General features: G+C 42.7%; 1 pseudogene; it reads right to left on the minus strand.

Moving 5' to 3' along the window:
* Positions 1 to 18,215: 18,215 nt before the first annotated feature.
* Positions 18,216 to 57,894, minus strand: LOC123405119 (annotated as a pseudogene).
* Between the last annotated feature and the right edge of the window lie 14,195 nt (positions 57,895 to 72,089).

Consider the following 72,089-nt stretch of genomic DNA (forward strand, 5'->3'; position numbering starts at 1 on the left):
TTGATGAATGGAGAACTCAAACATATGAGAATGCCAAGTTGTTTAAAGAGAAGGTTAAGAGGTGGCATGATAAGAGGATACAAAAGCGTGAGTTCAATGTAGGTTATTATGTCTTGCTATATAACTCTCGTTTAAGATTCTTTGCAGGCAAGCTTCTCTCTAAATGGGAAGGTCCCTATGTTGTTGAAGAAGTATATCGTTCCGGTGCTATCAAGATCAACAACACGGAAGGTAATTGTCCGAGAGTGGTAAATGGGCAGAGAATCAAGCATTATATCTCAGGTACTCCTATAAATGTTGAAAGCAATATCATCAATACCATAACTCCGGAAGAATACCTAAGGGATATTTATCAGCCTGTTTCAGACTCTGAAAAACGAAGAGGTATGTGATTCGGTAAGAAAACAGAGTCCAAAACTTTTCCAGTAGGAAATTTTCTCCGTTTTGGAATATTTGAAAAAATACAAAAATTGGAAGTAGTCCGGAAGTGCGCGAGGAGGCGACAAGCCTGCACGGCGCGGGTCCACCCCCTGGCCACGCCGTGAGGGCTTGTGGCTACCTCCTGCACCTCCCTGACTCCGTTTTCGTGCAGGGTACCCCTTCTGGTCTGGAAAAAAATCATTATATATACTCCCGTTTGGTCTGACCCTTGCATCACGCAGATTTCCTCTGTTTTTCGTTTCGAGCCTGTTTTCTGCTACAGATTTAGAGCAAGTTGTCGTCCTAGGAATCTGTGGGGGAGAACAATCTCCGTCAAGTCTAGGAGAAGTGCATGCTGATGTGAAAAGGATGGAGGCCATGGAGGCTAAGGAAAGCTTACCTAAAGAAACCAAGGGCAAAACTGAGGAGAAGAATCAGACATGGGACGAGGTGCAATCTGTTCTCAACAAGGAAGAAGCTGAAGAAGTGGATTTCCTCCAACCCTACCTCCACCTACTATCTCCATCCTTGATTGAACTCTTGAGGTTTTGTGAAACAACTCGTGCTCGCAATACTTGTCTCACTCGTGAAGTTGTTTTGCTGGAAAAACATATCGCAGATCTCCAAGGTATAAATCAAAGATTAATGGCCCTCTTGGAGTCAAAGATTGCAACTCCTTGCTGCGGCAACAAAAGTCCTTCCTTGTTGCTTCGAATTCTTCTTGTTACTTCTCTGGTTTGTGTCGGTTTTCCCTTGAACAGGAAAGGGTGATGCAACACAGGAGCAGTAAGTATTTCCCTCAGTTTGAGAACCAAGGTATCGATCCAGAAGGAGGGCCTCGTCAAGTCCAGAGTACCTGCGCAAGCAAAAACAAGCTTGCACCCAACGCTTCAAAGGGGTTGTCAATCCCTTCAAGATTGTTTGCAAAGTGAGATCTGAAGGCGGAAAATGCAATGAAGTAAAAAGTGTAAGGCTGAAAATATGGTGTGGAGTAGACCCTGGGGGCCATAGTGTTCACTAGAGGCTTCTCTCGTAATAGAAAATATCATGGTGGGTGAACAAATTACTGTTGAGCAATTGATAAAACCGCGCAAATTCATGACGATATCTAAGGAAATGATCATACATATAGGCATCACGTCCGAGACAAGTAGACCGATTGTTTTTGCATCTACTAGTATTACTCCACACATTGACCGCTATCCAGCATGCATCTAGTGTATTGAGTTCATGACGAACAGAGTAACGCCTTAAGCAAGATGACATGATGTAGAGGGATAATCTCAAACCAATGATGAAAACCCCATCTTTTTACCCTTGATGGCAACAACATGATGCGTGCCTCGCTAACCCTTCTATCACTGGGTGAGGTCACCGCACGGTATGAACCCAAAACCAAGCACTTCTCCCATTGCAAGAATCATATATCTAGTTGGCCAGACAAAACCCACAACTCGAAGAGAATTACAAGGATATGAAATCATGCATAAGAGAGATCAAAAGAAACTCAAATAAGAATCGTAGATAATCTGATCATAAATGCACAATTCATCAGATCTCGACAAACACACCCCAAAATAAGATTACATCGGATAGATCTCCATGAAGATCATGGAGAACTTTGTATTGAAGATCCAAGAGAGAGAAGAAGCCACATAGTTACTAGCTATGGACCCGTAGGTCTATGGTGAACTACTCACGCATCATCGGAGAGGTCATGGTGTTGATGGAGAAGCCCTCCGTGTCCGAATCCCCCCTCCGGCAGGGCACCGGAACATGCCCCAGATGGGATCTTGCGGAGACAGAAGCTTTCGGTGGCGGAAAAGTGATATCGATGATCTCCTAATTTTTTTGGGATTTTTAGGGAATTTATAGGCGCAACCCCAAGGTCAGGGGGCGCTCAGGGGGCCCACAAGCCTGGCTGGCGTGGCCTACCCCTGGCCGCGGGGTGGGGGCTTGTGGGGCCCCAGAGGCTCCCCTTCCTTGGCTCCCAAGCTTCCCGATCTTCTTCCGTTCCGGAAAAAATCTTTTCGTGGATTTTCTTCCGTTTGGACTCCGTTTCAAAATCTCCTCTCAAATGGGTCAAAAACATGGAAAAAACAGGAACTGGCACTTGGCACTAAGTTAATAAGTTAGTACCAAAAAATATATAAAAGGCATGCAAAACATCCAAAGTTTGACAAGATAATAGCATGAAACCATCAAAAATTATAGATACGTTGGAGACGTATCAAGCATCCCCAAGATTAACTCCTGCTCGTCCTCGAGTAGGGAAGTGATAAAGAATGAATTTTTGATGTGGAATGCTACCGAGCATAGTTGTCCTTTGCAACTTCTTTCACGTGACATGAATGTTCAGATCCGTAAGATTCGAAACAATAGTTTGCTATTGACATGAAAACAATAATACTTCAAGCAAACTAGCAAGGTAATCATGAACTTTCAAAATAACAAGGCCAAAGAAAGTTATCCCTACAAAATCATATAGACTGGCTATGCTCCATCATCCTCACACAACTAATGTAAATCTTGCACAACCCCGATATTGGCCAAGTAATTGTTTTCGCACTCTTACTTTCTCAAACTTTTTATAACTATCACGCAATACATGAGCGTGAGCCATGGATATAGCACTATAGGTGGAATAGAGTGTGGTGGTGGTTGTGAGACAAAAAGGAGGAGGTGGTCACATTGACTCAGTGTATCAATAGGCTAGGGAAATGCCCATTAATAGATATCAATGTGAATGAGTAGGGATTTCCATACAATAGGATGCACTAGAGCTCTAAGTATGTGAAAGCTCAAAAGGAGAAATAGTGGGTGTGCATCGAACTTTCTAGCTCACGAAGACCTAGGGCAATTTTGAGGAAGCCCATCATTGGAATATACAAGCCAAGTTATATAATGAAGATTCCCACTAGCATATGGTGGTGAGGAAGCAAGAAGCTATCAATCATGAATAACATGGTGCTATCATGAATCACATGTGTGGAAAAAAATAGTAGCATTGTCCCTTCTCTCTTTTCTCTCTCTTTTTTCCATTTGGGCTCTTAGCCCTCTTTTTTTTCTCTTTTCTTCCCCCACCTTTTTTTGTTTTTGGGCTCTTTGGCCTCTTTTTTTTTATTTCCTCACATGGGACAATGCTCTAATAATGATGATCATCACACTTTTATTTACTCACAGCTCAAAGATCACAATGATAATGACTCCATAGGAAATGCCTCCGACAGTGTACCAGGATGTGCCACGATCTAGCATGGCATATGACGTCGAAACATCTCGCTAGCTATCTTACGATCATGTAATGGAAATATGAGAGTGAGGGCACAAGTCATGAGACAGAACGGTGGGAGTTGCATGGCAATATATCTCGGAATGGCTGTGAAAATACCATAGTAGGTAGATATAGTGGCTGTTTTGAGGAAGGAATTTGGTGGGTTTGTGCACCGGCGAGAATTGCGCGGAACTAGAGAGGCTAGCAATGGTGGAAGTTGAAAGTGCATCTATACCATGGGCTCATATTAGTCATGAAGAACTCACATACTTGTTGCGAAAGTTTTTATTAGTAATTGAAACAAAGTGCTAAACGCATACTCCGAGGGGAAGGGTTGGTAGGTGTTAACCATCTTGCGATCCCGACCTCAACACAAAGGATGGAAATCAATAGATCAATTATGCTGCGACTTCCTAACATAGCGGTTCACCATACATGCATGCTACAGGAATCACTAACTTCAACACAAGTGTCTCTACATTCACAACACCCTACTAACCTAGCTCTCAATATTAGCGAATCCACGTCTCAAAACTAATTGAGAGGAATCGAAACTTCTCTTTCTACTCAATGCACATGAAGATGGATGTTTTTTGCATCCTCTTTAGGCATCTATCACTTTTGGGACTACTTTCATAGCATAAGCCAACTACCAAATCACGCACCGCCGTGCTCTAAAAGATATAAGTGAAGCACTAGAGCAAAAGTATCTAGCTCAAAAGATATAAGTGAAGCACTATGAGAATTCTAGCAAAATCACAATGAGTGCATGTCTCTCTCTCTCAAAAAGGTGTGTAGCAAGGACTATTGTGACACAACAAAAAGAAAAGACTCCTATGATACAAGACGCCCCAAGAAAAACACATATCATGTGGTGAATAAAAATATAGCTCCAAGTAATGTTACCGATGGATTGAAGACGAAAGAGGGGATGCCTCCCCGGGGCATCCCCAAGCTTAGGCTTTTTGGTGTCCTTGAATTTGGCTTGGGATACCTTGGGCATCCCCAAGCTTGAGCTCTTTCCGCTCCTTATCTCATCGTCCATGAGAACATCACCCAAAACTTGAAAACTTCACAACACAAAACTTAAACAGAAACTCGTGATAACGTTAGTACAAGAAAACAAACTACCACTTCTTTTTGTACTGTAGAAAACTTGAATTCCATCTATATTGGTGTTGGGATACTGTATTCTCACTTTTCCATGGCTAGTACCCCCCGATACTAACCATAGTTTCATCAAAACAAGCAACCAACTCAACAAATACAGAATCTGTCAAAAAAAGACCAGTCTGTAGCAATATGTATACTTCGTATACTTCTGGTACCTCAAAAAATCTGAAAAATTAAGACAGCCTGGGAAAAACGCATATCAACCAGCATCAAAAAGAATAAACTCAAAATCTCTTTCTGAATAAAAATGAAAAATCATCTCGTGAGCGAAAAGTTTCTGTCTTTTTCAGCAAGATCAAACAACCATTACCAAGACTAGTCATAAAGGTTTTGCTTGGCTCGAACACAAAAATAAACACAAAGAACACAATAAAAACAGAATTGTGATGGTGTAGACGCAACAAAACAGAAATAAAAAAGATAATTTCATTGGGTTGCCTCCCAACAAGCGCTATTGTTTAACGCCCTTAGCTAGGCATTGATAATTCAATGATGCTCACAAAAAGACAAGAATTGAAGCACAACGAGAGCATCATAAAGCATGTGAAAATCACATCTAAGTCTAACATACTTCCTATGCATAGGCATTTTATAGGAAAATAGATTGTCAAGACAACCAATAGTTACCATATGCAAGGAAGAAGAAAGATACAATAGCAATCTCAACATAAAGAGAGGTGATTTAGTGATATGAAAGTTTCTACCACCATATTTTCCTCTCTCATAATAATTACATGTGGGATCATATTCAAATTCAACAATGTAACTATCACATAGGATATTCTTTTCATGATCCACATGCATGCAAAGTTGACGCTCTTCAAAAATAGTAGGATTATCATCAGCTAAAGTCATGACTTCTCCAAACCCACTTTCAATAATATTGCAAATATCATATTCATCATGAGGCTTAAACAAATTTTCAAGATCATAAGAAAAATCATCGCCCCACTCATGATCATTGCAACAAGTAGTGGACATAGCAAAACTAGCATCCCCAAGCTTAGGGTTTTGCATATTTTTAGCATGATTTTCACTAATAGAATTTATAGTGAAACCATTGCAATCATGCTTTTCATCCAAGGATACCTCGTGAATCACTTCATAGATTTCTTCCTCACAATTTTCAGATTCACGCATCTCAAGCAAAACTCCATAAAGATAGTCAAGTGCACTCAACTCACTAGCAATTGGATCAACATAATTGGATCTCTTAAAGAGATTAGCAAGTGGATGAGGATCCATATCACTAGATTTTCAGCAAGCGAAGTTGCAAGCATATTGAAGGCACATGGCACACAAGCAAACAGAAAGCAAGCGAGAGGAAAGGGCGAACGAAAAGGCGAACGAAAAAGGCAAAAAAAAGGCAAATTGGAGAAGTGAGGGAGAGGAAAACGAGAGGCAACTGGCAAACAAAGTAAATGCAAGAGATGAGTTTGCGACACTTACTTGGATGAGTTCTTGACTTGATCCTCCCCGGCAATGGTGCCAGAAATTCTTCTGGTGCGGCAACAAAAGTCCTTCCTTGGCGCTAGGAATTCTTCTTGTTACTTCTCTGGTTTGCGTCGGTTTTTCCCTTGAAGAGGAAAGGGTGATGCAGCACATGAGAAATAAGTATTTCCCTCAGTTTGAGAACCAAGGTATCGATCCAGAAGGAGGGCCTCGTCAAGTCCAGATTACCTGCGCAAACACAAACAAGCATGCACCCAACGCTTCAAAGGCATTGTCAATCCCTTCAAGATTGTTTGCAAAGTGAGATCTCAAGGCGGAAACTGCAACGAAGTAAAAAGTGTAAGGCTGAAAATATGGTGTGGAGTAGACCCTGGGGGCCATAGTGTTCAATAGAGGCTTCTCTCATAATAGCAAATATCATGGTGGGTGAACAAATTAGTGTCGAGCAGTTGATAGAACCGCACAAAGTCATATCAATATCTAAGGCAACGATCATACATATAGGCATCACGTCCAAGACAAGTAGACCGATAGTATCTGCATCTACTACTATTACTCCACAGATCGACTGCTATCCAGCATGCATCTAGTGTATTGAGTTCATGACGAACATAGTAACGCCTTAAGCAAGATGACATGATGTAGAGGGATAATCTCAAACCAATGATGAAAACCCAATCTTTTTACCATTGATGGCAACAACACGATGCGTGCCTCGCTACCCCTTCTGTCACTGGGTGAGGTCACCGCACGGTATGAACCCATAACCAAGCACTTCTCCCATTGCAAGAATCATAGATCTAGTTGGCCAGACAAAACCCACAACTTGAAGAGAATTACAAGGATATGAAATCATGCATAAGAGAGATCAGAAGAAACTCAAATAAGATTCATAGATAATCTGATCATAAATCCACAATCCATCGGATGTCGACAAACACACCGCAAAAGAAGATTACATCGGATAGATCTCCGTGAAGATAATGGAGAACTTTGTATTGAAGATCCAAGAGAGAGAAGAAGCCATCTAGTTACTAGCTATTGACCCATATGTCTATGGTGAACTATTCACGCATCATCGGAGAGGTCATGGTGTTGATTGACAAGCCCTCCATGTCCGAATCCCGCCTCCGGCAGGGCAACAGAACGTGCCCCAGATGGGATCTTGCGGAGACAGAAGCTTGCGGCAGCGGAAAAGTGATTTCGATGATCGCCTGATTTTTTTGGGATTTTTAGGTAATTTATAGGCGCAACCCCTAGGCCAGGGGGCGCTCAGGGGGCCCACAAGCCTGGCTGGCGCGGCCTACCCCCCTGGCCACGGGGTGGGGGCTTGTGGGGCCCCTGAGGATCCCCTGCCTTGGCTCCCAAGCTTCCCGATCTTTTTCCGTTCGGGAAAAAATATTTTCAGGGATTTTCTTCCATTTGGACTCCGTTTCAAAATGTCCTCTGAAAGGGGTCAAAAACATGGAAAAAACAGGAACTGGCACTTGGCAGTGAGTTAATAAGATAGTCCCAAAAAATATATAAAAGGCATGCAAAACATAGAATGAAACCATCAAAAATTATAGATACGTTGGAGACGTATCACTCCTCCACCTTCACCACCAAAGGAAGAGAACTGAGCGTTGGTATGGGTAGTCCCTTTGGCTTGTGCCAAGCTTGGGGGAGTTGCCCCAATATCGTATCACCATCACATCTTTTGCCTTTATCTTTGTTTTAGTTTTCCTTTTCACTTTTCTTTTTCTCTAGTAGTTTAAAAGTCTTAGCATTTTAGTATTGAGTTTTGCTTTGTGTCACCCCCGATATATTCGAGCTCGTGAGCCATATAATAAAGAGTGTCTTAGTTGAAGGGCTATGCCTCTTTCCATGATCAAAAGAGTGAGAATAGAACAAAATCATCAAAGATCATGTAATGATCTTATGGGAAGTGATGGCTTCACATATAAAAAGAATGAGGATTGAAACTTCCTGAGGGTAGGCAAACGTAGAACTTGGTCATGTTGCAATTAATAGGAAGTGATAAAGAAGGAGAGGTTCACATATAAATATATCATCTCTGACACCATCTATGATTGTGAACACTCACTAAACTATTGCATGCCTAGAAGTAGATGTTGGACTTGGAAGACAACATAATAAATTGCGATTGCTTGGTTCCTAACAATGTTATATGATTAGAGATCCCTTAGCATGTGACGATTGCTTCCACCTCACAATAGCCAAACCTCCCACACTAAGTAGAGATACTACTTGTGCATCCATAAACCTTCAAACCAGTTTTGCCATGAGTGACCATCATACCTACCTATGGATTGAATAAGATCCCTCAAGTAAGTTGTCATCGGTGCAAGCAATAAAAATTGCTCTCTAATATGCATGATCTATTAGTGTGAGGAAAATAAGCTTTGTACGAATGTGTGATGAGGAAGACATAAAAGCGACATACTGCATAATAAATTTCTTTATCACAGGAGGCAATATAAAGTGACGTTCCTCCGCACTAAGAGGACACGCATCCAAACCTCAAAAGCGCATGACAACCTCTGCTTCCCTCTGCGAAGGGCCAATCTTGTACCTTTACTTTTTGCCCTTGAAAGAGTCATGGTGATCTTCACCAATTCCTTATTTCGCCTTTATCTTGGCTAACATCATATGCTTGGGAAAGATCTATATTCATATGTAAACTTGGAGGTAAGTATTCATGAATTATTATTGTTGACATTGCCCTTGAGGTAAGAAGTTGGCACTACAAGGAATATGCTAATACACGACGCTATATTTTCGTCGCTACATCGTCCTGGTTTTTAATTTACGACGATCTCACGACGAAAAACCAAGCGTCGAAAACGGAGCGTCACAAATGAATAGCAGCAACGTTTTGATCAAAATCATCGTAACTTTTACGATGATTCCTGGATTGTTGTAAAGGTTACGACGATCCTAAATCGTCGTTGGCAATCTAACCCAGTCCTATGTGGCAGTCCTACGTGGGAAAATTATGACAAAATCGAAACGTCATGGTTGAAATCAGCCCAACCCATTTCAATTGATCACATGGGCTGGTTTTATTTTTTGGGCTTTTTCTTATGGGGCTTCTTTTTGGGCCTTAGCCTATTTACAAACACTTTTAGTTTTTCTTTTTCGAATTTTTTTCTGGGTCGTGACCTTTTAGTGCCCAAATACATTTGGTCCACTTTTAGTTTTGGCCTTTTTTCATTTTTGAACTCAGCAACTTTTTTTCCAGAACTTGGTTTCATTTCTATTTATTGGGCCTTTTCAACCAATTATTTGTCCAATATTAAATGCAGCACTATTTCATATTCAAATCAAGAAAACTCCAAGTCGAATTAAAATCATCCATCATATAACATCACATAATACATCTCCCAGGTTTACATAACACAATAACTCATCTCATGGATACATTTTCTTACACAGGAATATAGAAAAAATGGACAGAATATAGCAAATACATTTCCTCCAGCTTGCCATTCACCCGTGTCGCGCCAGCGTACTTCTCCTGAAAACAGATCCATAGCAATGGCCTCGAGCATGATCAACAATATGGAGGAAACAATTCAACCAGGAAGGTAAAATTTGATTATTCAAATTCAACTTGGCAAACATTTCTTGCAACATAAAGATAAGCATGATAATTAATAATACATTTCTTCCAAGTAGGAGAAGCAATTAAAATTAGTATCACATTATGCAAGTTCAACCAATTTCCAGGTCTATACAGAGATATATTTATTTAAATTCTGCAAATATTGCCAAAGATAACTCGGGTTAAATGTTGTTTTATCAGCAGGCATATGTTTAACAGTCTGGAAAGATGTGATAATACAGGGGACAAACCATTTAAATTTTGTAAAAGGCTACACCACTGAACATTGGAGTAACAACCTATTTATTTAAGCAAAAGGAGGCATCAATTGAGGACATAGTAAATAAGTCCAGTTATCCAAATTCTAAATGTACTGTGACTGTGAGGTCTTAGTTCTGTGTTGCCAGAGTAAGGTCTTTGTTTCGTGCACCAGATATGATGAAACCATATATAAATGCATGACAAATAGTGCAAACTACAGTAGTCACCATATATTTATATGGCAATATATCTCATTGTGGGTTCTTGCAGCTCTGCCTGATATTCTTCTCCTAACAATGTCTGGGTTTGAATTGAACAAGAGGGTTCTTGTGCTCGTCCTCAGGACGTACTAGCTAGAGGACTGAACCATGAGATATGCATTTACAAATATACTCCAAAATGCATACTCACAAAATAGTACATGCATTCCGACAAGGAGACAAACAACAAAAGAGAAGACTTTACAAACCGATTCCAGCCAAACAAGGAAATGCATAACATTCAGTCAAAGATTCAGTTGAAGCATTAATTAAGTTTGTAGAGCAAGGAAACCATCGAGGGGGGACTGCATCCACCCAAGCTCCGAATCATCAACTAAGTGAAGAGTATAAATAGTTAAATACATAATGCATGATATGTCAGATTTCAACATTTTGGTTTATCGTATTACATTATTATAGACTATGTATCCTTGATATGTCAGTTTCAGTTTACACTTCATAGTACAGGATTGTCAGACCAATTTACACGATCTTCCAGTGCCATATTGGAAGAATGCTAACAGCCAATTAACATAACTAGTCGTCAACCCGTGCAAATGCACGGGCTAGTTTATAAAATATTTTCTATGATTCTTGTATCGTTGTTGTTATTGGTTGTTGTAGGCTTGGTAATTGTGTCCCTATTTGCATAGTGACTTTAGTTTTGGTACCTTGGAAACACACCAGCTAAACGCAAGCTTTGATCATAGAACATCATCTGAACTTTCTCACCGGTCACAATTCCTCCTTATAAGGCATATCCTATAGCATGATGTTTACTTGCTATATGCACTCATAGGAAATAACAAACAACTTTATCTTGAAGTCCTATATTTATACCATTATTAACTTCTACGGGGCTAGATATTAAGATGTAGCAACTACAATACTATGCTGTTAGTTTTTGTTACCATCAACATGATGAAGTTGAGCCTTTTGGCGACTATATATCATATATTTAGATAAATCATACTTTTCAGCATATATAGTTACAATCATTAGGTTGTAGAGGAGCCTAAAAAATTGTCATCAGCATGAAGATACTAATCGGTCATGGCTCGTTCCTTGCTAATAGCTGATGCCAATATGTCGGTGTATGTATGTATGTTTCCCGAGATACCTACAATTTCAAAATGTATGGAATCTTATTTTATATTTCAGTATTATTTCTACTTACAAACACACCTAGTGTTCAAACCTATAGTTTCTTGAATATATGCAAGCTTTTGGAATATTTTTGAAAATTATATATATAGTAGATATATGACCCAAACAATGTTGTTAAAATAAACATTGTATTTGCAATCATTTTTGTATGCTTATTGTAACATTGCAGGTATCACATCCTCTTTTTATGTGTTAATGTTTTTCTAAGCAAAACATTCTATACATCGGCTTCTTTCCCTTGAAACCTCACCTGCACCATCCATGTAACCCATATAACATGTGACTACATATCGTGGAGACGTTGTTGCCACCGTGGCTGCCCGGAGATGCCCATGGTTCAAAAGGATGACCTGATTCAAGGGAGAAGTGTTCGACTGCTGCTATTTGTAGGTCTCCGGAGGTTACGACGGTTTGTAGTGTAAAATACATGATGGTTATACTTTTTTCCTTCTACGTTTTGTGTGTGTGGGATGGTCTACCGAAACACACTCGAGACAATATTACTTTATTTGTATCCATTAATTGCAAGAACCATAGATTATTCTAGTGGTTGTCGTTGGCACTCCTGCAAATAATATAAAAGGGAAACAAATAATAATTAGTATACGTGCATGCATGCACCTCACATCCGGACACTAACTTAACAGGGTTTAAAAAATGGTTATTTCATCTCATAGAGAATAAAAATCTTCGTAAAGAAAACTGTTATTAGAATCATTAGTTCCTTGAAGTGATATCATACGGGTTCACCCGTATATATGCACCTGAGACTGAACCATCTCATTTCCACCCCAGCTCGCTGCAGCTTCACCATCCGTCATGGGCCTGTATCCATCTAATTAAGGTATAATATCTTCATCCACGTTGGTGCAAATTGCAGCATCAGATTTGGATGTCCAGAATTATTTAGTAAAGGCCATAGCTAATGGCGTTTGTTGCATGCACTTTGTGTAGTTTGGTTTCTCTCCCCTTACAGCCCTGGACTGGAGTATGCCACCATTTGCGGTATCCACATGGACCATGCCTCAAACTTTGGCGAGCTGGATTCATCTAGTCGTCACGAACGGCTTGGCCTGGTGGGCAGCGCCCATTAACATCGGATTTACAGATTGATCTTCCATCAAATTTCATGGGCAACAAATTTTGCGAGCTATTCCAATGGTTGGATCCTCGACTGGAGTATGCAACCATCTGCGGTATCTACATAGACGCTGCCTCGAACTTCAGCGAGATGGATTAATCTGGTCGTCGCGAACAGCCTGGCCTCGTGGGCAGCAAGATGGATTGATCTTCTCGTCATGAACGGCCTCGCCTGGGCTGCATCTCGCTCAAAAATTAAAGATTGACCAAGATTTTAGGACGTCGAAATAATTTCCATGGGGTGAGAGAGAAAGAGAAGAAAGGAAGGGACGATAGAATTGTGGATTTGCTTAGTACGGGGGAGAGAGAGGTACGGTGGTGTCGGGACCCCGATCCTAAGCCATAGGAATCCAGCCTGTAAGACATCGCATCTCTTTGCGTTCTCATGCACGGTTAACTCCACGGCTGCAGCCTTACCTTAGCCGGGACCATTTGCGTCTTTTGACTCATGTATGCAATAGTGTCGCTAGCATTCCAATGTCAAAGAACCCGGATCGACATGTCTAGTCATAAAACAAAGTGGCAGTACCGCACAAGGACAAGCATACATGACCCAACGAAGCAGGTGTCGGTCATCAGCGAATGTAGACGAGTCGTAGCAAGCTACAAGGACTCCATTACATCGCGTGACATTTCCCCAAAGGGGACAGACACAGCAGCTAAGAAGGACACATGCCGGTCAACCAATGTGTCCGGAGCAGTAGCGAACTAGCAAGGCTCATTGGATCACAAAGGGACATTTCCTTGTAAGGAGTGCTACTAAAGTTCACGACTAGGTAATCGAACCCCATACATATCAAGTACGACAGACGTACGCATGGCATACCGATATGTATAGATACATCGATGGCATCACAACATAACCATAAACATACAAGCTTTATTTAAGAGGCTCGGAAGAGCCACACATATAATATTACACATTAAGGGCCTCACGACCCATAATAGCAGTCATTCAGTTACAAGCCAGCGAAAGAGTTTAAACTATCTGAGTACACACAGGGCAGCTAGAAGGCACATGGCCTGACTATACTACAGACCCAACGTAGGGCTAGATCGTAGCTGGGACACCAGCTACTCGTCGTCGTCGATGTCTACGAAGAACCCTCCATTAGGGTCATTAGCAACCTCTGCAACATTTATTAAGCAAACATGAGTACGAAGGTACTCAGCAAGACTTTAGGATAACTAACTACTCATGCAAGGTATCAAAAGGGTATTGTGGGGTTTCATGCGGAAAGCCAGCATTTGAATCGTGTCTAGACAACTTGCATTTTTAAATAATTTTGACAACTTGATTTCTCGCACACGAGTCCACTAACACCACAACAATACACCATCGTGGAATCATTCCGTCACCATTCGGAATTGCCGTCCACGACACTCACGCTTATCTTGACAATTTTATGAGTAGCCATTGAAGTTATCTATGAACAACATATGTCTCCAAGTAGTCCATATCCACGGACGCGGATATTCGAATAGATCATAACCCTGCAGGGGTGTACTTCGTCACACACTCTCTCGCCACTTATCGCCATGTGCACGTCATGCACCTCGGCAACCTTCAAGCGGAAGCCTAGCGAGGGAGTCGACCAAGACCGTTAAACATACTAGTACCTAGTCCAGGTTTATCGCCTATGTGAGAGTAACCCGTACGGAAGTCCGGCCGAGGTTTCCGCCATGGCCTCAAATGATGTGCGCAGGGTTCCTAAGCCCACCATCCGGGTGCCACTTGGTACACCGTGCCACTGCCTACGGCATCACGACCCACCTCTCAGGTCAGCACCATGCACGGCCTCCAGCATTACTATAAACACCAGAAACTACTTGCAACTCCTGGACCGAGTACTAAGCGATTAATAGGCCGATCGGGGTCGTATTTAAGGGCCCAGCATGTGGTAGTATCTAGTCTTGGATTACATACACGGAACTCAGTTCCTAAGGACGGTTCCAATGAAACAACCCGCCATGTACTCCTACACAACCTTTCACCGGTACCTTTACCAAATCAAGTTCGACACACAACCTTTGCTTACCGAACACATTCTCACAATTATGTTCATCTCCCAGATGACAGACCACACACAACTCTAAGCATAGCATGCATAGTAGGATAAGGCACAACATAGCTCAAGCAACTATCAGGTACGCTAGGTTGCAAGGTTCGGCTATTTACTGTGACAAGGTTAGGTCATGCAAAGGAAGTGGTTTCAACTAACGTGGCAAAAGCATTTGAAGCATTTGATCCTAATGCAATAAGTAAGTGCAGGAGCAAGAACATGGGATTTATCGGGATGATCAAAATGGTTGCTTGCCTTGTTGCTCAAAGGAGGGACAATATCCGTCAGACGGATATTCGGTGGAATCCGGGGGTGCGGAGCCTGCCGAGATGAAGGACAACAATCAATAACAATCATATGCAAACAAGATGATGCATGAGCATGGCATGAGAATGCAAGGTGGTATACTAATAAGGTCAAATATGTATTAGGTTTGAAGTTGATTTGAATCACATTCAAATATAAATTCAAACGAGGTTTTCTCGGATACCGATTTAATTGATTCGACCTGATGCTCAGATCAACTTGATGTTAGCATGCATGAGATGTCATGTTATGGTACTCGTTTGTTATTAGAAAAATGTTTGATCATGTCAAACATAATGAAATTTGAATATTTTCCAAATTCCATTTATAAAGTATTTATAAGAATTGACATATTCATTAATCTATATGTTCGGGTTATGTAACTTTTTCAAACATGATTGAAAATAGCATATTCAGATTCCTTAAATTTTTCTGATACTTTTTCATATATAAATTATTTTCATTGGAGTTACAGATTAATTTCTATGAATTTTTGAAGTTTTAAACATTTCTGTAATTATTTTTATACTGGAAAATACTTTTATTGCATCAGCATGACATCAGCAGGTCCATCTGGCCGTTGAAAGTCAAACCTGACCAGTGGGACCCACTGGTCAGTGTCTCTGTTCAATTTTAGATTAGGATTAATCTTATTTAGTTAATTAAACTCACTGGACCCACATGTCAGTGACTTAGCACATTAATTAAATTTATTGTCTTTAAACTTAAACTCCCAGAGGCTGGCCCCACACGTCAGTGGCTCAGGCCAGCTGAGATCCACCGGCGGTGAGGTCGTTCTCGCCGGCGGGGAGCCTCCGGCGACCACCAGAACGGCGGAGGGGCTCGGAAACGGCGCACAGGGGTCCAAACGCTGCGCGGAGAGCACCAGACGAACGACACATCTCATGCAGCTCCATTTCCGCACTTAGCCGGGGCTGATCTGGCCGGAGATGACGCCGGCGACGAGCTTGGTTCGGGCGTCATCGAGGTCATCGATACAGAGAGAACTACGCACGGTTCTTAGCTCCTACAGCATCTACGCGACGGCCTGAAGCTGCTGGTGCCCTCGGAAGGACGAGCTGATCACCGGAGGGCTCCGGTGGAACTAGGCCTAGAGGGGTGGATCGACGGGGAGATCTTAGGGAAAATGACCGCATGCTCACGGGGAGTGCAGTGGTGGCGCTAGTCTGCTCGGGGATGGCCTGGAGAGGGAGAGCGTCGGCGGCGATCTTCGGTGACCCGAGGAAGAAGACGACAGCTGCGCGTCGATTCACTGCATCTGGGCGTCGGGCTCGTGGCTAGGAAGCTTCAGGGGGTTGCGGCGGAGCTAATGCGTGGCTTAGAAGGGAGAAGGGGTGGCTAGATCGACGGCGAGCTCGAGCTCTTCTCGGGCTCCAATGGCGGCAGAAGGAGGGAGGAGAGATCCGAGAGGAGGGGGAGAACTGGCGCTGGGAATGGATAGCCACGGGCTCGGGGAGCTTATCCCCGGCCTTGCCAGCGCGAGGCGGCGGCCAGGCAGGTGCACAGGTGCGTGGCCGCGCCGGAGAACGCGGCGGCCACCTCCTACTGCCCACTGGCGGGGGCGGAAGACGACGGGAGTTGAGATGGGCTGGGCCGGCTAGGCGACAGGTAAGAGTTTTCCATTTTCTTTCTGTTTTTGTTTCTGTTTTGCTATTTCACTAATTTTCTATTTATTTCAAATCCCAAATAAAATGTAAAAACTATGTTGAGCACCCTAGAATAGTTGTTGGAATAATTCCAACCATTCCTAAAGTTTTTAACATTTTTGAAAGTTTAAAGTTTCTGTTTTCAAATTTAAAACTGGAAACCAGTATCTTCTTGCATTTATTTAAAATGCTTAAAGTGTCAAGAAAATAGTTTTCTTCATTGCTTATTTACTTTCATGATTTATCAGTAAGTTTGAACTTTTCTTGAGGCCATTTTGGGTTCATTGATTTTAACTAGTTTGAGATTTCCTTTATTTAAAGAAGTGGCTAGGGTTTGAGTTTTTCCTTCACCTCTTTCTTTGTTCTTGTTGAAAGTTTCTTAGATGCAATGCAAAGATGACATGAGCACAAGACTAACTTGCTTAAGGTGTCAGGGAGGTGACAGGTGGTATATGTATATCTTCCATCGTGAGGAAAGGACGCTAGAAGGATGGATTCGTTTTTCACATGAATAGAGATTGAAGAGGGGAAGAGACGTTTGAATATTTTCTATCTCAAAAGGGAGATAGAGGGAGATAAAATACGGAGGTAGATGTACTAAAATTAGGATCCAATCTCTTTGTCATCTACGGGAGCAGGGCTCCTTTTTTAATCTCTTGTGGTATCCACGAGATAAAGTCTTTTTATTAAACTGACTTTCGAGATTTGTAAGTCTTTTATTTATTAACTCGAGAATTTATATGGGTTAATCTACACCGTAATAAATCTGTCTCATCAGATTAGCGGCTCTAATTTTCTGATTAACGTGGGAATTTGTTGAGAGTCTCTAACTCGAGAATTTATTTATATGGGTTAATCTACACCGTAATAAATCGGTCCCACCAGATTAACGGCTCTAATTTTCTGATTAACGTGGGAATTTGTTGAGAGTCTCTAATTAGTATATGTATAGACTAGGTGATGAGATGACATATGTGCCGCAAAAGGAAAATGAACAATATGTAAATTCTGTCAGGGGCAAGGGCTTGAGCTTACATCTGTTATCCGGAAGAAAGGTGCTCCAGCGATGGATAGGGTTGGTTGATATTGTTGTCAGTTGCAGTTGATAATCCTCGCGCACAAAAGAAGCAAAATTGGCAGGATATGAAGGCGTCCTCTTCAATTCCTCTTGCAAGGAAAATCTCTGGTCACCAACGAAAAGGGAATGAAGGTCACAATTGGGCAGCAGATAAACAGTGTGCACATTATATAAGTTTTTCTTAAAAAGGGATCCATCTTCTGTAATTAGCAAATATAACTAAAAAACATAGCTGTTCCCACTCAAACATTTATTAGGATAAGAACTGTTGGTTTGGGCATTCCCTCTGAATTGACGAATATGAATAAATCGTAACTGCATACATACTGACTATGCACAGAAGAGCGTCAATTCTGACAAATCATACAGATCTAAATCACCATTTCAAACAGTCTAGTAGAAAAGGATCGCATGTATGTCGTTCCCCTAACACATTCGATAATGCAGTAGGTGAATGCTTGCAGTCGCATTAAGCAGTTACATGCATGGACATAAGTCATAGGATCTGGCAGAATTCGAACGGATCTAAACAATACAGTACAGATCAGATCAAACACACAAGTGTGAGCAAGATTGGTGATGTTTCCAACTAATAATCTGTCTACACCTGTGAGCATGGAATATGTTGTTCTCCATTAAGCGACTAAATCTAACAAGTAGCAGATTGATACAGGGTATGTCCTACTGCAATATACAACCAACCAATTGACCATTTATGAAGTTTTATTAGAGCCTGAAGAGTGAGCACACCGTTCTTCTGAAGATTTTTCGCCAAGTTCTGACAAAAGACCCTTTTGATCCAACAGATGGGGGACTCAACAGTTTCAAAAATTATCTAGTTACCTAAATCCCTCCGGCAAATCTGACCTCCATGCTACGAGACAAAGTAATTGATATATAAGAACGAGCCTACTCTTACACATAGATTTTGGATAGAAAATTTAGAACGCTCATCAAACTCACGCAACAAATGGGATGAAGTAGACCACGGACATGAACAAGCATCTCCGACGAGCCGACTAGGTCTTGCTTTCTCTCCGCGTCGTTGGCGGCCGTCGGGCAGCCTCTGTCAGAGATCCTCCTATACAGCCGCTCGTACGCGATGTCAAGGCCATCGTCAGAAATGTTCTTCAGAAGCTGGTAGAAGTAGTAATAGATTCCCTGCAAATGATTCCAAATATTGTTTTCATATTGATTCCATATTGATTCCATATTCCATATTGATTCCAAATATTGTTTTCCTAATTTACTAGAATTTTCTTTAAAAAATTTGTGGCAAACAAATAATTAAGCGCGTACTATGCAAGTTGTTTTTTCCTTCCCGCTAAAGCCCTCAATCTCCCTCTATTTTGTTTCTGTAATTTCCCACCAAATAATTTAGTCGTGTCTTGCGCCAAAAATTTCTTAACCTCCCTGATAAACACCCTCATAAGTACTCCCGATTATTTCTCTTCCCCAAATCCACGACATCAGATCTGAGTTCTCTAGTTCTGGTTCCTGCATCCTCACGGCGTCATGACTCATGACGGCATCAACACTGTGGGGGCTACATCGGAGTCTATCGAACGTACGCTGTCTCAGGTTATTACTTTCTCCCAAATCTCCTCCGCATACATGTGCAGCGCCAGATTACACTGGAATCCATCGTAGAACTACCATGCCGACGGTGGCCGTACAACACTCCTTCCTATGATGTCACCTATACGCTCCTCTTGCCGCCAGGGACGCCCCCTGTAGGCTCTAGGGTTCTACTGATGGCCATGCCGACGACGAAGGCGCTGCCGCCCAAGCACCTCGTTGCGCTTGCCGTCGTCACCATCCATGGGCTCTTCCTACTCGCCGACTTCCCCTGGGCTTCCTCCTGCTCAGGCCCCTCCTCCATGTACCCCTCTCTGATGTTCTAAACCGGAGGGACTTGGGGATCCAACGAGTAGAGAAGAACTTGGGGTGAGATGGCGGATGAGAAAGATGTACAGGGGATGAGAAATTCAGATAGAGGTAGTAGGTGAGATTCAGATGTTTGATTACAATAGGCTGCTCTGACACGGTAACAAGGTGTCATTTAAATACTCACACACGCACACCTACATGTAGGCCTTATGGTCCATGGCACAGGCGCACATCGCCCTTACTTGACGTGCTCATTCTTCATCCTGATGGGCATGTCGTGTTGATTACAGAACACCGATTTTTGGCTGGCAGATGAGGGGTCAAATAATCTCCTTCGTAGTAGTTCGCTTACCACAGTCCTGCATGTGTACTTTCAGGAAGTAGCCTTGTCAAGATGGGCTCTAATTGGTGTGTCATGTGTATGCTTCACAGCTTCAGTATAGACTTGATTACATAATATTGATATATGTTGTGCTTTGAAGAATACATGGAATACTGCAAGTGTATGTATTATGCTGAAGCATACACAAAATATTGGTGTGTCATATGCTCTGCTTTGATCTTCGAAGCCTAGCTTTTAATGTCTAAATCAAAATTAGAGACATATGTTATGCTAAAAGTCTTATGTTCTGCATGCTATAACACAATTTGATTTCATTTAATCATTAAGCCTAGCTTATTTTTGCTTACAACAACTTGCATATAGACTTGAATAGATATTTTTTTGGTCACTTTTATATGGCTGCTTTAAGTATCGAGTTTCTTCTAAAACTGACTCAAATTATGATATTATGTACAGAATGGCACAATGATGAATTCAATGCAAGATCCTACTGGTAGGATACCGAGTACAATACAACGACAAGTTGGTAATAATATTTATGTTCACTTCAATTTATGCCATAGCAGCAAAGGTAATTAACATTCAGGATTAACATGCAGTTAGGGATGCTCATGTAATGTTCACTTTTTAGAGGAAAGATATGATGCACATTACTCCTTTTTGCTAGTTACAGAACATCCTTAATTCTTAATCACTTATCTGAGTGGTGCACATTGATAATGCTAAGTCCCTTAATTGTTATTGTGTTGAGTAAAGAAAAGATATGTTCTCGTAATAAGGATGGAAAGTATAATAGCTTTAAAAAACCAATATTCGATTATTCTCTAGTTGTTTAGTGGTGTGCATCCTCGAACCTGGATGCTTCTTCAATTGATGGGAGTGTACTTTTTGTATTTAGGACAAAACATGTCAAAAGGTTAAAAACAAAAAATGAAGCTCAAGGTTCAGTTTCAAGTGAACAAAGATGCAATATTTTTCACACCACATATAAAGACTCTGTGCAATACAAGTCATTGCAGCCTCATGGGTATGGATACATGGCCAAACCACCAACTGGTTCTGAAAGGATGAAGTCCTAGTTTGAAGAGCGTGCTCGTGCCACAGAAGAGATCCAAAAGGTATACCCTGAGCTCAGCCATGAGGTCACTGAATTACATTACATGATGAATTACAAATTCTTTTGTGAAATTATCCAAAAAATTGTGTGGCATCTAATTTTATATGGAGTAGTACAGCAGGCACACACATTAGCTTGCTAGCTGCTATGGTCATAACAATGGAGCAGGAAGGTACCCATGCATGCACGAATATAGTAATTATGCAATTATCATGACAATGGTTATATCTTTCTGCTAATTAGTCATTGTGATATTTCTTTATTTCCATGACTAAGTACTTTATGTTTTCATTTAACTTGAGCTAAATGAATTTTTGATTTTTTTCATTGCAGGATCCAAAGATTTAACTGGAATGGACTCTATACCATGGGTAATTTAGTCTCCACTCTTATTTAGGGATGGCACATTCAGTATGTTGAATTCATGCTAAATTATATTTTAGTTTCATTTAATGGATATTGGCTATGCAAACATTGATATTTATAAATATACATCATGTGTGCATTATAAGAATCAGGTAATTGACTGCCTATATTTTTTTTCCAGTTGCAGTAGGCTATTACCACAACCTACCTTTGGTTGCAACATGTTGGCACCACAAAAAATGTAGCTGTGACAACTATTTATCATCACCAAAATGAGTATGTTGTAATTTCAGTATTACCACATATGCAGAATTGTTGGTATACATTACTGCCACGAATATAGGGTTTGTTGCGAAAGGACTATACCCACAAGAACAAGAGTTGTTGCTATAGGGTTTTGCCATAATTGACTATTGCCACGACAGACGACACACCACAAAAAAGAGTTGTTGTTATAGCTTATTGCCACAAGTGCCTATCGCCACAAGCGGACAAATTGCCACGGTTCGCCATGTGTTGCATTAAGCTATTGCCTCAAACCAAATTGTGGCATCAAGTGCGTGATGCCACGAGGAAAAATGTGGCAACTTGGCACATGGTTGTTGCAATAACATGCTTTCTTGCCACATTTACTTTTTTGTGGCAATAACCTATTACCATGCGTCCTATCGCAACGGTTGGCAACAAACACCATGTCATGGCAATAGGTACCTATTGCGACAATTGGGTACTTATTGCGACGAACGCTTTTGTTGCAATAGACCAAAATCATTGTAGTGTACTAGCTATGGACCCGTAGGTCTATGGTGAACTACTCACGCATCATCGGAGAGGTCATGGTGTTGATGAAGAATCCCTCCGTGTCCGAATCCCCCTCCGGCAGGGCACCAGGACATGCCCCAGATGGGATCTTGCGGAGACAGAAGCTTGCGGCGGCGGAAAAGCGATTGCGATGATCTCCTGATTTTTTCTGGAATTTATAGGAATATATAGGCGAAAGAACTAGGTCAGGGGACGTCCAGGGGGCCCACAAGCCTGGATGGCGCGGCCCCCCTGGCCGCAGGGTGGGGGCTTGTGGGGCCCCTGGGGCTCCCCTGACTTGGCTCCCAAGTTCCCCGATCTTCTTCTGTTCCAAAAAAAATATTTTCGGGGATTTTCTTCCATTTGGACTCCGTTTAAAAATCTCCTCTGAAAGAGGTCAAAACATGGAAAAAACAGGAACTGGCACTTGGCACTGAGTTAATAAGTTAGTCCCAAAATATATATAAAAGGCATGCAAAACATCCAAAGTTTGACAAGATAATAGCACGAAACCATCAAAAATTATAGATATGTCGGAGACGTATCAAGCATCCCCAAGTTTAATTCCTGCTCGTCCTCGAGTAGGGAAGTGATAAATAATGAATTTTTGATGTGGAATGCTACCTAGCAGAGTTGTACTTTGCAACTTCTTTCACATGATATGAATGTTCAGATCCGTAAGATTCAAAACAACAGTTTGCTATTGACATGAAAACAACAATACTTCAAGCAAACTAGCAAAGTAATCATGAAATTTCAAAATAACAAGGCCAAAGAAAGTTATCCCTACAAAATCATATAGTTTGGCTATGCTCCATCATCCTCACACAACTAATGTAAATCATGCACAACCCTGGAATTGGCCAAGTAATTGTTTTCGCACTCTTACTTTCTCAAACTTTTTATAACTATCACGCAATACATGAGCGCGAGCCATGGATATAGCACTATAGGTGGAATAGAGTGTGGTGCTGGTTGTGAGACAAAAAGGAGGAGATGGTCACATTGACTCAGCGTATCAATATGCTATGGAGATGCCTATTAATAGATATCAATGTGAATGAGTAGGGATTGCCATACAAGAGATGCACCAGAGCTATAAGTATGTGAACGCTCAAAAGTGGAACTAGTGGGTGTGCATCCAACTTGCTTGCTCACGAAGACCTAGGGAAATTTTGAGGAAACCCATCATTGGAATATGCAAGCCAAGTTATATAATGAAGAGTCCCACTAGCATATGGTAGTGACAAAGCAGGAAGCTCTCAATCATGAAGAACATGGTGCTAACGTGAAGCACAAGTGTGGAAAACGATAGTAGCATTGTCCCTTCTCTCTTTTTCTCTCTTTTTTTCATTTGGGCTCTTAGGCCTCTATTTTTTCTATTCTTTTCTCTTTTTTTTGTTTTTGGGCTCTTTGGCCTCATTTTTTTATTTCCTCACATGGGACAATGCTCTAGTAATGATGATCATCACACTTTTATTTACTCTCAGCTCAAAGATCACAATGATGATGACTCCATAGGAATTGCCTCCGACAGTGTAATGTGATGTGCAACGATCTAGCATGGCGTATGACGTTGAAACATCTTGCTAGCTATCTTACGATCATGCAAGGTCAATATGAGAGTGGCTGCACAAGTCATGACACGGAACGGTGGGAGTTGCATGGCAATATATCTCGGAATGGCTATGAAAAATCCATAGTAGGTAGGTATGGTGGCTGTTTTGAGGAAGGGATTTGGTGGATTTGTGCACCGGCGAGAATTGCGCGGCACTAGAGAGGCTAGCACTGGTGGAAGGTGAAAGTGCATCTATACCATGGGTTCACATTAGTCATGAAGAACTCACATACTTATTGCGAAAGTTTTTATTAGTAATCGAAACAAAGTGTTAAACGCATACTCCGAGGGGAATGGTTGGTAGGTGTAAACCATCGCGCGATCCCGACCTCAACACAAAGGATGACAATCAATAGATCAATTATGCTCCGACTTCCTAACATAGCGGTTCACCATACGTGCATGCTACGGGAATCACTAACTTCAACACAAGTATTTCTTGATTCACAACACCCTACAACATAACTCTCAATATTACCGAATCCACATCTCAAAACTAATTGAGAGGAATCGAAACTTCTATTTCTACTCAATGCACATTAAGATGGTGGTTTTTGCATCCTCTTTGGGTACCTAGCACATTTGGGACTACATTCATAGCATAAGCCAACTACCAAATCACGCACCGCCGTGCTCTAAAGATATAAGTGAAGCACAAGAGCAAAAGTATCTAGCTCAAAAGATATAAGTGAAGCACTATGAGCATTCTAGCAAAATCACGATGAGTGCATGTCTCTCTCTCTAAAAAAGGTGTGAAGCAAGGATGATTGTGACACAACAAAAATAAAAGACTCCTAATATACAATACGCTCCAAGCAAAACACATATCATGTGGTGAATAAAAATATAGCTCCAAGTAATGTTACCCATGGATTGAAGACGAAAGAGGGGATGCCTTCCCGGGGCATCCCCAAGCTTAGGCTTTTTGGTGCCCTTGAATTTGGCTTGGGATGACTTGGGCATCCCAAAGCTTGAGCTCTGTCCACTCCTTATCTCTTTGTCCATGAGAACATCACCCAAAACATGAAAACTTCACAACACAAAACTTAAACAGAAACTTGTGATAACATTAGTACAAGAAAACAAACTACCACTTCTTTTGGTACTGTAGAAAACTTGAATTCCATCTATATTGATGATGGGCTACTATATTCTCACTTTTCCATGGCTAGTACCCCCGATACTAACCGTAGTTTCATCAAAACAAGCAACCAACTCAACAAATACAGAATCTGTCAAAAACAGACCAGTCTGTAGCAATCTGTATACTGCGTATACTTCTGGTACCTCAAAGCTTCTCAACAATTACGACGGCCTAGGAAAAAAGAATATAAATAAGCAGCAAAAATAATCAACTCAAAAGCTCTTTCTTAATAAAAATGAAAAATCATCTCGTGAGAGAAAAGTTTGGAATCGCACCGATAGTCCTTAGGAAAGGTATACCAAGAATAATAGGGCATGTAGGATTGCAATCAATGTCAAGCAAAATGAAATCCACGGGTACATAGTTCCTATTTGCAATAATAAGAACATCATTGATCCTTCCCATGGGTTTCTTTACAGTAGAATCAGCAAGATGCAAATTAAGAGAACACTCTTCAATCTCATTAAGACCCAGAACATCACATAAATACTTTGGAATCGCAGAAACACTAGCACCCAAATCACACAAAGCATTGCACTCATAGTTTTTGAATTTGATTTTGATGGTAGGTTCCCAATCATCATGAAGCTTTCTAGGGATAGAGACTTCCAATTCAAGTTTCTCCTCAAGATATTTTATCATAGCTTCGACGATATGATCGGTAAAGGCTTTGTTTTGCCTATAAGCGTGTGGAGAGTTTAACATGGATTGCATCAAAGAAATACATTCAATCAAGGAGCAACTATCATAATTGATTTCCTTGAAATCCACGGTACTAATTTCATTACTACTCAAAGTTTTAACATCTTCTACTCCACTTTTAATGGTTTTAGCATGAAGATAGATGGACTCTGAATCATTGGGGCACTTTTCAACCAAAGTGGATTCATATCCAGCCCCATAATCATTAGGTTTGACACAAGAAAGCAAATATTCAATGGGAGTCACACAAGCACTTTAAGATCTTCGTGATTCTCATCACGAGAACACGCTTTTTTAAGCCATTCATGTCAAGCACCAATTTGGGCGGTTCTTTCTTGGCTCTCAATCATGGAAACATGCATAGATTTCAATGTTTCATCCGTGTTTATTTTGGGAGCAGCACATCTAACTTTCAAAGCATCAACATCACAATAAATCCTATCTACGCTCTTAGCCAAATCGTCAATTTTGAGTAGTTTTTCCTCTATGGACGCATTGAAAATCTTTTGAGAGTTGATGAACTCTTTGATATTACTCTCTAGATCAGAGGGTAATATATTGTAATTTCCATGAGTATTGTTGTAGGAATTTCCAAAGTTATTAGAGGAGTTACTAGGAAAAGGCCTAGGAACATAGTTTCCTCTAAAGGCATTGTTGTTGCCAAAGTTATTCCTACCAACAAAATTAACATCCAATCTAGCGTTGCTACTATCAATCAAAGAAGACAAAGGCATATCATTAGGATCCAAAGGAGCACTTCTACTAGCAACTAAATTCATTAACTCGTCCATCTTAGCAATCAACGAGTTAATTTCTTCTATAGCGTGTACCTTCTAACTAGTAGGTGACCTTTCAGTGTGCCATTGAGAGTACTTTGTCATGATGTTGTCTATGAGCTTTGTGGCTTCCCCTAACGTGATTTCCATGAACGTTCCACCTGAGGCGGATTCCAAGATATTTCTAGAAGGGAAATTGAAGCCAACGTAAAAGATTTGAATAATCATCCAAAGACTCAAGCCATGAGCGGGACAATTTCTAATCATTAATTTCATTCTCTCCCAGGCTTGTGCAACATGTTCATGATCAAGTTGCTTGAAATTCATGATATCATTACGGAGAGAGATGATCTTAGCCGGTGGAAAAAACTTGGATATATAAGCATCTTTGCACTTATCCCAAGAATCGATACTATTTTTGGGCAAACAAAAAAACCAAGTTTTTGCGCGATCTCGCAACGAGAAAGGAAAACGCTTCAATTTAATCTCGTTATTATCCACATCTTTTTTCTTTTGCATATCACAAAGCTCAATGAAGGTATTGTGATGGGATGTGGCATCTTCACTAGGAAGGCCAGAGAATTGCTCTTTCATAACAAGATTCAGCAAAGCGACATTGATTTCGTATGACTCTGCACTAGTGGCGGGAGCAATCAGAGTACTAATAAAATCATTATTATTAGTATTCGAGAAGTCACAGAGTTTGGTGTTTTCGCTCATGGTGACTTCAGCAAGCAAGCAAACACACAAGCAAACAAAGAGCAGGCGAGAAAAGGGCGAAGAAAAGGGCGAACGAAAAGGCGAACAAAAAAGGCAAATGTGTGAAGTGGGGGAGAGGAAAACGAGAGGCAACTGGCAAACAAAGTAAATGCAAGAGATGACTTTGCGACACCTACTTGGATGAGTTCTTGACTTGATATTCCTCCCCAGCAATGGCACCAGAAATTCTTCTGCTATCCCACAGACAACAGCGCCAGAAATTGACACGTTGACAGAGGCTGGGCTTGCGTTGGTTCTTCCCTTTAAGAGGAAAGGGTGATGCAGCACAGGAGCAGTAAATATTTCCCTCAGTTTGAGAACCAAGGTATCGATCCAGAAGGAGGGTCTCGTCAAGTCCAGAGTACCTGCGCAAACACAAACAAGCTTGCACCCAACGCTTCAAAGGGGTTGTCAATCCCTTCAAGATTGTTTGCAAACTGACATCTGAAGGCGGAAAGTGCAATGAAGTAAAAAGTGTAAGGATGAAAATATGGTGTGGAGTAGACCCTGGGGGCCATAGTGTTCACTAGAGGCTGCTCTCAAAATAGCAAGTATCACGGTGGGTGGACAAATTACTGTCGAGCAATTGATAGAACCACGCAAAGTCATGACGATATCTAAGGCAATGATCATACATATAGGCATCACGTCCGAGACAAGTAGACCGATACATTCTGCATCTACTACTATTACTCCACACATTGACCGCTATCCAGCATGCATCTAGTGTATTGAGTTCATGATGAACAGAGTTAAGCTTTAAGCAAGATGACATGATGTAGAGGGATAATCTCAAACAAATGATGAAAACCCCATCTTTTTACCCTTGATGTCAACAACACGATGCGTGCCTCGCTACCCCTTCTGTCACTGGGTGAGGTCACCGCACGGTATGAACCCAAAACCAAGCACTTCTCCCATTGCAAGAATCATAGATCTAGTTGGCCATAAAAACACAATTCGAAGAGAATTACAAGGATATGAAATCATGCATAATAGAGATCAGAAGAAACTCAAATAAGATTCATAGATAATATGATCATAAATCCACAATTCATCGGATCTCGACAAACACACCGCAAAAGAAGATTACATCGGATAGATGTCCATGAAGATCATAGAGAACTTTGTATTGAAGATCCAAGAGAGAGAAGAAGCCACCTAGTTACTAGCTATGGACCCGTAGGTCTATGGTTAAGTACCCACGCATCATCGGAGAGGCCATGGTGTTGATGAAGAAGCCCTCCATGTCCGAATGCCCCCTCCATCAGGGCACAAGGACGTGCCCAGATGGGATCTTGCGGAGACAGAAGCTTGCGGCGGCGGAAAAGCGATTGCGATGATCTCTTGATTTTTCTGGAATTTATGGGAATATATAGGCGAAAGACCTAGGTCAGGGGACGTCCAGGATGCCCACAAGCCTGGATGGCGCGGCCCCCCTGATTGCGGGGTGGGGGCTTGTGGGGCCCCTGGGGGTCCCCGGCCTTGGCTCCCAAGTTCCCCGATCTTCTTCCGTTCCAAAAAATTATTTTCGGAGATTTTATTCCGTTTGGACTCCGTTTCTAAATCTCCTCTGAAAGGGGTCAAAAACATGGAAAAACAGGAACTGGCACCTGGCACTGAGTTAATAAGTTAGTCCCAAAACATATATAAAAGGCATGCAAAACATACAAAGTTTGACAAGATAATAGTGAAACCATCAAAAATTATAGATACGTTGGAGCCGTATCATGCTCCTATAATACCACGGTTGAAACGTCTGTTCAGAAACAATGAGCATGGCAAGTTGATGCAATGGCACAAAGACGAGCGTAATAAAGATGGGAAATAGTTGAGACACCTCGCAGATGGGTCGCAGTGGAGGAAAATCGAGAGGGAGTGGCCAGACTTATTAAGTACAGACGACATGAATCCTTTTGGGGAGCAGAGCTCCAGTCACAACACCTGGCCCGTGACTCTATGTATCTACAACCTTCCTCCTTGGTTGTGCATGAAGCGGAAGTTCATTATGATGCCAGTGCTCATCCAAGGATCGAAGCAACCCGTCAACGACATTGATGTGTACCTAAGGCCATTAGTTGATGAACTTTTGCAGTTGTGGGCCAAACCAGGTGTACGTGTCTGCGATGATCACAAGCAGCAAGAATTTGACCTACGAGCATTGTTGTTCGTAACCATCAATGATTGGCTTACTCTCAGTAACATTTTAGGATATTCAAAGAAGGGATACAATGCATGCACACACTTTTTAGATAAGACCAAAGGTACATATTTGGAAAAATCTAAGAAGGTTGTCTACCTGGGGTGTCGTCAATTTCTTCTGACCAATCATCCTGTAAGAAAGAAAGGCAAGCATTTCAACGATGAGGCAGATCATCGAAAGAAGCCTAACCTCCCTACTGGTGATGAGTTATTGGCTATGGTCAAGGATTTGGATCAAATAGTAATCTTTGGAAAGGGTCCTGGCCGTCAATCTGTTCCGAAAGACGATGTTACCGGACACGTGCCCATGTGGAAAAAAATTCTTTATTTTGGGACCTACCCTATTGGAAACACCTAGAGGTCCGGTCTTCAGTCGACGTGATGCACGTGACGAAGAATCTTTGCGTGAACTTGCTAGGCTTCCTGGGAGTGTATGGAAAGACAAAAAATACAACAGAAGCACGGGAGGAGAAGAAACATATGAAAGACCCATAGGACAAGAAGACTAATAAATTGCGTCAATACTTAAGCAGCTACGCTCTTACCAAAGCAGAGAAGGAAGAATTTTTTGAATGCCTGAGAAGTATGAAGGTCCCTGCTGGCTTCTCATCTAATATAAAGGTAATAATAAATATGGTAGAGAAAAAATTCCAGAACCTGAAGTCTCATGATTGCCACGTGATTATCACGGAGTTGCTTCCGGTTGCATTGAGGGGGCTTGTACCAGAAATTGTTCGATTACCCATTGTGAAGCTATGTGCATTCCTCAATGCAATATCTCAGAAGGTAATAGATCGAGAACATCTGGAAAGGCTACAGAAAGATGTGGTCCAATGTCTTGTCAGTTTTGAGTTGGTGTTCCCCCCGTCCTTCTTCAATATTATGACACATCTCCTGGTTCACCTTGTCGATGAGATTTCCATTCTCGGTCCTGTATTTCTACACAATATGTTCCCCTTCGAGAGGTTCATGGGAGTCTTAAAGAAATATGTTCATAACCGTGCTAGGCCAGAAGGAAGCATCTCCAAGGTCTATGGAATAGAGGAGGTCATTGGGTTCTGTGTGGAGTTTCTTCCTGACCTTAAGCCGATTGGTGTTCCTGAATCGCGGCATGAGGGCAGACTGAGTGGAAAAGGCACACTAGGAAAGAAAGCAATGATATGTAGGGACGGGCATTCTTCCACTCAAGCACACTACAAAGTTCTAAAAAGTTCGACCTTCGTGGCTTCGTATATTGAGGAGCACAAGAATTTTGTACGCTCCGAGTTCCCGGGGAAGGCTATCTCCTGGATTGAAGAAAAACACATGGATACTTTCGGCAGTTGGTGGCGAGCACGTCTCATGATTGACAACACTGTTGGAGATCAACTCTACTTGTTGGTCGCGTCACATTCTTCGACTGTATTACATTTGAAAGGGTACGAGATAAACGGGAATACATTTTACACGACCACCCAAGATAAAAAGAGCACCAACCAAACAGTGGTGTCCGCTATGATGCGACAGACGAGAATGGGAAAAGGACACATACTATGGTTACGTAAAGGGGATATGGGAACTTGACTATGGACCTACTTTTAAGGTTCCTTTGTTTCCGTGTAGTTGGGTGAACATGAATGGAGAAGGGGTAAAGGTAGACCAGTTGTACGGAATGACAACAGTTGATCTTAAGAATCTTGGTTACACAGGGCAGCCATTCGTCCTAGCCAATGATGTCGCTCAGGTTTTCTACGTGAAAGTCATGTCCTCCAGAGCAAAAAAAAAAGCAAATGAATACATCGGACGATGAGCCAAAGAGTCACATAGTTCTTTCAGGAAAAAGAAACATCGTGGGGATCGAGGACAAGACAGACATGTCAGAAGATTATAGTAAGTTTGATGAAATTCCTCCCTTCATAGTGAGAATTGACCCAAGCATCCCGTTAAATAATGAAGATGCTCCATGATTACGGCCAAAGCGATCATAGGCAAGGGATCAAAATATAAATCTATGTAATGTATTAAACTTTATGTGATGTGTACTAATGTATTAAACTCAATGGGAGGTGTACTAATGATACGTTGTGATGTGCCTTTGAATGGTGCATTTTGAACACACAAAAAGTATGGAGTTCAATTAATTTCCAAAAAATGAAATCCTTTTGTAACACATGAGTTCTCGTTCGAAACCGTGATACTTCGAGAGAGATTGTCCGTTTTGTACACGAAGTGCATCCAGTTTTTGTCGAAACCCTCTCAAATTTTTAGCACATGCTATGTGGGTGAAATGATGATACCATGCAAACTTTCAACATTTTCAGAGTTCATTTGTAGTGCTTTTCAATTTCAGGGTCAACTAGCTCAAAAAAAAGTAAATGCACAAAAAATACCAAATGAAGTCAGAAATTGTTGAAAATTTGTGATGTGCCATTGAATGGTGCATTTTGAACACACAGAAAGAATGGAGTTCAAATAAGTTGAAAAAAATGAAATCCCTTTGTAACAGATGAGTTCTCGTTCGAAACCCTAATACTTCGAAAGAGATTGTCCGTTTTGTACACGGAGTGCATCCAGTTTTTGTCGTAACCCTCTCAACTTTTTAGCACATGCTATGTCGGTGAAGTGATGATACCATGCCAACTTTCAACATTTTCAGAGTTTATTTGTAGTGCTTTTCAATTTCTGGGTTAACTAGCTCAAAAAAATAAGTAAATGCACGAAGAATACCAAATAAAGTCAGAAATTGTTGGAAATTTTTGATGTGCCCTTGAATGGTGCATTTTGAACACACAAAAATTATGGAGTTCAAATAAGTTCCAAAAAATGAAATCCCTTTGTAATAGATGAGTTCTCGTTCAAAACCCTGATACTTCGAGAGAGATTGTCTTTTTTGTACACGAAGTGGATCCAGTTTTTGTCGTAACCCTCTCAACTTTTTAGCACATGCTATGTGGGTGAATTGATAATACCATGCCAAGTTTCAACATTTTCAGAGTTCATTTGTAGTGCTTTTCAGTTTCAGGGTCAAGTAGCACTACTAGAAAAAGGCCTATTAGTGGCGCACCCACTTTAGCTATTAATGGCGCACTATAGGTGCACCATTATTATCACGCCACTACTAATAAATAGTAATGGCGCACCCCTAGTGCACCACTGTTAATATACATAACAGTGGCGCACCACGTGGTGCGCCATTACTATCCAAGACAATAATGGCGCACTACCTGGTGCGCCATTACTATCCCAGATACTAATGGCGCACCTCCTGTTGGTGCGCCACTACTATGAATATTCAGATTTTTTTTATTTTCTGATATTTATACATGTTAAAATATACATAATAGCACAGAATATAAATAGCACAACATATATATAAACAGCAGATTTATCGAATACAATAGAGGATTAGTCTCCGAATACAATTCATCATATTAGTCTTCGAATTCAAAATACCGAACAAAGTTAGAACACTACAAGTCTCGCGAGTAGTGAGTTTGTCTTCACATTACAAGTCAATATCTAAACTACCATCACATAGAAGAGGGTTCCGGTCACGATGAGCATCATCGCGATGAAACTGATCTTCATCCAGTTCCTCCTCCGCTCCCTCCTCTCTCCCGCTAGATAGAGCGCGTATCTAGCTTCTGCCTCCGCCCTAGTGGTGTACCCTTTGTAAATGTTACCGCTGAAACGGTTAACTTGTCTCCGACACTCCTCCCAGTCGTCGTAGACTCCGGGAACCTCACCCTTGTACACGACATACGACGACATCTCTGTGCACTAGACAAACAAAAGCAATTCACAGATAATATATAAGCAATATATAAGTATGCAACAAAAGGATCAGAAGAGAAAAGCAACACATTAATAGCATGATTCATGGTCCTACTAATAAATAGCATCGACCACACATATGAGTTCAACGACTGTCCAAACTAAAGAGACATACAAGTTCATTAAAGTTTAATTACAACATAGCATCAGTACTTTCGACTCGACTTAGGGACCGGAGCATGGATGAAGCGGCCGTATTTCGTGATAGTCATAAATGTCCTATCGTTGTGAGCCTGCATTTGTAGCGTTGTGTCAATATCACTCTTGGACGGTGGATAGTTTAGGTAGAATTGCTCCGATCTAGCAAGGACATCTTGATAGATGATTTCCGCCAACTCCGATTGGATGCGAAAGAATTATTGTCTGATGTCCTCGTCCTGGATTGCCAACAAGCGTGCGGCCCATTCTCTGAGCTCATTTGGTAGCATACGGTGATGCTTGCCCCGTACGATCACCCGCATGTGATGGAGGACGTAGTAGGCATCCTTCTGACTGCCAGGCGACTGCTTGACGCAGGGGAACGTCGTTACGTGGGTGAACACGTGCTTGCCATACCTAATAATTGGCCTCCTGAAGGTGCCTCCAGATTTGGCGTAGCCAGGGAGGACATCATCAAGAACTTTCTTGATATTTGTGTAGTCTTTCTTCGACTGACAGACCGAGTCGAGATACGTGGCCATGGAATATTTCGGGCTTAAGAGGATGAGTGTGCAATGTGTGTCACTGCACAAAACATGGAATGTTAGAAAAAAAAGAACGATCGAAATCTAAGAAATCATATGTTACGGGGAGATGAGGGGATGACTTACTCAGAAAAGTAAGGTATGACGTTCGCCAGAATGACGCCTTCGAGGTAAGAACTCGCGACTTGCCGGTCCCCAGCGTCGTCCAAGAGCTTGGCACGCATGTAGAAGGGGTCGACTATCACGATGTCCGGGGTCTTGTCTCTAATTATCCACATCTCCATACTGAGAGAAAATAGCCGAATGAAGGTGTAGTGCAGCGGATAAAGGTTAAGCATAGCGAAGATGTCATCAAACCGTCGGACGATCATACTCCCGATGTTGCTATCGACAAAGCCCCTGCCCTGTGGCACCTTGGCCATGAAAACCGGGTATGCCCCATCATTCTCGGAGAGACGCCGCTTCTCCATATAAAGAACAGCGTCATGCAGACTCCGGATAACTCCAGTTGCAACATTGAGCATATTATTCGGTAGCATCGGCCTACCCGCCACATGCACCATCCTCTCAATATACTTAGATATTGGTGGCCCGTCCTAAGCACGGATCGTACTCGGTGCCGGCTGGCTCGCACCGTTGTTAGTTTTTCTTTTCCGTCCCTTCTGCTTCTTCTGTTGTAATGGGATCGAGTTATGCTCAGAGAGCACCTTCTTGAGTGTGTTGGGGCTGATAATATTTCCCACCTCGGCTATTTGAGTCTTGGTGAAGGCAGGAGCTGGAGGCGTCTCCTGAGAACTGAACAGCCGACGCCTGTTGAAATTGGGTTTCTCCGCGGTACCAGCTAGATCGCCTTCGTCATTTGCACGGTTGGGTTCTTGAGAAGGAGGCCCGAACAAGGCATCATCGTCACCATACCCATGTCCGTTGATGTACTTATCGATGTTGGAAATTGTATCGTCGTCGTCGTCCGGATCCTGTGCCATATGCATGTCCGGATCAGCTGACTGCGGTAGCGTTGCGGCGGTCTTGCCATGGCTTGGCACGAGCACGACTAGCGGTGTTGTCTGTGGGGTGGTGTCCCGCGCCCCCAAACAAATCTGGCTCTTCGGCCAAAGCATGGACCAGTTTAAGCAGGCGTTGAGGGTCATCACATCATCTTCGTCGGCCCCAACGGGTTGATACAGAGGTAACAAGTCGTCGCAGCCCCGCAGCACCCGAACCAGTTGACCCCTATACACGATGGGTGGCATTAGATTACCGTGGAACACGCGGTTGCCCGGTTCAACGATTTTGGCCTTGGCGACATCAATCAACTTGCCGTCCACGAAGTGCACGAGAGTGCATGGAACGTTGGCGGCGCCCTCCGAAAACATGTAGGGCGTCATGGATGCCCAGTCAAAAAGGCAAGGAGATGAAGTCATCGGCCGAGGCTTGTAGTTACCGTGATGGCGTCGAGCTCGTGTAATGTCTAGGCACCGCCAACGGCGGGCGTGCAAGTGACGGAGGGGCCGCTTGATGCCGAGGTGCCGGCCGGCGTATTTTTCGCACACACGGGTGTATTAACCTCCAATACCGGCGCCGACGCCGGAGGCACCTGCAATGTCGCCTCCGCCGGAGACACCGATGCCGGCGCGTTGTGCGAGTTGCTGCCCGTGAAGCTGGGAATCGGGGGCGGCCCCTGCTGGCGGCTCGCAATCCAACCCCGCAGCCCCTCAAGCAAGGAAGGCATAATGGCGGTGATCGTCGCTCCAAGTTGATCTCGCACTTGCTTTTGGACTATCTCTGGAATCTGCGCCACTTGTGCCTTGAGTTCTTTAACCTCGCGCTCCTGGTTTTCCGAGCTGGTCTTTTTGTCCTTTCGCCCAACCTTATAGTATTCCAACCATTTTGTGGACAAGCCTTCGCTGGCCACACGACCAGCTGACGACGGCTTACTGAACTTTTCCTTGTGTTTCAATACGTTCAACGCCCTATTTAAAGTTCTGTCTCAAGGTGCAGACGGGGAGCTCGGAGACTCCGCGCTACTGCTTTCAGTTTCCCACGGAAGGAACGTGAACCATTTAGAAATTTGCCTTCATTAATTAGAATGCAACCATATGGAGCTAATTATGCGGGGGTGTATTCCTTGCGGTTCCTCGCCGCTCCTCGTACGTGGGGCTCTTCGGGGTTCGGTTTCACCATCGTACAGATCCTTGCGTTTTCTCCATGCCTCATCGTCGCGAAGCCACCTTCGATGTCCCATGAACATGGTTTTCGAAGACCCGGGATCTCTATCTAGCTGGCGATATGTTGTGCCATCCATGCACCTGGCGCATGCACAAAATCCGTGGACCACCTGCCCCGTGACATATCCGTAACCGAGATAGTCATGCACCGTCGTGAGGAGTGCGGCTCTCATAGGGTAATATTGTTTCGCTGCGGCATCCCATGTATTGGTTGGCGTTTTCCACAGCGTGTCTAGGTACTCTTTCAGCAGCTCCAGATAGAGATTGATGTTGTTCCCTGGATGTTTCAGTCCTTCAATTAGCATACTCATGTGAATGTACTTCCTCTTCATGCACATCCAGGGGGAATGTTGTACATCCGCACAAAAACAGGCCAGGTGCTATGTGTGCTTCTCTGGTTGCCAAACGGGCAGACTCCATCGGTGCTCGCGCCCAACATGATGTTCCTTGGATCGCCCCCAAATTCTAGGTGTTCGAAGTTCAACGCTTGCCACTAGATCGCATCCTTAGTGTGACTCAGCATCTTGTCTTTTTTATTTATCTCTGGATCATTTCCTTCATCTTCTCGCTTCTTCTCCCAACTCTCCGGGTGCCAACGCAGGAGCTGTGCTTCCTTATGGTCCACGAAATACCGCTGCAGACGAGGAGTGATCGGAAAGTACCACACCACTTTTCAAGGAGCTTTCTTCCTCTTCTTGTATCGAGTAACGCCGCACACCGGACATATGGTAGACTCCGCGTGCTCGTCTCGATAAATGATGCAATCATTTATGCACACGTGGTATTTCACGTGTGGTAAATCCAGAGGACACATGATTTTCTTCGCCTCCTCGAAACTGTTTGGGCACTTGTTCCCCATGGGAAGACGTTCGTGCCAGAATGACATGTTCTCGTCGAAGCATGTGTCGGTCATTTTGCGTTTTACCTTCATCTCCAGAGCCATGAGCGTTACTTTCAGGCGGGTATCCTTGGGCCTACATCCTTCATATAATGGAGTAACCGCGTCTATCTCCAGTTGATCCAGCTTGGCTTTCTCTTGGGCGGCAGCTCTTGCGTTACCCGTTTACTTGAGAAGCACCTCTTGAATATGATGGTCCTGCAACCAGCCTATTGATGGTCCATCGTCGTGTGCTCCGACATCTTCATCTTCATGATCATGCCCTTTGTCTTGATCTTCCTCATCATCATGTCCGACATCTTGTACATGATGACTGTGTCCTGCATCTACTTCGTGATCATGTCCTGGAGATTCTTCGTCTTCTCGCCCGCCCTCGCCACTATTGTCTTGCAACCCTTCCTTTTTTCTTGCCCGGCCACCATGGACGACTTCATAATCATCTTCATCACCTTGCTACCGATAGCCATCCATGAAACCATGCATGAGTAGGTGGTACCGCACCTGTCAGGAATCCGGGTCCATAAGGCTCTTCAGCTTGCATCTTCGACACGGACATCTTATCTCCGTCTCGTTCTTTTGAAGCATCTCGGCCTTCGCGGAGCTCAAAAACCTATTCACGATGCCTTCGGTCATCGTGCAGACCATGGTCGCCTGCGGGGTAGAGAAAACGATATGTTAGAACCAAAATTTTTTTTGGCATGACTTTGCCTAAAAATAAGACCAAAAAGAATGCATAGTGCCAAATTCTCGCTGAAACGGAAATGAATCAACATTCCGGCAAAATATTGGCAACTATCGCATTTCAAATACCGGTACCTACAAACACAAACATATCCAACACCACAAACATACGTATATCTAGGTCATAAAAAGTGTGTACACGTGTTGGAGGGACAAAAAGTAGATCTAGAACATAAAGAAAGGTTTCCCCTTAATTACCAATCAAAAAAAGGAAATTTAACCACTTAATTTGGGTGAATATATGGTGCAAATGAGGTGAGGAGGAGGAGGCAGCCGAGACTAGTGAGTGTGAAGTGGTGGAGAGAATGAAGTGGGGGGAAAGTGAGTGTGAAGTGGGCTGTCAGAAATATCTACTCCTCCAAGGTTACCAATGGCGCACCCAGGAACAATGCGCCATTAGTAACCAGGGTTACTAATGGTGCACCAGGTAAGAATGCCATTAGTAGTTTAAAAAAAACTGAAAAAATATTAGTAGAGGTGCACCGTGGACGTGGTGCGCAATTACTAGTTAAAACTAGTAATGGCGCACTTCCCATGGTGCGCCACTGGTAAGTGGAGGAAAGGGTGGGGGGCCTGGTCAAATATAGTAATGGCGCACCGGACACATGGTGCGCCATTAGTAATATGGACACTAATGGCGCACCAGTAGGTGGTACACAACTGCTATATAGCAGTGGCGCACCACATTCATGGTGCGCCATTAATGTCCATATTAGCTATAGGCTTTTTTCTAGTAGTGTAGCTCAAAAAAAAAAGTAGATGCACGAAAAATACCAAATGAAGTCAGAAATTGTTGTAAATTTATGATGTGCCTTTTCATGGTGCATTTTGAACACACAAAAAGTATGGAGTCAAAATAAATTCAAAAAAATGAAACCCTTTTGTAACAGATGAGTTCTCGTTCGAAACCCTCATACTTCGAGAGAGATTGTCTGTTTTGTATACGAAGTGCATCAAGTTTTTGTCGCAACCCTCTCAACTTTTTAGCACATGCTATGTCGGTGAAATAATTATACCATGCCAACTTTCAACATTTTTAGAGTTCATTTGTAGTGCTTTTCAATTTCAGGGTCAACTAGCTAAAAACAAATAAGTAAATGCACGGAAAATACCAAATGAAGTCAGAAATTGTTGAAAATTTGTGATGTGCCTTTGAATGGCGCATTTTTAACACACAAAAAGTATGTAGTTCAAATAAGTTCAAAAAATGAAATCCCTTTGTAACAGATGAGTTCTCGATCGAAACCCTAAAACTTCGAGAGAGATTGTCCTTTTGTACGCGAAGTGCATCTAGTTTTTGTCGTAACCCTCTCAGCTTTTTAGCACATGCTATGTGGGTGAAATGATGATACCATGCCAACTTTCAACATTTTCAGAGTTCATTTGTAGTGCTTTTCAATTTCACGGTTAACTAGCTCAAAAAAATAAGTAGAGGCACGAAAAATACCAAATGAAGTCAGAAATTGTTGAAAATTTGTGATGTGCCTTTGAATGGTGCATTTTGAACACAAAAAGTATGAAGTTCAAATAAGTTCAAAAAATGAAATCTCTTTGTAACAGATGAGTTCTCGTTCGAAACCCTCATACTTCGAGAGAGATTTTCCATTTTGTACATGAAGTGCATTCAGTTTTTGTCGTAACCCTCTCAACTTTTTAGCACATGCTATGTGGGTGAAATTATTATACCATGCCAAATTTCAACATTTTCATAGTTCATCTCTAGTGCATTTCAATTTCAGGGTCAACTAGCTCAAAAAATGCACGAAAAGTACCAAATGAAGTCAGAAATTGTTGAAAATTTGTGATGTGCCGTTGAATGGTGCATTTTGAACACACAAAATGTATGGAGTTCAAATAAGTTCAAAAAAATGAAATCCCTTTGTAACATATGAGTTCTTGTTCGAAACCCTGATACTTCGAGAGAGATTGTCTGTTTTGTACACAAAATGCATCCAGTTTTTGTCGTAACCCTCTCAACTTTTTAGCACATGCACTACAGGAATCTGAGAATTTGCCATCTGCCATGGATGACGGCAAAGGGGGGAACCCCAGACGGCAAAGGCTTTGCCGTCCGTCAGCTGACGTCAAAGTAGACGGCAAAAAAATATCCGGTGAAGAGGTTATTTGCCGTCTGCTTTTGTAAGGCGGATGGCAAAGAATCTTTGCCATGAGGGGACAGACGGCAAATAAAATGGGATGGCACATCCACAGACGGTCCCGTCAATTGTTAACAGCAGGCCTCTCCTCTTTGCCGTCTACCCTAATCCCTTTGCCGTCAGCCCCCTCATGGCAAAGGGGGCACCCAGCCCCTCTCTCTCCCCCTTTGCCGTCTGCCCTCCCCCCTTTGCCGTCTGCCCTCCTCCCTTTGCCATGAGGGGGCTCACAGCAAAGGGAACTCCCAGCCCCTCTCTCGCTCCCCTCTTTGTCGTCTGCCCTCCTCCCTATGACATGAGGGGGCTGATGGCAAAGGGGGCACGCAGCCCCTCTCCCTCCACCTTTTCACCCAGCCCCCCCCTTTGCCGTCAGCCCTCACCCCTTTGTCGTCAGCCCTAAGTCCTTTGTCGTCTGCCCCCTCATGGCAAAGGCTCAAAACAACCCTTGTTTATTTTATTTTCTATTATATCCAGCAATTTTCACAATAATCAGGATATATATATATTTGACAGAAATAAATTTGTTTCCGTACTCATAACCATATTAAAATAACTTTCATCCATAGTACATACGTATTATGCAAGTTGCATCCGTACCAAACCATATATCACACCAGTTCCATCCATGCATATAAAGTTTCATATATATCCATATACTACAATAGTTTCAATACAAGCTTCCGTGAAGCCATGGTACAAGACATCATATTCAAGCATTCCATCAACATAATCCAAGCTTCCCGTGAAGTGAATGTAATATGCAAAATGACAAATAAGAAAGTTAGAAGAAGAATACTAGATGAAGAAGTATATATAGGTTATTTCGGAGAGAACTTAGCTAAGTATAGGCCATTTAATAGCTAAGTTAGGTGGAATAGGTCATCTTGGAGCTACATAGCCTTATTATGTCATTTAGGAGAGAACTTAGCTAAGTATAGGTCATTCTAGAGCTAACTTGGATAAAATATGACATTTTGTAGCCAACTATGATTATGAATCCATTTTTACCTTATTATGTCATTTTGGAGCTAAATTAGTCATTTTAATGAGCTAACCAAGGTTCTTATGATGTTTTTACCTAACTATGCTAATTATGTCATTTTGGAGGATACTTAGCTAAGTATGTCTTTGTTGGGAAAATAACCTACGTAGAAGAAGAAATAGAAGAAGCAAGAAGACAAGAAGAAGGAGAAGAAAAAGAAGAAGAAGAAGGAGGAGGCGGAGGAAGAGAAGGAGGAGGAGAAGGAGAAGGAAGAGGAGAAGAAGAATAAAAGAAGAAGGACGAGAAGAAGGAGAAGAAGGCGGAGAAGAAGGATAAGGAGCTTCTCTCTTCCTTCTCCTTCTTCTCCTTCTTCTTCCTCCTTCTCCTTCTCCTTCTTCTTCTCTTCTTCTTCTCTTCTTCTTCTTCTTCCCTCTTTTCATTTTTCCTCTTTCTTCTCCTCTTGTCCCCTTCTTCGGGCTAAATTAGCTAATTATGCCTTGTTGGAGCTGATTATGTAAGTTTGGAGGATAATTAGCTAAGTATATGTCGTTTTTTATTAAATAGGCCATTTTGGAGCTAACTAAGCTAATTATGTCATTTAGGTGGAAGCCAAGCTAAGTATAGGCCATTCTAGAGCTAACTTGGGAAAAATATGTCATTTTGGAGCCAACAATGATTATTAAGCCATTTTTGGAGCTAAATTGGCTAATTATGTCATTTAGGTGGAAGCCAAGCTAAGTATATAATATTCATGAGCCAATTAAGTGAAGAAGCAAGAAGAGAAGAAGAAGGAGAAGAAAAAGAAGAAGGAGGAGGACGAGGAGGAGAAGGAGAAGGAGAAGGAAGAGGAGAAGAAGAAGAAAAGAAGGAAAAGAAGAAGAAGGAGGGGGCTAGCTCCTTCTCCTTCTTCTCCTTCTCCTTCTTCTTCTCTTCTTCTTCTCTTCTTCTTCTTCTTCCTTCTTTTTCATTTTTCCTCTTTCTTCTCCTCTTATCCTCTTCTTCGAGTTAAATTAGCTAGTTATGCCTTTTTGGAGCTAATTATGTCATTTTGGAGGATAATTAGGTAAGTATAGGTCACTGTTTATTAAATTGGCCATTATGAGCTTATTATGTCATTTTGGAGCTAAATTAGTCATTTTAATGAGCTAACCAAGGTTCTGATGATGTTTTTACCTAACTAAGCTAATTATGTCATTTTGGAGGACAATTAGCTAACTATGTCTATGTCTATGTTGGGGAAAATAAGCTACGTAGAAGAAGAAAGAGAAGAAGCAAGAAGAGAAGAAGAAGAAGAAGAAAAAGAAGAAGAAGGAGGAGGAGGAGGAGGAGAAGAAGAAGGTTAAGGAAGAGGAGAAGAAGATGAAAAGAAGAAGGAGAAGAAGAAGGAAAAGAAGGAGGAGAGAAGAATAAGGAGGATAACATACCATTATCGTCATCACAGCGGTGAAGCACGGTGGCTCTGGCTTGTTTCACCTAGAGAAGGCTGCCCTAGAGAAGGCTCCACTGTAGAAGGGTCGTGCGATGAGTTTCGGGAGATATTCTACACCAAACATCGTTTGCAATATGTCGTTAGCATGAGGACACTCTTAAGATCACTACATTGAAATGAAACTCACCGTCCCCGTCATGTGAATGACTGGCATCGCCGGAGGGACTTGGCGGGCCTTCTCACACATAGACTGTACATTTGGTTTCGACAAGTCAAACTTTTTAGTTATTAATGAAACGAACATTAAAATGCAAGATTTGAAATAATATGAAGAAGAAACTTACAACGAAGAGCTCATATATGGCCCTGTTAGAAGCATCATTCCGTGCCCTCTCCACCTCCACCAACGCAGTCGTCCTCTCCTCCAGCTGCTTCATCTCCTTATCCTTCTCCGCCAAAACCGCCTGCCTTGCCTCTCTCTCTTTCAGAATAGAAGCCTGCAACACAACTGATTGTTAGCATTGTAATCATATTGGTTCCAACACACAACTTAATGCGGAAAGATAGTTGAGTCCATTAAACTAACCTCGATGGCGAGCTCGACTGGCCGTGGATGAGGTGTTATCTTAGGACAGTAGCTCGTTTGGCGTGCCTTTATCTTCCGGAGAGTGCTAGGACAACGTATAAGGCCGTCTCCAATGGCGATCGACCCATGGGGCCTCCCGTTGCCAGCTATCATCACCAGCTCTAGAGCAATAGGCCCCTCGTTAGGGTTAAAGTCCTCCCCTTTCCTCGCCTTCCCGTGATCTCTATACTTCACGAGCTTGTGGTGAAAGGAGATGTTGGTGAAGTTTTCTGGATGCTCGAGGTCAGACTCAAATAATGCCTTGACCTTCTTATATGAGGCAGTATGGGCCATCGCATACAGGTCGTACATCTCTGGCACCTCCGTCTTATTGTGACGCGCCTAAAAGAGAGAGAGAGGAAAATTGTATTAGTAAAGGGCTCAAGATAGCATTAAGAATGAATTGCATGAGGCATGAAGCAAAACATATACCCAGTTCTCGCGAAATTGGATTAAGTTGACGCTCCCTTGATGGTCTGGCACACCAACCATTTTGCCACGCCTCTCGTTGGCGTTGTTGTGGCTGGCCTCCAACGTTTCGGAGCACCACTGATCCACCAAGGCCTCCCAACAATCCATCTTATCCACACACCATCTCGGGGGCACCTAAGTTAATAAAGAGAAATTTGAGCGCGTAAGAACCAAATCAAGGAAACTAACTACAAAGCCTTAATAATATGTAATTACCTTCATGTAATGCTCCGTCTCCATCTTAGAATCACGACACTTCGCCTTGTCCTTCCTAATACACCGCGAGGCATAGTAGTCTCTAGCAGCCTGCACCCGAGCCTCGTGCCGAAAGTTTTGAAGTAGGCGGCGACATTCGGTTTCGATAACCTTTGTCGCGTCCTCCTTGTATCCCTCCTCACACCTGTGGTAGGTCTGCAAACGAGAAAACACCGATTAGTACAATAACTATCTATGGTTGATTTATAATTGTGTAAAGGACAAATTACCCAGAACTGTCGGATCACCATGTTGGCCCTCGTGTGGCACAAACCACCGTCGATCTCCACCTTCGGCGGGGCTGGGGCAGCCAAGTAGTGCTCCCAGGTCATTCCTATCTCTCGCTCACGACCGGGCAACGTAACAAACCCTGGGAAGTTTTGACGGGAAAGCACACCAAGGACGCTGTTGGGCTTGCGGACACCCTTGGCAACAATCCAATCCCTGTAGTATGACAAATTAAAGCCAAAACATTAGATATTTGAGAAAACGTGAAGCGAAAAGGTTAAATAAGAGTAAATTAACTTTCTTGTCCCCATTTGGCTTAATCGACCACCTCTGGTCGCGCGTCGCTCGCACGAGCGGGAGCCCCGAACAACTACGCTGGTAGACGGTAGCCCCCTCACCCAAGTCGATTCTAGCCTTAGGATTATCTTTTGACTTCCCCTCTATGCCGAACAATGTACCAAAAATGGCCTCCACAATATTCTTTTCAGTGTGCATCACGTCGATGTTGTGTGGTCAAAGGAGTCTTTGAACTAAGGCAGATCCCATAAGCATGACTTGTGAGTCCACGCGTGTTCCGTATTATACCCTTTGAAGTATCCTGGACGAAAAGGACCAGGCTCGAGAGCGTTTAACTGATCAAGGGTCTATTGGCCTGTCAATGCAGATGGTGCATTGTTTTTGACAACTCTACCTTTGATGAAATTCTTCTTGTCTTTTCTGAACTTATGGTCAGGATCCATGAATTGTCCATGCATGTCGAAGCAAGAAAACTTGCGACCAGCCTGCAGCCAACGGAACTGAAGAGTTGCCTTGCATGTGGTGCACGGGAACCTTCCATGCACACACCAGCCAGCGAATAGCGCAAACCCCAGATAATCATGCGTCGAGTACATGTACCACACATGCATTTTGAAATTTGTTTTGGTAGCCGCATCGTAGGTCTTGATCCCATTATCCCAGGCTTCTCGCAACTCATCCTTAAGCGGCTGCATGTACACATTCATATTCTTCCCCGGATAGTTGGGCCCTGGAATTATCAACGTCAGGAAAATGTTCTTTCTTTTCATAATCTCTCCGGGTGGCAAACTGAGTGGAATGACAAATACAGGCCAACAACTGTATTGTGCTGCCGTCATATCATACACATTGAACCCATCCGTGCTGATGGCAACTCTAGGATGCCTTGGATCTTCCAATTTATCCTTATGTAATACATCGAAGTGCCTCCACGGAAACCATCTGAAGTGTGTACCAACATCTTGTTCCCATCCGCATCTAGTTCGGTTCTTTTGCCCAATTTGTGCCATGTCATCTGTCTGGCCGTCTCTTCTACCATGAAAAGACGTTGAAGTCTTGGTACGATTGGCAGATACCGAAGAACACTAATGGGGATTTTTGTCTAATTCTTCTCACCCATACCGTTGTCTACCACAATATACCTGGAAGAATTGCAAATGGGGCGATAGTTCAAGGTCGCATTCTCAATCCTAAATAAGACAGATCCATTCTCACAGGCATGTATCTTCTCATAGGGCATCTTAAGTACACGGAGTATTTTCTCTGACTGGTACATGTTTGCAGGCGGTACATGGCCTTTGGGTAGAAAGCGTCCAAATATCATCATCATCGCGTCGTAGCATTCTCTCCCTTGGTTGAATTGAGCCTTCAGAGCCATTACTTGCGCGATGGCATCCAGCTGACAAAGCTCAGTCTGCTCGTGGAGAGGACGTTTTGAAGACTCCAACATTTCATAGAAGGCCTTTGCAGATTCATCCATCTCATCGTCCGAATCCCGAGCATCATCAAAGTCTTGCACCATGTATTCGGTCCCGTGCCATGCTCGTTGGTGCGACAACAGATAACCTCAGCTCTAGCACGTTGGTCAGACTCACCATGAAAAGTCCACACCGTATAATTAGGCGTAAAACACCACTTCTGTAGGTGTTTACCCATTTCAAACTCTGTCTACTTTTTCCAGTTGTCGTAGTTGGGATAGGGGCACCATGTTTTTTGCTAGCCATTTGCAAATGCGGCTCTCACAAACCCCCTGGTTTTTGTTAACCATTCATTGGTCATGTATTTCTGACTAGGGTGACCGGTGTACATCCAAGAACGATCACTCATGTTCCCTAGCTACCTATGGGCACACAAGAAATAAATATATAATTCATCATCGATATTCATCCGCTAATCAAGTTTGTCAGTTTTATTACGTCCATGCAACTGATACGTCCATTTTGCATCATGCTTTCATGTTGATATTTATCGCTTTTTGGGATGTTACCTTACCTTGTGGTACCATACTTATGCCTTTTCTCTCTTATTTTGCAAGGTTTGTTTGAAGAGGGAGAATATCGGCAGCTGGAATTCTGGACTGGAAAAGGAGCAAGTCTGACTCCTCTATTATGCACAACTCTAATTGCCCTGAAATTAACGTGGGATTTTTTGGGAATATATAAAAAATACTGGGCGAAAGAAGTACCAGACGGGAGCTACCAGGGCCCCACAAGCCTAGTAGCCGCCACGCACCTGGTGGCGGCTACAGGGCTTATGGGCTCTCTGACGGCCCACTGGCCCCCCTCTTTTTCTATATGAAGGGTTTCGTTCCAAAAAAATCTGGGAGGAGCTTTTTCATGGATTCTACGCCGCCACGACGCGGAACTTGAACAGATCCAATCTAGAGCTCCGGCTGGACGATCCTGCCGGCTAAACTTCCCTCCCGGAGGGGGAAATCGTCGCCATCGTCATCACCAACACTCCTCTCATCGGAGGGGAGTCATCTCCATCAACATTTTCATTAGCACCATCTCCTCTCCAAACCCTAGTTCATCTCTTTTAACCAATCTCCGTCTCGCGACTCCGATTGGTACTTGTAAGGTTGCTAGTAGTTTTGATTACTCTTTGTAGTTGATGCTAGTTGGATTACTTGGTGGAAGAGTTTATGTTCAGATCCTTGATGCTACTCATTACACCTCTGATCATGATTAAGATTATGCTTTGTGAGTAGTTACTTTTGTTCCTCAGGACATGGGATAAGTCATGCTGATAATAGTCATGTGAATTTGGTATTCGTTCGGTATTTTGATATGATGTATGTTATCTTTTCCTCTAGTTGTGTTATGTGAACGTCGACTACGTAACACTTCACCATATTTGGGCCTAGAGGAAGGCATTGGGGAGTTTTAAGTACATGATGGGTTGCTAGAGTGACAGAAGCTTAAACCCTAGTCTATGCGTTGCTTCGTAAGGGGCTGATTTGGATCCACTAGTTTAATGCTATGGTTAGACGTTATCTTAATTCTTCTTTCGTAGTTGCAGATGCTTGCGAGAGGGGTTAATCATAAGTGGGATTCTTGTCGAAGTAAGGGAAGTACCCAAGCGCCGGTCCACCCACATATCAAACTATCAAAGTAAAGAACGCGAATCATATGAACATGATGAAACTAGCATGACAGAAATTCACGTGTGTCCTCGGGAGCGTTTTTCCTCTTAAAAGACTTGGTTCAGGCCTGTCCCTTTCTACAAAAGGGATTGGGCCACTTTGTTGCACCGTTGGTACTACTTGTTACTTTTCACTTGCTACGTTTCACCTCGCTACACCCTCACTTGTTACCGCTACTTTCAGTGCTTGCAGTTATTACCTTGCTGAAAACAATTTATCAGAGCCTTCTGCTCCTCGTTGGGTTCGACACTCTTACTTATCGGAAGGACCATGATTGATCCCCTATACTTGTGTGTCATCAAGACTCTTTTCTGGCGCCATTGCCGGGGAGTGAAGCGCCTTTGGTAAGTGGAATTTGGTAAGGAAACATTTATATACTATGCTGAAATTTATTGTAACTTGTCACTATGGAAACTGTTCCTTTAAGGAGTTTGTTCGGGGTATCTTCACCAGAAACGGAAGCACGAGGAGTTTTTCCTCAACCTGAGGTACCTACTGATCTATGTAGATGAAGTTTCTGGTTTATCTAAGCTTGCAGGTTTGCCCAAGGATGAGGTAAAGAAGAAAGTCTTTCCTTTATCTTTTAAGGATAAGGCGTTGACATGGTATAGGCTATGTGGTGATACTGGATCATGGGACTACAATCGGTTGAAATTGGAATTTCATCAAAAGTTTTATCCTATGCATTTAGTACATCGTGATCAGAATTATATTTATAACTTTTAGCCTCGTGACAGGGAAAGCATAGCTCAAGCTTGGGGGAGGCTCAAATCAATGATATATCATGCCCCAATCATCAGCTCTCGAGAGAAATTATCACTCAAAACTTTTATGCTCGGCTTTCTCACGACGATCGTACCATGCTTGACACTTCTTGTACCGGTTCTTTTATGAAGAAGGATATTGACCACAAGTGGAATTTATTGGAAAGAATCAAATGTAACTCTGAAGATTGGGAGCTTTAAGAAGGTAAGGAGTCAGGTATGAATTTCCAATTCGATTGTGTAAAATCTTTTGTTGAAACAAACACTTCTAGAGATTTCAGCGCTAAGTATGGACTTGACTGTGAGATAGTAGCTTCTCTATGTGAATCTTTTTCTGCTGATGTTGATCTTCCCAAAGAGAAGTGGTTTAAATATCATCCCCCTATAGAAGCCAACATAGCTAAACCCAATCTAGTTGAGGAGAAAGTCATTGCCTTTAGTGATCCTATTGTTCCTTGTGCCTACGCTAAGAAACCACCATACCATGCTAGGAAAAAGGATTATTCTAAAGCTCCAACTGTGATACGTAGGGGTTACATTAGACCACTTGCAACCCGTGAGGAAATTAGAGTTGAACCTAGTGTTGCTATTATATCAAAGATCTCTTAGCCAAAGACATAGACGGGCATGTTATCAAATTCTGTGAGGACTCCGCTAGAATTTCTAAACCTCACGCGAAAGTTAAATAAGGACTTGTAGTTGGCTTGCCCGTTGTTTCTTTCAAGATAGGAGATCACTATTATCATGGTTTATGTGATATGGGTTCTAGTGTTAGTGCAATACCCCATTCCCTATATGATGAAATCAAAGATGAGATTGCACCTGCTGGGTTAGAACCCATTGATGTCACTATTACGCTAGCTAATAGAGACATTATGTGCCCTCTAGGAATTGTGAGAGACGTAGAAGTCCTGTGTGGTAAGACGAAGTATCCTACTGATTTCCTTGTCCTTTCTACTCCACAAGATAGCTTTTGTTCCATCATATTCGGTAAACCCTTTCTCAACACTGTCAATGCTCACATTGATTGCATTAAGCAGACTGTCATTGTTAGTTTCGAGGGTGTGTCTCATGAATTTAACTTCTCCAAGTTTGGAAGACAACCCCATGAAAAAGAGTCATCTGGTAGGGATGAAATCATTGCTCTTACCTCTATTGCCGTACCTCCTACGGATCCTTTAGAGCAATATCTGCTTGAGCATGAAAACGATATGCATATGGATGAAAGAGATGAGATAGATAAAATTGTCTTAGACCAATATCCTATTCTCAAGAATACTCTGCCTGTTGAACTGCTTGGGGATCCTCCCCCACAGAAGGGTGATACAGTGTTCGAGCTTAAATAGTTACCAGATACTCTTAAGTATGCCTACCTTGATGAGAAGCAGATATATCCTGTTATTATTAGTGTTCACCTCTCGAATCACGAAGAGAAGGAGTTACTTAAAACTTTGAGGTAGCACCGTGAGGCTATTGGATATACTCTTGATGATCTTAAGGGTATTTGTCCCACTCTATGTCAGCACAAATTAAAACTGATCATGACTTCAGACCAGTTGTTGATCATCAAAGGAGATTAAATCCTAAGATGAAAGAGGTCGTGAGTAAAGAAATATTAAAGCTTCTGGAAGCAGGAATCATTTATCCTGTTGCTCATAGTGATTGGGTAAGCCCAGTACATTGTGTACCTAAGAAGGGAGGTATCACCGTCATTCCTAATGATAAGAATGAATTAATCCCACAAAGGATTATTACTTGCTATAGGATGGTGATAGACTTCCAGAAACTGAACAAGGCAACCAGGAAAGACCATTATCCTTTGTCGTTTATCGACCAAATGCTACAAAGGGTATCTAAACACACACACTTCTGCTTTCTAGACGGTTATTCAGGTTTCTTGCAAATACCTGTTGCACAATCTGATCAGGATAAAACCACTTTCACCTGCCCCTTCTGTACCTTTGCTTATAGACGTATGCCTTTTGGCTTATGCAATGCACCTGCCACCTTTCAAAGATGTATGATGGCTATATTCTCTGACTTTTGTGAAAAGACTGTTGAGGTTTTCATGGATGATTTCTCCGTTTATGGTTCTTCCTTTGACGATTGCCTCAGAGATGCAAAGATACCAACCTCGTCCTGAACTGGGAGAAGTGCCACTTCATTGTTAATGAAGGCATCGTCTTAGGACACAAAATTTCTGAAAGAGGCATTGAAGTTGTTAAGGCTAAGGTTGATGCAATTGAGAAATTGCCTTGCCCCACAGATATCGGAGGTATACGGAGTTTCCTAGGTCATGCTGGTTTCTATAGAAGGTTCATTAAAGACTTCTCTAAGATTTCTAGGCCTCTTACCAAGCTCTTGCAGAAGGATGTTCCTTTTGTTTCTGATGAGGATTATGAGGAAGCTTTCGAAATACTTACGAAGGCCTTGATAACCGCACCTATTGTTCAACCACCTGTCTGGAACTTGCCCTTTGAAATCATGTGCGACGTTAGTGATTATGCTGTCGGTGCTGTTCTAGGACAAAGAGTTGACAAGAAGTTGAATGTTATTCACTACGCTAGTAAAACTCTAGAAAGTGCCCAAAGAAACTATGCCGCTACGGAAAGGAGTTTTTAGGAGTCGTGTTTGCATGTGAAAATTTCAGATCTTAGATAGTTGACTCCAAAGTCACTATTCACTCTCATCATGCTGCTATTAAGTACCTTATGGAAAAGAAGGACGCTAAGCCTAGGCTAATCAGATGGGTTCTCCTCCTACAGGAATTTGATTTGCACGTTGTTGACCGAAAGGGTGCTGATAACCCTGTAGCAGATAACTTGTCCAGGATAGAGAATGTCCTTGATGACCCACGACCTATTGATGACAGCTTTCCTGATGAGCAACTAAATGTCATGGGCACATCACATAGTGCACCGTGGTATGCTGATTACGCAAATTATATCGTAGCCAAATACATACCACCCAGTTTCACCTACCAGCAAAATAAGAAATTCTTCTTTGATTTGAGACACTACTTTTGGGATGAACCTCACCTTTATAAGGAAGGAGTAGATGGTGTTATTAGACGTTGTGTGCCTGAACATGAACAGGGACAGATCCTGCAGAAGTGTCCTTCCGAAGCCTATGGAGGACACCATGCTAGAGGTAGAACTGCTCATAAGGTATTGCAATCAGGTTTCTATTGGCCCACTCTCTTCAAGGATGCCCGTAAGTTTGTCTTGTCTTGTGACGAATGCCAAAGAATAGGGAACATCAGTAAACATCAGGAAATGCCTATGAACTATTCACTTGTCATTGAACCGTTTGATGCCTGGGGCTTTGATTATATGGGACCCTTCCCGAGTTCCAATGGGTACACTCACATCTTAGTTGCTGTGGATTACGTCACTAAGTGGATAGAAGCTATCCCCACTAGAAATGTTGATCACCACACCTCTATTAAGATGCTTAAAGAAGTGATTTTCCCAAGATTTGGAGTCCCTAGATATCTGATGACTGATGGCGGTTCACACTTCATTCATGGTGTTTTCCGCAAGATGCTTGCTAAGTATGATGTCAACCGTAGAGTTGCATCTCCTTATCATCCTCAGTCTAATGGTCAAGTGGAGTTGAGTAATAGGGAGATCAACTTGATATTACAAAAGACTGTCAATAGATCTCGGAAGAATTGGTCTAGTAAACTTGACGATGCACTATGGGCTTATAGGACTGCTTATAAGAATCTCATGGGCATGTCGCCGTATAAAATAGTTTACGGTAAGGCCTGTCATTTACCTCTTGAGCTAGAACACAATACTTATTGGGCAATCAAAGAGCTTAATTTCGATTTCAAACTTGCCGGTGAGAAGCGGTTGTTTGATATCAGCTCATTAGATGAATGGAGGGCCCAGGCATATGAGAATGCCAAGTTGTTCAAGGAAAAGGTTAAGAGATGGCACGATAAAAGAATACAAAAACGTGAGTTCAATGTAGGTGATTATGTCCTCCTATACAATTCTCCACTACAAGGAATATGCTAATACACGACGCTATTTTTCCGTCGCTACATCGTCACGGTTTTTAATTTACGACGATCTCACGACGAAAAACCAAGCGTTGAAAACAGAGCGTCACAAATGAATAGAACCGACGTTTTGATCGAAATCGTTGTAACTTTTACGACGATTCCTGGATCGTCGTAACCTATACGACGATCCTAAATCGTCGTTGGAAATCAAACCCAGTCCTATGTGGCAAAATTACGACGAAATCAAAACGTCATGGTTGAAATCAGCCCAACCCATTTCAATTGATCACATGGGCTGATTTTATTTTGGTGGGTTATTTCTTATTGGGCTTCTTTTTGGGCCATAGCCTATTTACACCCACTTTAATATTTTTCTGAATTATTTTGTATCATTATAATTTGGGCCCTGGCCTTTTAGTGGCCAAATACATTTGGTCCAGTTTCAGTTTTGGCCTTTTTCATTTTTGAATTCAGCATCTTTTTGTTCCAGAACTTGGTTTCATTTCTTTTTGTTGGGCCTTTTCAACCTAATTATTTGTCCAATATAAAATCCAACACTATTTCATATTCAAATCAAGAAAACTCCAAGTCGAATTAAAATCATCCATCATATAACATCACATAATACATCTCCCAAGTTTAGATAACACAATACATCTCTCAGGATCACATAATACATCTCCCAGGTTAACATAATACATCTTCCAGGTTTACATAATACATCCAAACTCCAAGTCGTTCTCCTCCTTGGGCTGGATGGCGCCTGCAACAACCACCTGCTTCTGCATCTCCTCGGCTATCCTCTTCAGGTGCTCCATGTTGTCAGGCCCGCAACAAATAGACAGATTTTAGAAGCATGTTGGTGTTTCTTTAATCCTTCCTACAGTATCTGAACTGGGTGTTCGCCATGTATCTAAACTGAACCAACAAACAGCTAGGCTGGTTGTGCGTGTTTGTGTGTGCCTGCTTATGCATGCATATGACCTGCTAGCTGCCTGTGTGTGTACTCAGCTTCTCAACAAGCTCTCTAACTATGTACTCTAAGTACAAGATTATTACATGGAGATGCCGAAGAAGAGATAACAGTATTTTGCCCGCAGTGATAACCATGTACTCCCATTAATTTCACGCATTTTCAATATTTGATTTTTCACAAACACCAAAGGACCAGTTGAGTTTGATGAACAAGAATGAATGCACCTGGTTAAGCTCAGATGCATCCAGCAAAAGGGGAAAATTAGTGTACCAAATCAAATAGGCATAAAACACAGGTCAAAGTGCACAGTATAAGCATGGAATACTTGTATTGAACGATATTGCCGACACTTAATTATAAAGCAACTCCAACTTGTACTCAACCATATATGCATAGCTCTCTTCAGTATTTTCACCTGGAATGATTCATGGGTGGGGGCATCTAAATTATCAACAAACTGAGAAACACTTATTTGGAGTTGGATATGAAGACGTACTGCTTTCACGTATTCATTTCTTAACTGATAGTGATACAAATGATGTAAAACGCCAATAGAAGGGACTACTACAATTGAGAATTACGACAATGATTTGCTTGAGCACACAACTCATACCAGCAAACAAAATTCATCTTTGGGGTTGAGGAACTGGATGACGAGGTCGTCCTTGAAGATGTTGAGCTCCTCGATGGCCGGGATGGTGTTGACGCCCACCCTCTTGAGCATGCTCTGCAGCCGCTTGTCGTCCGTGGTCGCCGTCTTGTGCACCGCCTTATTCTTCCTGCATCGAGAACCACAAACCACATGTTATCCTTTCAGCTTGTGGCAGCAAAAGACATGTGCGCACCATCCTGATCCTGTATCTGTATGTATGTATGAGGAAATGTTAGCATGCTAATCAGCTTGCGTGGGGGTTGCACAATAAATAAGGAAAGGAAAAGGAAATATTGGCGATGTGGTACAATATGTTCTCTCCTGCATGAAAGTATTAACTAAAAGTTGATTCAGTAAAATATCTGCTCAGATGGAATTTCTTGGTCTGATCAAGTGAACCTATATATAAGATTAACTTTCCGAACACCCCATGTCTATAAGTAAATAGACTTCAAGAATTTATAATGTTATCTTTAAGAAATATGGTGTTGGAGGGGTACGAAATTGTTGTTAATATTGGAAATAAGTGATGACACAAAGAACTGCAGTCCTGAAACCACATACCAGAAGAATCAAATTGAGAACCCTATATATTAATTTGCAACAGAGTTGTAAGCAAAAGCGCTGAAATAAAAAGGACCAACTCCAAACCAGAAAATGATAGATGGCCATTAGAATGGCTACACATATTAATAAATCAAAGCTGAAGCTAAACTAATGTATAATAGGAACAAAAGTATGAAAGAATCATCAAAAGAGAGAACCACGAGCAAACCACATCAAAATCCAATTGTTTAATTCCGAATTATAACAACTACTTCTACCATCAAGGGAATGTACACCAATCAGGATAAGGAATTCAACTTAGTTAATATAATAAAATTGGTTAAGTATAAAAAGCATACATCCGAACATGACTTCCATGCTATTTCCAACATCCTGATTTCTGCAATATTTGTTATGTTTTACTATAATGCATTAGCTGGATATTATTTTATTCTGGGACATTATTTTAACTTGTTATCTTGTGAACAGTAAAGGTATTATGTAAACTTGTGTGATGAACTGATGATCCTGTGAGCTGGGAGAATGATTTAATGGCTTGAGGTCATTTTAACGGCTGTGGTCATGTGCAGTTCTATTCATAATATCATTATTTCCCATGTATTGAATTAAATCAGTACAAAAAAGCGCCAGCTCCACGGCAGAAGTGTAATGCTGAAAGCTGACTTCAATATGTTAGTCAAATCTGTGTCACTCAGTGCAATGACAAGTATGCAGAATATATTACATTTCCAAACAACACTTTCCATACGATGCTGTGAATGAATGGTAAAATCCCCAGCCGTCATCGTTAAGTTGTGTTCTCTTCATTGTATGTTAAATATGCAAGAGGTAAATGTAGTTGTGTTCTATTGGACGCTTGGATTTTCGCTTTACTGAAGGAATTTAAGCACTAATACAAGAAGGAGTCAATGACACAATAATTAGCAGACATGTAAGATAATACAAAACAAGCTACTCCACATTACTCTGATAACCAAGTGCAAACCAGGGTGTAAGAACATTACCGTGAGATATGATCTTAGAAAAATACATTGTAACAAGAAGATTACCGTGAGACTTGATCTTAGAAAAATATACTTTTAATAAGAATGCTAAGTTAACAACAATACTATCCAAGTGTGCAGCAAAGTGTAAGAACAGTACCGTGAGATATAAAATTTAATGTTGAGCAGAACTAAAAATACAAAGAAACTATATGATACAATCACAGTTATAAAGAAACTATAATTCAACAACAGTTCAGTAGCGTGTGAATTTTTTAACAGATTTCACAAATCTATTGAAATCACACATGCCACCACAAAATCCAGAACACGGACCATACGGACCTGGTGATATACCATCAATCTTCTTAGGTCCAAACTCTATGTGATATACCATCCTCGCCGGCAGCCAAACAAACTGCTCGCTCAGGGCAGAAAACAGAGCGACGTTTCAGCACGAACAAAGGAACACATAGGTTTCATGCAACCAATGTCAAATAAAAAATGTTTTATTTTTGTCCTTTTCCAACTGAGTAGTGGCCACACATGCACAACCCCCTTATTACATGGTCAGGGCCAACTCGACTCTATTAGCTGTTGGTTACATAGCAAACTGACATACAAATTCAGTGAATACTAGCTGCCATCTACACAGTGGACTCACATACAAATTCACTGAATCCTGTCAAAAGCAATGACACCTACAACAAGTTGCAGCATGTCCACACTTGCTCCATCATGTGCATTAACACTAGGGTGACATGACATAATTCAACCATGCATCAACCCATCAACGTGGTGACAAATTAACACTTTTACACAATAACAAGGTTAACTTCTGATAGAGGCTAGATATATTTTAAGCTTCTATTATCCAAAAAATACACATTTGTTCTCAGCTTGGGCTACGAACTAAAATTTAGTTAATAAGGGATTAATACACAACCAGATCAGTGACAGTGCTGCTACAACACTCAGCAAATAGTGTCTACTTTGCATGTGCACACCCCAAGAAAGACCGCCCAAGGACGAAAGAAATCAATAGAAAATTAAGATGCCAGCAAAGATACATCGATGATCATAACGAGACCAAAGCATTTGATGTGCCATGAGATTTCTGGGAAAAGAAGATTGATGAAACGAACATACGAACCTGGTGTTCGGGCTGCAGTAGTCAAACTGCCTGCCGGCGCCGTCAAAGACGAGGACGCCGAGGTCGGCAACGCAGAGTCCTCATAGATTGAGGTCCAGATGGCCACGGATCTGCTGCGGACGTCGCTGGTCTGGGAGTGCCAGCTCGATCTGGGGTCCGTCCGTAAGGGTGTGAGTGGCGATTGCGGGAGCCACACTTGCGAGCTCGAACTCTCTTCGGGCAAGGCATTATTCTGTTTGTTAAGTGTCAATCGGTATGCTTGTGCATCAAAATGATTCTTGTAGGACTATCATTGAAACAGATAAAACCCAACAACAAATTGTGCTTACTAGGCATCATTCTTAGCACAAGGAACACAGTAGGCTTACAACTTCTGAGCCTGGCCCTTCCAGTTTGTTCACCACCTAGCATTCAACTTGTCTTTGACATCCGCAGGGAAATCATATGTCAACCAATTGCGGGCCTACACGGACACAGGCGAAGCGATCAGCAAGAAACCTTTTGGTTACGAAAACAAATCCATCCAGCTGCATATTGGGTGGAGAAACACTAGAGATTTACCACTACTTAAGACAGTTGAAATTTACCAATTCATTCCAGCTATGCTTGAAAGTAAATCATGATTATAAGAAAATGTGAAGAAAGTGAAGGACTGCCGAGTGCCGACTAACCTCAGCGACAATCTCGGTGGATCTAACACCGGTTTCTTCCCTCAATTCCCTCATGGCAGCTTCTCGCGGCTCTTCTCCTAGGTCTATCCCACCCTGTGGTGACACATAACACTCGGAAAATCAACAACGGTCCGGTATCACGCGTATCAGCATGCAGCAACAACGATAGTAGTAATTGATAACTAGGCTGACGAACAACGAGTTTCACTAGCCGTCAGACTGTTGTTTTAGTACTAGTACCTGAGGCACCTGCCACGCGGTGGGGATGTCGATCCTGGACGCGGAGAAGATCTACGGGAGGGGAGAAGCGTTCAATGAGAGAGGGACATGGAGGGTTGTCAATGGGGACTGTGAGGCGGGAGGGGAGGGGTGCCTTGGTGAGGGAGGGGTCGGCGAGGTAGATGCCGACATTGGTGTGGTAGTCCTCGAGCGGTGAGTCCATGGAGGCGAACACGGCGAGCGGCGAGGCCGAGTAGGAGGGCGGACGGCGGCAGGCGATCCGGGGGAGCCGGAGGACGGCGGAGGAGGAGGAGGAGGAGGAGATGGTGGGATGAGAATGAGGCAGCGTGCGGCGTCCACCATCATTGGGTCCACCCAGAAACCCAACCCAACCCAATCGATTGGGGAGACAACGAGAGTGGTGACGGACGGCTCGCAACGGAGGTCTGAGGAGGGCGCAGAGGTGGCTGCTCCGGATCTGGGAGGAGGAGGAGAGCGTGCGGCGGCGCCGGATCTGGGAGAAGATTGGGTTGGCGGCTCCGGATCCGAGGTGGGGGAGGTGGTGGCTCTGGCGGAGGGGAGACAATTGGATCAGGAGGAAGGGTGCGACGGGGTTTGAGCTAGTGTTTGGGCTGCGGGTGGGGTATCTTTTTTTTCCTGTAGATAGATGGATGGATGGATCATGGATGTGGTTAGAGATATGGATGGATGGATGAATGGACGCCATGTCATCAATCTGTGGGAAGATTTCTCATTGGTTCAAAAAGTCATTGATTTAAATAGTTTTCAAGTACTAAAAATAGAGGAATTTTATGAAGCATCTATCAAAAAGATTTTGCAAAAGGGCACCACACAAATTTTCGCTAGAGTTAGACCATATTTTCTGGATAAGGACCAATTTGTATGCATTTTCGATCTTTCTAGCTTTTTTTAATCATTTTCTGAGTGCCAAAATGGTTTTTTTTTGTGAAGAACCTACCTAATATTTATTGAAAAATTGGATTCCATCAATTTTATAAAATACTAGTCCATATTAATGTACAATTGACCAAATGGTTGGGTGTCAAAAACTTTTATCCACCTCTTGTGACAAAGACAAATCAATGCCGATTCAGCATGAAGCGGGTCAAATTTGAACTAGAGGTACCTCATAGTTTTCTCATGATTTTTTCCAAAAATCATTTTTAGTTAAATACGTATCTATTTAATCACAGATCCAACAAAATTTTGGCAAGATTCAACCCCTAGCTATGAATGGTCATGCCCGCCGTTTCGACCGCATTTTGAAACAGGCATAACAAATTCAAAAACAAATCAAAAAAATGCAAAACCTTCACGTTGTGTCATCATATGTGACCAAGCTACCAGGAAAAAATTCAACTCATTAGGATATTCCTATCTAGTACTTCCATCACAAAGCTGTTAGCTGAACACAAACTTTGGAAATTTGCTGAGAAAGATTTACTAGGAAAATGGTTCCCAAAGTTTTCATGAGGCAATGATTTGGATAGGAAAGAGTGCCAAAAAATATGAGGGTAATCAAATAAATAGAAATAGCACTTTCTTCACAAAGTGCTATTTTGAACAGAGTGGGAAAATGAATATTGCTGAATTATTTTTGAACTATGGAAGGAAGGGTTTTCACATATTTGACGAATATATGATCCAAAATATTTATGACAATTTTTCGATAATTTTTGGAATGACGGAATAGTAGGTTGCTTCACAAAGTAGGTGGGTTTGGCGCGTGACATAGAAAGGACCCACGAGTGACATGTCAACATAGTTAGAACATGTTACGACATTTTTATAAACGTCCTAAAATTTATGACGATCTTATCTTATGCGGTTAGGACGTTTCAGACTCATATCGTCGTAATTTATATGTAGATTTGATCCCCTCAAACGGTTTACGACAATCTCGGATGAAATCGTCATAGATTCATGACAAATTCATCAACGCCGTCTTAAAAAACGTCATGTATGAGCATATTTCTTGTAGTGCTTGCTTAAGATTCTTTGCACGCTAGCTTCTCTCTAAACGGGAAGGTACTTACGTTGTCGAGGAAGTATATCGTTCCGGTGCCATCAAAATCAATAACACATAAGGATATTTTCCTAGAGTGATAAATGGGCAAATAATCAAACATTATATCTCTAGTACTCCCAAAAATGTTGAGACCAATATCATCAATATCATAACTCTAGAGGAGTACATAAGGGATTTTTATCAGCCTGCTTCTAACCCTGAAAACGAAGAGGTATGTGTTTCGGTAAGTAATTGGACTCCGAAGCTTTTCCAATAGGAAATTTCCTTCGTTTTGGAATTTATGGAAATTTAGAAAAATAAAAAGCAGTCCGGAGAGCGCACGAGGTGGCCACAAGCTTGGTAGCCGCCACCTACCCCCCTGGTGGCGGCTACAGGGCTTGTGGGCACCTCGTGTGCCTCACGAACTCCGTTTTCTTGCGGAGCACTCCTTCTGGTCCAGAAAAAATCATTATATATACGCCCGAGGGTTTTGATCTCCGTATCGCGCAGTTTTCCTCTGTTTTCATTTCGAGCATGTTTCTATTGCAGATCTAGATCGTAATGCTTCCCCAAAAGCTTCTAAGGAAAGATCTTCGAGAAGGTCATCAATCCTTATTTCACGGAAGTGCTGAAACACCCTCAATCCATCAAGATGAGTGAGGGGCCTAAGAACATCGGAAGCGTGGAGACGAGGCTCGAAGCAATGGAGCAACAAGTCTTCAAGTGCCAAGGGATGGTGGAGCGTGGACTCAACGCCAACCACTTGATGATCACGGAGTTTACCAGCAATCACAAGATGGATGCCATTAACATTGGGAAACACCTCTCCAGGCTGTATGACAGGGTTGATCAACTTCAAGGCTAGATCTATGACCTGCAGAACCAAAACTGTGAGTATGAGTATAGATTTAAATCAATACCGTTGGCTGCAGACTTGAGGATTCCGGCGACTCGTTCATCCTACCATGATGGAGCACCTATGCATTGGAAGACGGAGGATCAGACTACTCCAACAACACCACCACCTTCACCACCAAAGGAAGACAACTAAGCATTGGTATGGGCAATCCCCTTGGCTTTTGCCAATCTTGGGGGAGTTGCCCTGGTATCGTATCACCTTTATATATTTTGCTTTTACCTTTGTTTTACTTCTTTCCTTTTCATTTTTTATTTCTTCTCTTAGTGGAATAAGTCTTTAGTGTTTAGTTTGAGTCTTTTGCTTTGTGTCTCCCCCGATGTATTCGAGCTTGCGAGTTATATAATAAAGAGTATCTTAGTCAAGGGCTTTGTTTTGTGCCGTGATCAAAAGTATGAAAAGAACGATAGCATGAAAGATCATGAGATGATCTTATGGAAAGTGATAGCTTCACATATAACAAGTATGATGATTGAAACTTGTTGAGAATAAACCACTATATACCTCAGTCATTTCTGCAATTAATAAGAAGTAATAAGGAAAGAGAGGTTCACATATACATATATCATCTTATACACTTTCTATAATTGTGAGCACTCACCAAACTATTACATTCTTATTAGTAGATCTGGACAAGGAAGGGGGGCTCGACGGAAAGGGGGGGAGGAAGAAGAGCTCACAGCGGATCCAGGGAGATAGGCGGCTGGCTCGAGGACGACCTGTGGCCGGCGGATCGACGTCGACTTCTGGCGGCCTTCGGTGGTGTTTGCGTGGGGAGACAGACGAGAGAGAGATATCCGGGGGAAGCAATGAGGAGGAGGGGATTGGGACGGCTCTCCCGAGCTTATCCTAGCCACTAGGTCGGCGGGGAGGCCAGGCAGGTAGGAGGCGTGGCGCCCCTGGCCGTGCGCCGTGGCGAGCTTCTCCTCTGACTTCTCGCAGGAGGAAGAAGACGCCTGAGCCCCTGGTGGGCTGGGCCAGACGACAGATAGAGGTATGCTCCTCTTTCTCTTATTTCTTTTCTGTTTTGTTTTATTTTGTTCTGCTAACTAATTGATTTACTATTTATTTCAGCTCCCAAATAGTTTGTGAAAACATTTTGAACACACCAGAATATTAGTTGGAATGTTTCCAACCATTCCTAAAGTTTTCAACATTTTTGAAAGCTTAAAGTTTCTGATTTCAAATTTAAAACTTGAAACCAGTAGCTTTTGCATTTATTTAAAATGCCAAGAGTATAAAATAAATGGTTTCCTTTATTTCTTATTTGTTTTCAAGAATTATCCGAAAGATTGAACTTTTCTTGAGGCCATTCTGGGTTCGTTTATTTTAACTAGTTTGGAATTTCCTTTAATTTTGAGAAGTGGCTAGGGTTTGTTGAACTTTCCTTCACCACTTGCTTTGTTCTTGTTGAAAATTTCCTAGATGCAATGCAAAGAAAACATGAGCACAAAGCTAACTTCATTAAGGTGTCAGGGATGTGACAAAGAGTTTATGTTCAGATCCTTGATGCTACTCATTACACCTCTGATCATGATTATGATTATGCTTTGTGAGTAGTTACTTTTGTTCCTGAGGACATGGGATAAGTCATGCTGATAATAGTCATTTGAATTTGGTATTCGTTCGGTATTTTGATATGATGTATGTTGTCTTTTCCTCTAGAGGTGTTGTGTGAACGTCGACTACATAACACTTCACCATATTTGGGCCTTGAGGAAGGCATTGGGGAGTAGTGAGTAGATGATGGGTTGCTAGAGTGACAGAAGCTTAAACCCCAGTCTATGCGTTGCTTCGTAAGGGGCTGATTTGGATGCACTAGTTTAATGCTATGGTTTGACATTGTCTTAATTATTCTTTCGTAGTTGCTGATGTTTGCGAGAGGGGTTAATCATAAGTGGGATGCTTCTCCAAGTAAGGGCAGTACCCAAGCGCCGGTCCACCCACATATCAAACTATCAAAGTAACGAACGGGAATCATATGAACATGATGAAACTAGCATGACAGAAATTCCCGTGTGTCCTCGGGAGCGTTTTTCTTCTTATAAGACTTTCTTCAGGCTTGTCCCTTCCTACAAAAGAGATTGGGCCACTTTTCTGCACCGTTGCTACTACTTGTTACTTTTCACTTGCTACGTTTCACCTCGCTACACCATCACTTGTTACCGCTACTTTCAGTGCTTGCAGTTATTACCTTGCTGAAAACTGTTTATCAGAGCCTTCTACTCCTTGTTGGGTTCGACACTCTTACTTATCAAAAGGACTACGATTGATCCCCTATACTTGTGGGTCATGAGCAACCTACACGCTAATACGTAAAGATAGGTCCTAATCCCACCCGAGTAGTGTAGATTGGGTTTGTATTCCCATGCTCTGCTCCAGATGCGACGCCGAATTTTGGCAACACCTCCCCGTTGTTCTCGTGATACACGTATCGGCAATAAGCAGAGAGGATGTGTACTAGAAGAACAATAGGGAGGCACTGACGAAATTCCGCATCAGATCCGGAGCACAACATACGGGAAAACGAACCCAATCTACACATACTCAGGCTGTCCATGGATAACGTTGGACAATTCGAAAGGATGGCGGCTATAAATATGCAAAGACATGCATATTTATGGATGTCGCCCTTTCGAACGGGAGACGCATACTGGTCACGCATACTCATGATTGAAGAAACCTCTAGCTAGCAAGTTTCATCGGCACGAAGATAGGAACAGAGCAAATTAAGGGGGTAGGAGGAGAAGTCATTTGTGCTCACCAACAAACGCAGGGGCGGAGCTGGTCCAATGCACGTGGAGGTCGTCGAACAACTGCACATTGAAATTCACACAATCAACACAAATATGATGTTTTTATAATTAACATAACTATGTGACCTAACTCATAATTTACAAAACTATGACCCCATCGGCTTATTGGCGCCGATGGTCGGTGGTGTCGGGTGTCTGTGGCGTCGATGGTCGGTGGTGTCGGGTATCGGTGACGTCAGATGTCGAGGGTTAGTTGTGTCGGTGGTCGGGGGTCAGTGTCGTCGGGGGTCAACGGTCACTGGCGTCGGGGGTTGGGGTCTTTTCGGTCAACAAGAGGCCGAAGAGGTGTTGGGGCTCGGGGGTTGGGGGTCAGTGGCGTCGGGGGTCGGGGTAGGGGGTGGGGGGTCGAGGGTGAGTGTCGTCGGGCGTCGGGGGTCGAGGGTCATTGGCGTGTGGAGTCGAGTGTCAATGGCGTCGGGCATCGGGAGTCGGTGGTTAGTGGAGTTGGGGGTCGGGAGTCGAGCGTCGAGGGTCGGGGGTGTGTGGTGTCGGGCGTCGGGGGTCGGGAGTCCGGTGTAAGTGGCATCGCAGGTAGGGGGTCGAGGGTCGGGGGTTGCTGGCGTCGGGCGCTGAGGGTCGGGGGTCGGGGTCCTCTTCTTTCTTCTTCTCCTCTCTCCTCTTTTTCTTCTTCTTCTTCTTCTTGATCATCTTATTATTATTATTTGCCCTTTTTCTCCTCCTCCTCCTCCTCCTCTTCTTCTTCTTCTTCTTCTTTCTTTTATCTTTCTCCTCCTCTCCTCTTTCCTCTTCTTCTTCTTCTTCTTCTTTTTTTCTTCTAGTTTATTATTCTCTTATTTTCTTCATAGTTTTTTTCTATCTATTTTTTTCTTTTCTATCTACTTTTTCTACCTAATAAACTAACTAACTAATTTAACATAAAAAACTGAAAAAAAAACTAAACCTAGCACTAAACTACATATTCTTCTTCTACTTTTTCTTTTTATTATTCGGACATTCTAGAAAAAAAATAGGAATAAAAAAACAGTACTAACCAGAGGGGAGGGCGTCGGGGTCGCCGGCACAGGGGAGTTGTGGCCGGGACGGCGACCGGGAGGGAGGTGGGAGGGGCCAGCTGCCGGGAGGGTGGTGGGAGGGGGTGCGGCCGGGAGGGAGGTTGGATGGGGGTGGCGGCCGGGAGGGAGGTGGGAGGGGGGTGGCGGTCGAGTGGGAGGTGGGATGAGGGGGGAGCGAGGTGGGAGGGGGCGGCGGCGGCCGGGAGGGAGGTGGGAGGGTGGGCGGTGGACGAGAGGGAGGTGAGAGGGGGGCGGAGGTCGGGAGGGAGGTGGGAGGGGGCGGCTGTCAGGAGGGAGGTGGGAGGGGGGCGGCGGCCTGGATTGCGGGGACGTGGATGGCTGTGGAGGGGAGCTACGGCAGCGGCGGGTGGGCAGACAACGGCGCGCGCGAGAGAGAGAGGGTAGGCGGGCAGGGCATGGGTGGGGTGGGATCCGTTAGGAGAGGCGCCCGAGCCGTTAGGACCATGTCCCCTTTGCCGTGTGCAAAGGGAGGGTGGCGGACGGCAAAGGGGCGGGGTGGGTGGGAGTGGGGTTTCGGCCTTTGGGGGGGCTTTGCCGTCTGCCCACCCTTTGTCGTCCGCATAAGGCTCCTTTGTCGTCCGCCAGCAGACGACAAAGAGGTGGCCGACGGCAAATAAAACCTTTGCCATCAGCCACCTCTTTGCAGTCAGCACTGTGCCAGCTGACGGCCAAGAGTACCTTTGTCATGGGTCAGCAGATGGCAAAGCCAAGGCAGACGGCAAAATTCTCAATTCCAGTAGTGATGCTATGTGGGTGAAATGATGATACCATGCCAACTTTCAACATTTTCATAGTTATTTGTAGCGCTTTTCAATTTCAAGGTCAACTAGCTCAAAAAAATTAGTGAATGCACGAAACATACCAAATGAAGTCATTGTTGAAAATTTGTGATGTGCCTATGAATGGTGCATTTTGAGCACACAAAAAGTATGGAGTTCAAATAAGTTAAAAAAAATGAAATCCCTTTGTAACAGATGAGTTCTCGTTCGAAACCATGATACTTCGAGAGATATTGTCTGTTTTATAGACGAAGGGCATCTAGTTTTTGTCGTAACCCTCTCAACTTTTAGCACATGCTATGTGGGTGAAATGATGATACCATTCCAACTTTCAATATTTTGAGAGTTAATTTGTAGTGCTTTTCAATTTCAGGGTCAACTAGTTCAAAAAAATATGTAAATGCACGAAAAATATCAAATGAAGTGACAAATTGTTGAAAATTTGTGATTTGCCTTTGAATGGTGCATTTTGAACACACAAAAGGTGAATTAAAAATAAACAGCTCAAATTATCAACTAAAACATTAACTAAAAAGAATGAATTAAAAATAATCAACTAAAATTATCAAAGTGCTTATTTGTTAAAAAGTATCAAGTAAAACATTAACTAAAAGAAAACAAAAAAAAGATCAACTGAAAAGAATTTTCATAAAGTTTTTTGGTCAAAATCATTAATAGAAAACTAAAATAAAAGAGAAAAATAATCTTTAGTTAGAAAAAAATGAAAGTAAAGTAATTCACCAATTTCAAACAATTCAAATTTGAAAACTAAATATTTAGGTGTAAGTAGAAAAAAACAAAATAAATAAAGAAAAGAACAAAACAAAGATAATGGAAAAAATTGAAAATATATGAGAATTTATAGAGAAAATTCAACCTAAATTCAAAGTGAGCTCACTTTGAATTTAAGTTGAGTTTCGTCTTTAAATTCACGTACATTTTCAATTTTTAAATTTAGGACCGTAAGCCTGCTTTGGAGAGGAGCTCGAAATAGCACGCGCAACAGTGCTTATAAAGCACTGCTAGCGCTCCTCGCTAGGCGAGGTGGGACTAAAGGTTGCGATGCGCCGCCAGACCAGCTCTTTAGTCCCGGGTCGTGGGGACTAAAGACCCCCTTCAGTCCCGGGTCGAGCCATGACCCGGGACTAAAGGCCCGGGCTTCCGGCCTCTCCGGCTGCCGAAAAGGGATCTTTAGTCCCGGGTCGTAGCTCAACCCAGGACTAAAGGGGGTCTTTAGTCCCGGTTCAAGCCACGACCCGGGACTAAAGCTCTGCCTGTATAACCGGGAGTTGTAAATTTGTGATGTCCATATCGCGAGTTCGATCTTCTTCCTCCGCACGACGGACGAATGCCTCGACGCCACCACGGTGCGCAACGGAAGAGCCCCAACGCCGTCACCGCGCTCCTCCCCGCCGTCGTCGCCGCACTCCTCCTTGCTGTCGCCCTCCTCCCTGCCGTCGTCGCCGCGCTCCTCCTCGCCGTCGCCCTCTTCCCTGTCGACGGTGCCGCGTGTCCTCTACCTCGAGCCCTCCTCCCCATCGATCACCGGTGTTGCGCGCGCTCCTCCCCACCTCTGGCTTCCTCTTCCCTGCCGCCGGTGAACCTCCTCTCGATGGATCGTAAAATATGCAAGTTTAAGTGATATTTGTATAGATTATAGAATATTTGTGGATATTGTACATTGGTGAATTTCCTTGTAGATTGTAGAATATTTGTAGTGTATATATATGCACATGATTCAATTTGTAGAATATTTGTGGAATATTTGGTGAATTCCGTAAATATTTGTAGAATATTTGTAGTTTAAGTGATATTCAAATATGCCACAAAGTTTAAGTGATATTTGTAGTTCAAGTGAATTCCGTGAATATTTGTAGAATATTTGTAGTTTAAGTGATATTCAAATATTTGTAGATGATTCAAAAAGTTGTATATTTAAAAAATATAATAAAATGTTAAATAGTGCATAACTAAAAGTCAAGTTTAGTTAAATTCATGTGATTTCTCAAAAACTTTATACAATGTCATAATATGTCTGTTAGGTGTAGGTTAAGCTAAAGGAAACAACATTGTTAGTGTTAATAATGGATTTATCAAGAATGCCACATTATGTATGTGCACAAGTTGATTCTATTTTTTTGGTCTCATCTATGTAACCTAGCTAACTAGATTCTATATGTCACATTGTTGTCTGTCAAAGTATTGAAGAAATCCATGGCCTCATCATTGCCTGGTAGTAACAGACGCATGGCGCTACCAAGCTGTCGAAAGTTGTTTCGGGACGAAGTTCCGAATAGAATAATTCACTTTTTGGTACGAAGTTCAGCAAAGTCCTTCCAAATAGCGATATTCGGATGGCTCTTTTTGAACTGCATACCAAAAAGCTAATTATCCTATTCGAAATTCCATTACAAAACAACTTTGTAAATCTTCATATCATCATGCACCTCTCACTACTAGGTAATGATAAAGTCATGGTCCATGGCTTCATCATTACCTGGTAGTAACACACGCATGCACTATCATGATTTACAAAGTTGTTCTCGAATGAAGTTCATGATAGAATAATTCGCTTTTTGGTACGAAGTTCAGCGAAGTCCTTCCAAATAGAGATATTCGGATGGCTCTTTTTGAACTGCATACCAAAAAGCTAATTATCCTATTCGGAATTCCGTTACAAAACAACTTTATAAAGCTTCATAGCATCATGCGCCTATTACTATATACTAGGTAATGATGAAGTCATGGTTTTCTTCAATCTTTTGACAGTAGACAATGTGACATATAGAAGAAGGGTAGATGAGATCTGGAAAAATATGGATCATTTTCTACTCATCCAGAATGTCGCCATTTTTTTAAATACCTTAAATTAAGGTTAAGAGAATCTGCTAGACATATTTTAGAGTATAGATTCACTCATTTGCTCGGTATGTAGTTTTCTCATGAAATCTTTAAAAGCTCTTATATTATGGAATGGAGGTAGTACAAGTTTAGAAAAGTTCATTAAATAGTAGGACATACGATGCCCGGCCCTCATCCTCGTCGTCGACTCGGTGGCAACCACCTGCTTGATAGGCGCGAGCATGTGCGGGACTGGGCTCCGCCAGTCTGGCACTGGGAGGAGTTACCTACCAGGGCGCGCAACTTGGTGAGGAACCAGGCTCCCGTCGTCGATCCGGAGCTTCTTTGGTGGCAGTCGCTTGGGCCACTTTCGGTGCCTAGGTTGACGGCCCCCCGAGGAGGACGTACGTTTCCGTATCAGGGAGGTGGACGAGCACGTGCGTCGGTACAAGGAGGCGTTGGATGCCAGGTTCTCTAGTACTTGGCAGGTTATTCGGGGATCTCACCCGAGCTATGATCCGGTGATGGTCCTTGCTCTTTGTATTTTATCTTGAGAGATAAGACTCCAGATTTTGATCACAACTATGAGAAGATTAAAGACTACTGGTCCGAATTTGCGGCGTACAAGAAATCAGAGGACGCCATGAAAAAGTATGCAACAAATAAGTCGAATGCAGGTAAGAAGAAGTACCACCATATTATGGGGCCTGGTGGCTACGGCGGTAAGATGACTAAGTGGGAAGAACTTGAGGCATCATTTCTGGACAAAAATATCGCTCGAGAGCCCTTAAGATGGCTCGAACGGGCAAGAAACTGGTTTTACGAGCATGAGGGCTTGTTGGACGCAGAAGGGAAGGCAATATATAACCAAAGATGCAAATATAATCCCCTACCCATCGAGGAGATTAGACATGCAGTACAGTATGTTGAAGAGGGATGGTTCTTACCCGATAGAGAGAACGACGAGCTCACACACGCCCTTGGGAATAAGGAACACAAAGGGCGAGCACGAGGCTTACCAGGCTCGCCGCCATGGATTCTTGCTTTCTCCGAGGAAAGGAAGATATTTCTCGATAGAAGCCATCGGTGGAGAAAGGAAAAGGAGGCACGTGATAAAGCGGCTGAGGCAGACCAGCTACATAATCCAGAAGAAGCAGTAAAGTGGCTGCAGCAGGATCAAATTGACAGACAACAAGGTAGCGGCCAATCTCAGCGGCTCATGATAGAAGCTGCATCGAATCGGAAAAGCAGTGTCGCTTCCACGTAGCTCTAGGATGATGGTGATGACGCACCGACGACGGATCCTCATCGTCGCTACCCAGTGGATGATATCACAGAGAGCACACCTTGTGAGCTAAAGGGGAAACTTGCTAACTTAAGGTTGATGGTGGCGGTCGGCATGGCGATACAAATAGGACATAATCCAACTTGGCATTGCTGTCCGGTTCCACAAGGTTACGTTGTCGTCGCGGTGGATGAAGTGATGAAAGATTATGAGGAGCTGAAGCTCGACCACCCTGCAGGTGAACATAGGGATTTGAGTCAACTTGGAGAAGTCAAGAAACAAACCGTTGTATGGCCAAAGGAGGACATCTTGCTTCCAAATTGGACGCCAAGGCCACCGACTCCTCATAGCAGAAATCCTTCTTCGCCTCCACCTCACCAGTCTCCAGTGCGACTGTCATCTTCGCCGCCTCACCAGTCTCCAGCGCAGCCGTATACACCGCCACATCACCCGTCTCCACCGCCCCGTCAGCCGTCTCCATCCACTGAGGATCAGAGGAAAAAGCAGAAACGTACCCCCGCTAATTTTGGCGACAGAAAGGGGATGCAATCACCAAAACATAAGTTTTCACCCCTCTCAAAAGTACCTCATAAGAATATGTAGAAGAGACCTTGGGACTATACTGGAGAGGACAATATTAAGAGGGCAGACGCCCAGCATGAACAGTGGAAGGCTCAAGTTGCTAACAAGAGGAAACCAACAGTACCAGAGTTCCCAGACACCCCAGAAGAACATGCAGCGTGCGTGAAAATGCTGAAAAACCATGCAGATCCCCCGCCACCATTGCCAACAAACTATGAACGCTCTATTCTCAAGTCGGCTCAGGCAAGAAAGCAGCGATTGAAGAGTAGTACGTCCAGCTGGAAATCAGTTGTCCATCTCGAACAACCGAAAAACCAATCATGCCCCCCACTCAAAGTGTATTCCGATACAAATGTGTGCTTGAGTGAAGCTGCGGTCCAGCAAAGGAATGATAAAACAACTGACATCGTTCCAGATTTTCTTGCACAATACAGAGAAGCGGCCAAGGCTCAAGGCATGTCTATTGATGAGTAATTAAACCTTTTGGAGGTATTCACTAACATAGCATACACGTACCGGTACGGGGCTCCTCTTGTCAAACCTGAGTTAGTCAACGAGCTACAAAAAAATTGTGAAGATTGCATGACTGGTACATGCAAGCATGTGTTCAACAGGCAAACTGGATATACCTTGATTTAAAAATGAGCATTTCGGGCATGGAGATGGCATGGTAATGATTGAATTCGATGAATTATTTCAATTATACCAACAAGAATCCCTCATCAAATCTATCATCAGTGCCTATTGTTTGTAAGTATTATTAATTTATGTCATTAAGTCTTACTCAGCCCATTCTTGCATGTATAATCTTACTCATCACTATATTAATTTTGCAGAATGAAGATTCTCGAATGCGAAAGAGGACAAATCTATGACATTGGGTTCATTGGTCGATATTTCATTCATCACCAAAGTCTCGCAACGAATCCCTGCAATACAGAGAACAGCTTGGTACAAGGGTTAAGGTTTTCCGGTACCAAAAGGGAAATACTATTTCCTTACAACTTCAAGTGAGTGTTACTACACACATTCTATTTTCGCTTACTCGATGTTATTATAAGTGTACAATTGACTCGTTATGTGTGCATAGGTGTCACTTTATTTTGTTAATCATTGTACCTGACAAGGGAGAAGTAATAGTCATGGAACCGAAACACAAACCCCTCGATGAATGGACGATGATGACCCACAAGTATAGGGTATCTATCGTAGTCCTTTCAATAAGTAAGAGTGTCAAACCTAACGAGGAGCAGAAGGATCTGACAAGTGGTTTTCAGCAAGGTAATCTCTACAAGGACTGAAATAATCGGTAACAAGTACTTGTGTGACAAGATGATTCGTAGCAAGTAGCAAGAAACAATAGTAACCACGGTGCAGCAAAGTGGCCCAATCCCTTTTGTAGCAAGGGACAAGCCTGGAAAAAGTCTGATAGGAGGTAAAGAGCTCCCGAGGACACATGGGAAATTCTGTCAAGCTGGTTTTCACCATGTCCATATGATTCGCGTTCGCTACTTTCATAGTTTGATATGTGGGTGGACCGGTTCTTGGGTACTGCCCTTACTTGCACAAGCATCCCACTTATGATTAACCCCTCTCCCAAGCATCCGCAACTATGAAAGAAGAATTAAGACAAAGTCTAACCATAGCATTAAACTAGTGGATCCAAATCAGCCCCTTACGAAGCAACGCATAAACTAGGGTTTAAACTTCTGTCACTCTAGCAACCCATCATCTACTTACTACTTCCCAATGCCTTCCTCTAAGACCAAATTCACATGACTACTTATAGCATGACTTATCCCATGTCCTCAGGAACAAAAGTGACTACTCACAAAGCATAATCATATTCATGACCAGATAGGTAATGAGTAGCATCAAGGATCTGAACATATAATCTTCCACCAAGTAATCCAACTAGTATCAACTACAAAGAGTAATTAACACTACTAGCAACCTTACAAGTACCAATCGGAGTCGCGAGACGGAGATTGGTTACAAGAGATGAACTAGGTTTTGGAGATGAGATGGTGCTGATGAAGATGTTGATGGTGAAAAGTCCCCTCCGATGAGAGGAGTGTTGGTGATGACGATGCCGACGATTTCCCCCTCCAGGACGGAAGTTTCCCCAGCAGGACGACCCTGCCGGAGCTCTATATTGGTTCTGCTCAAGTTCCACCTCGTTGCGGCGGCGATTCCTCCTGAAACCTCCTCTTAATATTTTTCGGAACGAAACCCTTCTTGTAGCAAAAGAGGGGGGCCAGAGGGCCACCAGGGTGCCC

This window comes from Hordeum vulgare, chromosome 6H (assembly GCF_904849725.1).
Source record: "Hordeum vulgare subsp. vulgare chromosome 6H, MorexV3_pseudomolecules_assembly, whole genome shotgun sequence".
NCBI lineage: Eukaryota > Viridiplantae > Streptophyta > Magnoliopsida > Poales > Poaceae > Hordeum > Hordeum vulgare.